General features: G+C 33.5%; 2 protein-coding genes across 2 annotated transcripts; both read left to right on the top strand.

Moving 5' to 3' along the window:
- Nucleotides 1-18,078: 18,078 nt before the first annotated feature.
- Nucleotides 18,079-49,384, top strand: nord (neuron derived neurotrophic factor nord). Its single transcript, XM_076124196.1, has 13 exons — nt 18,079-18,619; nt 35,896-36,069; nt 37,520-37,632; nt 38,075-38,166; nt 38,433-38,551; nt 44,573-44,832; nt 45,224-45,315; nt 45,496-45,654; nt 45,851-45,962; nt 46,285-46,454; nt 46,614-46,762; nt 46,984-47,085; nt 47,744-49,384. Exons 1-13 carry the CDS (start codon nt 18,615-18,617, stop codon nt 47,883-47,885), a joined length of 1,689 nt encoding a protein of 562 aa, XP_075980311.1. The 5' UTR covers nt 18,079-18,614; the 3' UTR covers nt 47,886-49,384.
- Nucleotides 49,385-49,801: 417 nt separating this feature from the next.
- LOC142979519 (zinc finger protein 277) lies at nt 49,802-52,927 on the top strand. Its single transcript, XM_076124466.1, has 2 exons — nt 49,802-50,169; nt 50,771-52,927. The coding sequence occupies exons 1-2, from the start codon at nt 49,920-49,922 to the stop codon at nt 51,817-51,819; spliced, it is 1,299 nt and encodes a 432-aa protein (XP_075980581.1). The 5' UTR covers nt 49,802-49,919; the 3' UTR covers nt 51,820-52,927.
- Nucleotides 52,928-72,089: the final 19,162 nt, after the last annotated feature.

The following is a 72,089-nucleotide window of genomic DNA, read 5'->3' as shown; positions in this document are numbered from 1 at the left end:
GATACCTTGCCTTTAAACAATTAAAACAGTAGCACCCTATTTTATATCGTTAACGAAAACTGTATATTACCAAAACTATTGCAAAAGATTTGACCAAAAACTCTAGATGTATAACTTAAACTAAGACTCTAACCAAGATTAAGAAAACTGTTCAACTTTAATCAAAATAATCTTTTTAATAGCATTTCCGATCATCATAAAAGAAACGTATGGTATGAAAAATCTAACACTATCTCTATTCACTACTTTTGTCTGTCTTTCCGCGTGTCTGCTTGTCTGTTCGTCTGCACTTTGCTTTCGTTTGCGAACTGCCGAATCAATTATTGAGATAGTTAAGCCAAAATTAAGATAGTTCAACGTTATTCTTCAACAATGATTTCTGTTTTTTCAAATTACACTCGAGTCAAGCCACGCGGGACAGATAGTCGTTTATAATACGAAAATAGAGTATTATCATAATATACTCCACGAGGCTATTATATATTTATTATATTGCCATCACCGATACAAAACAAACGAGGCTCTGGATATGACAGTAAAATGAATTCTAGCAGTAACCTGTTTACCATGATTGCAAATAATGAATTTTTCAAAATACTATTTAACGGTTCATCCATTTATATGTATCAGGTTTGTCTGTCTGAGTGTCATACAAAAGCATACTGTACATTTTCATAGAACCCTTGAAAATTAAAAATATAAATTTTGACTCATTGTCGATCGGTCCTTGAGTGACCTGTTGCGTGACAATAATTTAATTAGATAATTACTTACTTTTTTTCCAATTATATTGGATTCAGTTTTCCGTGTCACCGGATGCAGCTGAATACTACGGTTTTTCATAAAGCGACTGGCTACCGGACCTCCACAATCCATATACTTATTTTAAAACTATAGGAGAAGATAATTTGGATACTTACCATAATACGAAGGCTTTTACTAGAAAACAGCGACCCAAGGTTGCCTAGCATTTCATGCAGATTCCCCTTATATACATTTTTTAAATTCATATACTTTTTGCTTACACATAAATACCATTATCGGACAAACGGCAACGAGATTCACCGTTTCATACCAATCCAGATTTAGCATTATTTTAGATTCTAAGATTATAAGCACTGACGTTGATGGGGGGGAAGGTGTAGCCTAACTGAATAAAGAATCGTGTACATTCATAATGGTTTATGTATGTACATCTATGACATCAATGGCATCTATAAATGTAGATACTGTATACATTTACAATTTTTATTTAGACAATGAATTCAGATTGCAAGCTTGGTGACACCATTCATTTTTTATGTCAAATTTTAAGTATTTAGGTCTGACGCACGTTATTGAAGTTGGGTTAAATATTGTGCATACTAGAGTTTAGAGTATAACCCTAAGTTTAAATTAGTCCAAGAAAATTCTCAGTGCTTTATCAAGTTCGGTAAGGTTGGACTACTACAGCCAATAAAAAAAATCCCGATTATTTCAATTAGCGAAAGCATAGTTTGCAATTTTATGTGATATGACATACAATACAATGTAAATGACCAATCGCACAGTACTCAGAAATAATCTTACATTTACATTTGTACACATGATCTTTTAATTGTATTAAGCTACTTAAAATCAACCAAGTACATCAAACATCGAAAGCCGACAGTGAACAAAAATCATACAAGGTTCACAACAAAAAAGGTCCCATTATACGTCCCTGTGGAACACCCGCTTTACCACTAACACATACGACCTATCGTGAAAGTAATGCCGCTACTTTAAAACAACTCCGAAATCTGTAGCTAATATAAAATACAGGATTCACCTGCCAATAACGTTTCTTTGTCCAGTAGACGTTGTATGAGAAAAAGTACATTTTACATCAGTTCATCGAATCGAAGCTATAGGAACACCACCCAAAATTAACTAACTCCAAAATAATGACAATGCTAATTTGAACTCTATTACTAAAGACATAGAAGCTGCAGTAGATCTTACTGATGGTAAAACGTATTTGCAAGAGCATAACATTGATGAATCTCCACCCGTTTTAGGAACAGTCGAAACTGACATAAACATGAAGCAAAATTAACATTTCAAATATCTCGACATTGTTGTCAACCGAACGCAGGAAAAACGTCAGAATAAAATCAACCTGTTCACAAAAGTTGCATTTTGTATTCAGTTCGTAAAAAATATGTTATCCCTGTATCGTATGAAAAACCGTATGAGATTTAAAAACTGATCTGTATCTGATTTTTTTCTGAATTTTGTGTCTAATTTATTATTGGGATTGTTAAACTGTCGTATCATTTTTTAGTTAGTTTGACAAACAGGTAGAGATAACTAAATTTGATATTTATGTAGATGATCAGGTGTTCGAAAGATCAGGTGTTCTGGGGTCATTGGCAGAGTCAAGTAGATCAGCATTAGAATGCATTTGTTTGAATAGATTGATTGATACTACATCAAATTTGAAAAGCAAAACGCCATCAATGGACTCATCCCGTTATGTCCACACGCTATAATGACAATAATGAGTAATAATTATACAAAATTAATTCTGAAATACATCATTTTCAAAAATTCTACGTTAGTCTTTGTAAGATTAATGATTTTAATTCCAGATTTGGTCTTTTTAATGAATATATTTGAATTAATAAAGCGTTCGTTTCCTGTATTAAATAGAATTAGCCTCATTTATGATGTCATGAATATGATTTTACCCATGTTTAACATAATTACGATGTAGGATTACTGAGGTTAATGGTTTTAATGTACACTAAATAGTTTAATAGTTTAATATAGTGTAAAATCACATAGAGTAAACGTTTTATCTTGTCTTGGTTTAATAAAATTGTAATAGAGATATCCATATCAATTATTATAAGTGTAATCTCTTATGCCTATTTCATAATCAATTGATATTATTTTTAATACGATCACTACGTATTATTAAAGTCCCCTTGACGCGTCTGTTGTTGTTCGTAATAAACTCAAAATCTACAGAACGGATTTTTCTGCGGTTTTTACCATTAGACCAAGGTGGTTACCGATAGATGTTTTGGTGTACAATTTGTTTAAGTAAACATAGGTGGATGAGTTTATTGGCTTTTGTATCCGTATCACGTATTTTAGATGACAACTAGTATACGTCAAATTGAAGATCAATATACAGTTGACGTAACGTGTTCATCACTATAATTTAAGGGAGAAAGCAATGTACGGTGCAACTTTCAAATAGTTGTTAACTGAGATACATGATAGCTACTTGCATATCGTTCGAAAGTGTAATCACCCCTCAGTAATGATCGATTAATTAAAGAATATAGCACATTCCTTCAAACTCAATCAATTCGGTATGCAAATCACAATTAACAGAGCAAAGTCCAAAATCAATCATTCAATTTATATTAATATAATGGAGGCAAGTAATTTCTCTCAAGGCTACTCAATTAGTTCTTGACTGGTACACACTTATGATAACGATTGCCCTTAATTTGTACGTAAACGTGTGGTGCTTATATCGTCACTAGTACTTGCCTGTGACTTCGTTCGTGCTGACTATAGTTATTTTATTTATTTTTTACTGTTCCAATAGCTGATTGCTTCTGAGCTGTATCTGCTTGTGGTTTCGGGTTTGATTCTCGTTTGGTGATTTTTGGCTCTTATAATTTATGTAAGATTATTTTGAATAGTACTTAGCACGGTATATAGCAACGTGCTCGCATCCAAAAACATAAAATCAACTTTATTTTTTAATTTAATTTAATTTACTGGCTACTATATTTTTTTAATAAAAGAGACGAAGAATAACACGTAACCCACTGTTCCACTGCTGGGCAAGAGACTCCTCCTGAATGAGGTAGGAGTTAGGCATTGAGTCCACCACGCTCACCAACTGCGGTTGGGGACTAACATGCCCTGGTGTGTTAAATAATTTTAAGACATGCAAGGCTTTATCACGATGTTTTCCTTCACCGTTAGAACGAGTGATAATAATTTCTAAAATTATAATATGTAATATTTTTTTACTGGCAAAACCATAAAGTAAGTAATAAATATCTATGGGAAAAGCCTAGGCTCTGCATAGTCTATGTGCCCTAAGGTTATTCGAATACAACGAGTTAAGTTGCGCGGATTGAAAAATATGTTTTATTAAATTTGTTTTATCGTCGGTCATTATTTTAAAGGGATTTCCTTGAGTAATTGCGTTTTAAATATATGTTGCCGTTCCAAGCTGTTCGTTAATTTATACGACACATTTATTTTTAAATAGTGGCTTCCCGCGACTATGCCCGCGTCCTTTTTACTTTACTGCTTTCACAAGACTCTGATCTTGCTCTTAATAAAATACAACTCTGTTCTTAAAAATGAAAACTCCTTTACTAAGAATTGCTCTTGTGTCGCGGGGACTTTTACACAAATAATTGTTCCGTGTGTGAATCGTACCCAGGACCTCCCGACGCAGTGGTAGTGGCGTGGTACTTGGTAACCATAAGCACTGCGCGATGAAGGCAGCCGAATTTCTTTTGCTGCTCCAATCCTATAAGTCATAGCCTGATATTAAATACCCTATAGCCTTAATTATAAATGGACTACTCTATACAAATATTTTTTCAATTAAGATCAGTAGATCCTGAGATTAGCGCGTTCAAACAAACAAACACTTCAGATTTATATTATTAGTATAGATATCTTTTAATAGACAGCGTGCTTTAAAAATGTAGGATGCATATTTTTTCTTATGTTTGTTACTAAAGTAATAACTCAATTTGGAGAGGTTTTAGAAATGACGTGCAATTTTATTGAATTTTATATTTTTAAATTAGCTCTTTAAAACATCCTTTTTATCCAAGTTTCGCGTCACCGGATCCACCAAAACTGCTGGCAGCCTAAATGATTCTAAATAATAAATTAAGAGTGGAGATTAAGAAATAAAGCATTTCTTACAACTTCTTTCTTCGGGAAGCACGTTACCTAACCCCTTACCGATCGAGTTCATCCATCCCACCGGGCTATGAGAGTGAAGAAATAAAGAGTGTACCTGTGTATTGTGCACACGCTTGGACACTATAAACAAAGTCCCGCACTGTTGCCTTTTTTAATGAAATTGGCTGCCTTGACCAAATTTCGGCTAGGAGGATATCCGCCTAATACTTCTTTAGACAGCTGTCCAAAATAAAATAGGATTCCTTTTACCACCTTACCTGCTCATAATTAACAATTATATCTACATCCCTGCAGATTTTACCCGTGAATCTGCGACTTTTTATTCTTCGAGGGTATATTTTCAAGCAAAATCTACTATGTATTCTATTCTCAGCAGGTGCAGTCCTTAGGAATCTGGTCACGAAGGTGAATCAAACTGCGCGTAAACGAAAGCAGGTTCCAGCCTTCAGCTTGTGGGGCTAATGACAGCTTATGACGTCACTTAATCTAGGTATTATCATAATTGCTACGTAGCTACTGTGTATTTTGTAGCCATTAATTACTGTCAGCTTTTGTTAAGATGACTTTGTGGGCTATCCATTTAGTTTTACTGACTTTTTTGCGATGCTGGTGGCCTTTCACGGAATATTCCTTAGGGATTTCTGTTGTTTTTAAATTATATGTATAATTATGTATGTCGGTTTTAAGAAATTTCTTGAAGACTATCACAATAATATTTCACAATAGTGTAGAACTTTAACTTTTTCTCTTCAAACAGGAAGAAAGTGTAAAGTAGTGACACCAATGACAAGAATCAATAATTAATTGTTTTTCTGTAACTGAAGTACTACTCTACGAAGAAGTAACATGTTGCAGTCCGAAGATAAAAAAAAAACTTGCGGGTTTTTAAACATAACAAACGAAAGATGACGTGCGAACACGTCAACCGAAAAAAAATCTAACCCTACTTATTCTACTTAAATGAATGCGGATACTCGTCAGTGGTCCACACTGGCCTTTAACGAGCACCATACTTTGTAAGTAGAGCATAATATTTGCGTACAAGCTGTGTAGAAGCCCAACAGCAGTTTTGCCGCCTCGCAAATAGGTCGTAAAATTTAATGACATTCCACCGCGCTCTGGTCGCGAGAAACGCAATTTTTGCGATACTACCTATCAACTCTTTATAAACATAAACCTGGGGTACTTCTAAGAGATGTAATATAAATTATATTTATGACAATAATAAAAATATCAAGGGATTAAGCGTGTGGGTAATTACGATTTATGGTATGCTTATTTTTATGGGATGTTTTCTCATGTTTTTGTGTATTGTATGTACTCATTCTTGTATTGTACAATGTGATGACTTAATTTACCATTGCAGAATTTGATTTATAAAATAAATACAATTACATATCAATTTAGCACATTTCTGTCACATTGTTGGCCTAGGATCGCCTCCTGGAATGAAGGTTGGAATAGGTCTTGAAACAACAACGCAACGTATCAGTGCTCACAAATCGTATTTAAATTAAGTAATTGCTGAAAATATGGGTATTGTGTTATAGCTTAGGTGACTGGGTTGTGGAGGTACCATAGGCAGATGCTCCATGTAAAATACCGGTTCTCCAAAAAGAGTAGGCTGAGGATGAATTGACGCGTATCTAAAGTACTGTCCTGATCCGATATGTGCTGAATCATCTATTCCACACCTAAACCCATGTCAAAATCTAAACAAAAAAAATGATTAAAATCCTTATTAATTATGGCATTTGAGAGAAAAGTGTCCACAACTATCTTTAACTGTTTATCAACCTGTATGCAAAATAAAAAAGCATAATATTATAATATCACTGGTATATTTTTAGCGCAAATAAAATATCCCTGACGCAATTTATTTTATTAACATAAATTTTCATGTTTCGTGATAAATTTATCTCGTTTACAACTATCGGTAGAGACATCTATTTTCTCATGATACAGGAGCATAAACATATCAATACATAATTTAATTTAAATAAGCATACCGGATAAAATTAATCAAATTATAAATAATCCTTAATACCCCCTGTTTTGATGTACTGTGTTTGCAAGTCATTTTAACGCGGAACCGCTGCATTGAATAGTGTAAAATTTGGCAAGCCGATAGATTATACTATAAAGAGCAACTATAACTATATTTAAAAAGAAATAATAACGTGGGCAGAGCCGCAGGCATGAATTAGTTTTACATATATTAAGCATCGCTTTAGATATCGCATTCTCGTTGGAATAGAGGGCGAACTAAATTGTGCCGTAATTATTTTAAACGTTTTAACTTAATATTTAAGGTGAAACTCTACGCATATTTTTATCGTCACTTTAACTTGAATTATGAAATAATAGATGGCTGTTCGTGTAAACTGTAACACCTTACGGGAATTGGGTATTTACTGCCTCTGTGGTACGGTCGATAGTGTATGCGACTGTCGCGCGGAGGAGGTCTCGGGTTCGAATCCTGGGTCGGGCCAAGAAGGGTTTTCTGAGTTGTCGTAAACCTCCGTGCCTCGGAGAGCACGTAAAGCCGTCGGTCCTGCGTCTGACCTCTCGTGTCGGTTTACCCGTCCCACTAGACTATGAGAGTAAAGGAAGTCAAATCAGCTGCTCTTTATGAATTGTCAGAAACACAGGCAGTATGGGCTAATTACTTGATAAAAAAAACTCTTAGGACTGTGCGATTCTTTTCAATAAAATTGGTATTGTCGAGTATCGAGAGTTTGACATTTAAAATTTACCTACTGCCAAAATAGTTCTTAGAAAACCCGCTAGAGAGGCTGGTAAAATTAAAAAAAAAATAGAATAGAAATTCTATGTTATCACCTTAATCTATAAAAAAAAACAAGCCAAGTGCGAGTCGGGTTCCGTATCATCATCTATGTTAGAAAATCTCGTTGGTTGTATGGGGACCTCCTTAACAAACTTTTTTAATTTTTAGTATTTGTTGTTGTAGCGGCAACGGAAACACATAATGTCTGAAAATTTCTGCTTCCTAGCTATTTCGATTTATAAGATACAGCCTTGTGATAGACTGACAGATGAGAGACAAACATCGGAAGCTTAGTAATAGGGTTTCGTATATACCATTTATGCACGGAACCTTAATAAAAAAGTTATATTCTACGTAATTCTGATACTTATCGGTTTTAATGAAAGATATCATCATCAAGCATATCATAATCGTATCATCATGAAGACATTTCCATAATTTTATCGATAATGTTATATTATTGCGGTTTAAATATAATTGGGTAGTTTGAAGCTTATTACAGCTTTTTATTTCTTTACCAAATGAGGGTAAAGGTGCTGGTTATAAAAAATACTGATATTATGAATGTCCGTCTGATAGTCTTTTACGGGTAAACTGCTGGACCGATAGTGTTGAAATTTTGCATGAATGTACTCGAAAATCTGAGGTTTATTATAGTTTTTGAATAAGGTATACTATAACTATAAAGTAAGGTAACAATTTTACAACCTAACGTTCTGGAAAAATTTAATACACTACTGTACACATGTTTGTCAGACTAAGAAATATTTCTATCGTTATCTGATGATGTATTTATAATAGTGTGTCCTCAATTCAGTCTAAATCAATTTAACAAAATTAATTTCCTTTTTAACGCAAAGGCATTCTCCTTGGCCAACCGACTAGAAACATACGACCAACTATAATTAGTTAAACGAAAACTATCCAATAGTATTGAAAACATAAAACTGGCCACTTAAGCCAAAAATAGTACCTGGTTTACACGCAAAACTAAGAACCCAATCTTAACACACCTTATTTCACCTTTACAATCCCCTATTACCACCTCCCACTCTATATTGACCTTCCATGCCGCCCTAGAGCCAAAGAAACGTGAAGCAGATTCTCAGAGTGGACAGGTCTTTTCATTCTGGTCGGTGGTAAGTGGCGGCGCGGTACAAAAGAGGGAAATTGAGCGGCGCTTCGGCGCTGGCTCATCTTAAAGGATCGAGTTAAACGTGTCAGCCTGTTGATTACGTCGAATTATTTTTGCCAACTTTGACATTCCGAAGTATTGTTTTTGAGTCCGTGTTGCTTTTGACGGGTAGCGCCTTTTGAGAAGGGTTTTGTTATTGATTTTTTAGGTTCTACGGTTTAATTATATGGAAATACAGCATCATATAGGATATTATTTTTACTTATATCGTCTATATTATTATCTTAGGTTTTGAGCTATATCACCTCAATAATCCTAATTTCTTTAATATTGTATTAAGAGACTGCCTAGCTGTAGAGTTTCCGTTAATTATGTTATTATTAGCCATACGGCTAGTGATGAATCTAGTATCAAAGTCATTCAAGCCTGGGTGGCTTGAATGACTTTGTACCTTAATAATAAGTAATGTAATACCTTACAAACCTAAATTATAGCAACAACTTGACTTTCAAATCGTTTATCAAACAAATATGTATGAGCGTTAATCATTAGAGTATAGCGGTAAAGAAGATAATCTCTTCTCTGAAATAAAACTCTTATAAACTCAACTTAACCTGAGTAGGAAGATAAGCAATTTTAAATTTAATTAAACAAGCAACACTTACAAATGATTTCCAGTTTTAATCCAATTAGGAGCTTTGTATCGTGATAGCGAAGTAAATAGAAATATACGAGTCAGGTGCAAAATAAACTATCTCAACACGCGATACGACACTAACAATTTGTATACCTAGTTTGTGTATCATTACAGTAAGCTCACGCCGCACGCATAATACGCTCAATACACCAGTTACTCGTCTAAATGTAATGTATAAACAAACAAAACTGAAACAACGCCATAAATACTAACTTATAAACATTTACCAACATTTCACCACCCTCGAAAAACACAAAAAATCACTTAAGACAGTCGACTTAAAGACGATTTTTGTATAATTTAGAGGGGAGAGAACGCAAGTGTATCTTTGTCCGATTTGCAGAATGAGTCGATATCGAGATCTGCCTATTAACGCGAAACTTAAGGCGGGGCCACATTGACGTGATGATTACAACTTTCGGTACCGAAAAACTTGGTCGCGATTACATCAAGCTTAGCCCACGGATACTTCAGCTAATGAAATAATTTCACATGTAATTTAAGACTGTTTAAGATGTCAAATTTTAAATTGGATGCGCGAAAAGGGATGCTTTAAAATAATAAATTAATCGTTTTCTCTGAAGGCGTGAGTTTAAAGTGACTGCGGATGAAGTAAATGAATTTTGAGTTTGGGGCGGCTCCTTTGGCCCTTTTTTTCCTTATTGTACGTATGTGGTGTTAAAATTATTGATGAAATGATACCGAGACGATGTTTAAGTGCCTGTTGATGTATGTAGTTAGCTACATTGTTGAATTTTTAGGAAACTGAATTTGAAGATTAGATATGTTTTGTTTTGTTTACAGTTTACTGGACATGGGCCTTAGGCCTTAGGGTTATAGAACTAGGGAGATTATAGATTCTTACCTATCATGTTAGTGTATCCGACTGCTGAGCGTGAGGTCTCTGGTTCGATTCCCCTGTCGGGTAATCTTCTTGAACTTATTTTTTTAATATTTTCAATTGTGAAAACCGTCTGATAAAACACGTTGTATTTAATATGTGTGTATGAAAATCCCACTTTTGTAATAGGTCAGATGTAACCTCAATATCTTGATTTACGAATATTAAATAATATAATTATTATTAATTGCCACAACTTCGGAAACGGATTACTTAAATGGGTGTCTACTTATTAACGTTAAATTAGGATTATTACTGAGTTTCCGTTTTAAACGGACATTGGCACTAATCTATACAAATATAATATAAGCCCCGATGAGTTGGTTTGATTACCAATTAGACTTTATGTTGTGGTAGATTAGATACCCTTAAGGAAGATGGCGATTATGGTGAGAAAACCTTGTATGATTTAGGGTGAAAAGGAGTACATTTTAATTTTTTCAGGAGAGTATTTCTTATCAGTTAACAAAAAATACGAATGTAAATATCGTATACTTAAATATTTTATTACCAATGTTATAAATTCGAAATTTCGATTTTTGGATGAATGTTTGTTGCTCAATCACGTCAAAACCACTGAAAATACGATTATTGCGAAAAAAATAGTTTAACCAAGATTAACATATAGATTATATGTTATGTATGTATGTATGTTATGTATGTTATACAGAAATATAGATTAACACATAGGACATTTGTTTATCTCTGAATATCTTTTCACTCGAACAAAGGCACAGACAGAAGCTAGTTAGAGATACATAACCGGCGTTCTCCTGAGGCAGTAGGTTTTATAAATAGACAACATTAAAAAAGCAATTTCTACTTACCCCCTGTATAATTTCCTTATTTATTACAAAACTAGAGGCCGCCCGCGACTTTGTCCGCGTGGAAACCCTTCCCGTGTAAATCCCGATCCCTTAGAAACTCCGAGATAAAAAGTAGTCTATGTGTTATTCTGGGTCTTCAGCTACTTACATCCCAAATTTTATCGTTATCGTATTATAGTATTTGCGTGGAAGAGTAACAAACATCCATAAATACATACTCACAAACTTTCGCATTTATAATATTAGTAAGATTACAGCAATAAAATAGTTAAAATAAGTTTAAAATATATTCATTGGCACTTATAACAGATACATTAAATAATCTAGTTTTCTTGAGAAATAGTGTTAATTGGTACCAGGATGAGTTGACGTGCCGCCATTCGTCTCATGATTGAAGTTCATGTTAAAATATTGCAATAATTATACAACTTATTACTAGTAGTTAGACTTGTTACTACGTTTCATAAACTAAAATATATGCTGTATAATATTTATATTTATAATATTTCTAGTGAGTATAAGAAAGTTTGCATGTTTCGGTGGATGTTAGTTGTCTCTTGTGTGTTTCTAATTGTTGCTTAATCACTTAAAAAACTAGTAACGGATTTAAATAAAGTATATATTTTAAACAGGATAGGATACTTTATACTCGGGGAAATCATTCGACACACACAAAATCGTTGGTATAATATTGTATTAGTACAGAAACATAGAAAGCTTAGTTAGGGTAGTTTAAAATCCACACTTGGACAAATTCAAAGCCTACGGTATTTAAAGAGAACCTTGCCTTATCTAGACAATGACTAAAAAATCATGCATTAAACAGGTACCTTCACTGTGGGTCACTGATATTCTAACTTCTGAATTTTATATATCACCATCAGCAGAAGAAAGGCTCTCTAGCTGTTAAACTATAATTTCTCCTTCTTTTTGGGAGAAGACATTTGACAGTAAAGAGGTAGTAACGGGTAGTAAAGGGTTAAAAAGCCTTACCTATATAATATTTGTTCATAATATAGGTACACAACGTTTTAAAAATGTATCTTTAAGACAATATGACTCTAGACATAATTTATCATATCAGAAAGAGACAGAGCCTATAAGCAAATTAGCCGCAAGAAGTTAGTGTTAAATAAAAGTAGAAATATATTTTATATAATTGCTCTCTCATCAGCAAACGCCATCCCTTCTCCATACAAATTTAATAGATACGAATCATTTATTTAGTAGTAATCACTATGCTTAGCAGTTGTCGGTGGAAACATTAACTAAGCCCACTTTTATCACATCACGGACGTAGATTTATTCACACCCTTTAAATAAATCTAGGTTTTATGCGGTTTAAATACTTTCGTCTGAGTAGTTCGCTGATTAGTCGTGAAAAGAATGATACTTTAATATTATGAATAATATAACTCCTATGATTGTAAGAAAGCTCCCCGAATAAAATATTTAAAACGCAAATGAGAAGGTTTATTTAATAATAAAAAATATATTATATATATAGAATTGTTTTAAGGTCTGTATATACATTGTTACTCAAAGCATGTCAGCACAATGGACAAATATGTGCTAAGCACCATTTAATTTTTTAAACACCTGTTGTACTTTATCATCGGCCAATAAAAACGTATAATTTATATTTAGAAGCTATCACATTCATGTGTTTTCAATATTAAGTTGTGAACAAGGTTTGTTTCATGACACAACAACAACGCCATATCTAATCTACATAACTAGATAAACACAAAAGTTTCTAAAGTACGGATTATCACTATCTATTTCACGGATTTTCATAAATTGTGTCACATGTAACACACTAATTGATATAAAACACTTCCCGCAAGCAGAAGTTTTACAATGACACTATCATACAGTCAACAAGAAATGAATTGCCTTCACAATCTTCATATATTTCTGACATAACCATGAAAAGCGTAATCTCAACATAATTGAGCCTTCACATATTTCTGACAAAACCAGGCATAATCTATGTATAATTGATTTCTTGAATAAAGAAATATCAGTTTGAATAATTTGAACAATCTGTTTCTTCACCGGCTTGCCTTGCGTGCTACTTGAACATACATCAATATAATCTTTTATCGTATCTTAATGCCGATGCACTGAAATTCCTAAACCGTTTATATCTGGTCTATTAATGTCCACGCATTCGCGTGCATTAATATGAGGCTGGAATGCATTCGTGGTGACAACGTGCTTACTATTATTTAAATAAATAAATAAATATCATTGGACAACTCATAAACAGTCATTTGACTACAAACTAAGTAGAGCTTGTACTATGGTAACCTTAGGTTAGCTAGCCTTTTCGTTGAACCAACACAGAACTAAAACATCAATGAGTTAAATGGCTAAAGCAAAGTCTAAATACAACTAGACGGAGTAATGCCAGTTGCGTAGTTAATGTTAATTTATTTGCAATTTTTTACTTACATTTCGAGAAGTCATTATTTTTTAATTGTGTTCGGAACATTTTGTTTGTGTAGTTTAGTAGGTAGTCTCGAGTTATTGAGACTTGTGCAACTATTAAAGACAAAAATGCAGCAGGCTATAGTAACAAACGAAATTTGATGTAGAGTAGCTCGAATCTCTACCATTATTGAAGACGGTCAATTAAAGATTAATCAGCGCCTCTAACGGGCTTCGTAGAAACTATTTTTGCAGTGAATTTTAAATTTCAAACCCTCGAGATTGGGCAGTACAGACTGTCCAGAATTGCGGTACAGTTTACCTTATATACCTTTGGGAGTAAAATAATCCTCTTAAATGTAAGGTAAAGTTATAAACATAAAGCACGTCACACACAGCGACCTGTCAGTCTTGAGACAGTCAGCTTCCAGCCAGTGCAACTTGTGCTAAAACATCAAGCAAAATCTATGTAACTGTACATGAACACTTTAAGCCCCGTGCAATATAAGTTCATCACTCGATTTCTTGGATCAAAGGGAGGGATAATTGATTTATTTTATAGAAATAAGTACTGATTTCTGATTTCTGTTACGTTTATTGGTTCAAATGATCACTATAAGGTAAATTACAATTCAATTTATTTTAGTACCATTTTCTGTCTCGTAAAGTGTAACCGTTTAGATCTGCTTAAAGTTATTTATTACTTTAAAATACGATGTATGTGTTTGTTATAGGTATTATAAAGTTGTCGATACGGTCACTTAAGCCGATAGTTGACCGACTCACGGACTTTGATAGACTACTACGATCAAAAAAATGTAGTCAAGACTAATTGAATTTTGAGAACTAGAGATGCTACAAATGCAAAAATAATACAAATGATCACCTAGATTTGAATGCGAAACAATATAAAGTGTGATCAATATATATAAAATTATATAACCTGACTGAACCTCAACCTGAATCAGTCTTTAATAACTCAGTCAGACTTCAGTCTACGGAACCATGATATTAGACAACGGGTCTCTTCTTCTTGTTTTACTTATCTTCAAAGGAGACAAGGATTGCCTTTTATTATTAGGCCCACTAATGAATTATGATTTATTACATCTCGCTGTTCCTGATGATTTTTGTGTATTCTAAATACGCCAGTTTTTCTTCCTTTAAGACACTCCCAAGACACGAAATAATCTCTCGACACGTTCATGATTGTGATAGGCCACATTTCACTCTAAAATAATGTGCAACGGTAACACTATCTAACACAAGTCAAAGGACTTAAAGAACACTTAAAGCGTTTTGCCCCTGACGCACAATTCACCACTGACTTAACTTAATAAGAAATACAAAGCATAATACTACTTAGTCCGACTCATACAATTAGGTCACTCAAATGACTAATGAGCATAGAATGATGTATCATAAAGTAAATTTAGTGTTACAGTAATTAATTGGACTACTATTAGAAACAACGAGAAATTATTGAAGTCCTGTTTTTCTCAAACGAAGAAGGTGTAAGGCCTCGAGTCCACCACACTAGTCAAATGCGGACTTTTGCGTTCCTTAAATAACTTTTTTATGAACTCTCATGCATGCAAGGTTGCATCACGGAGGGTTAAGTCTTGAACCCATCAGGCTGGCCATATACGAGTTAGGTACTTTGCAAGAAGTAAAGAACTGCCATGCCTAAGGGTGGAGAATGACTTTGCAAGCACAACTAAGGTATGTAAGTTTGCACCACGATGTTCACCGCTAGAACAAGTGATATTATTTCTAAGACACACATAACTTTGAAAAGTCATTGCTGTGTTGCCTATTGTTTGAACCATCCACTTGCGGGAGAGGAGCATACTTACTTAGACAATTGACTATTACTGCTCATATAATACTATTAATATTATAAATGCGAAGGATTGTGAGGATGAATGTGTGTTTGTTACTCTTTAAACTTTAACTACTGGATGGATTTTAATGAAATTTGGTACACAGGTAGTTTATACCTAGATTAACACATAGGATACTTGTTAACCACGGAAAAACTTATCACGCAGACGAAGTCGCAGGCGGAAGCGAGTATAGTATAATTAGAAGCATTAAACATTACCGCACGTGAGGGAAGACACCGCCCATATAAATATAAGCTATTAAACTAATGCTTTATCAGGCACATTGTATTTATCTTTTACTTCTGCTCATAATCTCGTTAAGAAAGTCGATTACGATCATTTTAATAACTAGCATCTAATATAAAGCCCTATAATCTTAGGTTTACAGTTTGTTATTATGACTGATCTAAAAATAAATATGGTTCTGGCAAGTAGCGTTCTATGGAATCTGTCTTCTACGATAGGGATATGGCATGATTATGTTAACATAATCTGAAATAGAAATTCTAAAAACCATGCTATGTACTTTCCAAATTCTTGGCTCAGCAGTTTTGGGGTTTAAAGCAAGCATTACAAACTGACTGATACGAAAGTAACTCAACTTCTACGATTATAGTATCATACGATACTCAACCGAGCCGTAGTACAGAGGTACTCTTTTTATAGATTTCTATAATTATAAGTATAGATATTATAAGTTCTAAGCCATTATCAAGATGTATGGATGTGAGAGAGGCATAGGAAGTTTGTAAGGATCGTACCAAGTGGCGCTGTTTGGTCTCTACCTACCCCTGAGGAAAGAAAGCGTGATATTATGTATGTATGTAATGTATTGAACCAAAACAAACAAACTTTCATGATATTTTATTTTATTTTAACTCAAATGTCTCTATTGTAAAGTAACTTTTAAAATAAACAATTAAAATTTGTCATCTTCCTTAATTACTGTCATCTGTGTTAAATCAAAATTTTACGCTTTCCCCGTCAAATAAAAGCTTCAAAGAAAACTGTATCCTTTTGCCAATTTTTGTATCAAACAATACATACTACGTAAATGCTGAACTCGAAATGTGCAAACTCATGCATCTATTTTTACCTTTCATACCTACTGTGGTTGTTACGACGTTTTAACTCGGAGACTATCATCGTTTTAACGATTTGAACTCTGATGCCCAGTTTCTGAGTACATTTAGCGGTAGTTTATCTATTCAATAGCGTTTTTTTATATGAGTTTAAACGCTTTTGGATAGATAAACTTCCGCTAAATGCACTCAGAAACCGGGGGTTAAAGCCATTTCCACAGTTTATGAATCTGATGTTTCAAGTTTAAGTGTCTGATTGATTATCTGAATGCTGATAGCTAATGTATGAAAACTATAAGCTATTTGACTTGTGTGAAAGAGGTAAAGGGGTTCTATCACATATCTTCGTTGACAATACTATTTGTAAGCCATTAAGCTGTACATTGTTTTCTCTCTTACGTTATAGTGATGAACACGTTACGTCAAAGCAGCAATGTACTGAATTTTAGTGACTACACTAGTTGTCAACTAAGATAAGTACACGCATACGGATCTGACTGAGACTAAGTATGAATCAATCAATTCGATATTTGAGTCCTCAACAGTTATTCTAGTTTTATGTAATTTGTTAACCGATTAAAATAATTTTCTTCCTACTTGTATTCCTAATTGTCACCACGGGGGACATTGTAAGAGGGGACAAAAGGGCATATACCAATTCGATTGAGTCATTCAATCGATATTTTTATAAACTTCACAAACGATAATCAGTTCAGATGTATGATACATTACTATCAAGCCACGTGTTCGTATCCTTGATATAGACCGAGTGACAGACTGTCCATTGTCACCGCGATGGGTTATATTTAAAACCGAACTCGCACCGCATTCTGCGCGCGCGCAATACACTCTTTTATATTTATTTTTCTTCTATACTTCGATTAATTAAATAGCACATAAAAAGGACGATTCGAAAACTGATAACGCTAAGTACTTAGGGCTGTACCTTGTGAAATGTAATTTATGATGATAGTTAAATCTGTTTACTGCTTTTTTCAGATATACCCTTTTTAGACTGATTTGTGCTATTAATATAGTGAGGAGTTGAGATTAGATATGCGTATTTTTATTTCTCATTTATTATATTTGTTTTAGAAATGTATGAGTCTATTCTTTCAAACTCACAATTCTTTATTAATATAGACTTGAGGGGGCATTTTAAATACTATTTAACTGATATTTTTCTTATCAAAGTGAACAGTATGAGACAGAATAATAAAATATTTAAAATAATAAAGTCATCAAACAAAACAAATAAAATCATTATCATAATCAGAGTTATACACATATCGCTTTCATGAAATCGCCAATAAAATGAGCATTTCGAAGCTCGCGCCAAGCTTGTGCTCGAGTGCAGTTTTTGTTTATTTGATAGCGTTGCATCGCTAGCTTGCACACGCATGATCGGAGCAGTCGCCCTCCGGCGCGTGCGACACGCACTTCAACCGAAAGCTCGCTAGATACAGATCGCAACTCGATATAGTTCGGATTCGCTATCCATTATCCGAATTCGGCATCGATTAGTGTGACCTCATCTTAACAACGAAATCAAATAAACCGCTTTTGTTTTTTAAGTGAAGTGTTCCTATTTCAATTTGATTGGCACGTTCAAGTTCTAAATATGAATTTAAAGTGACAGTTAAAATATAATAGATGTAAAGCTTAGTACAGGATATAAGGAATAAATTTTTCTTTTTTCGTAATAAAAATGCAGCCTTCCACTTGTTAGGCGGAGTGCATAATTCATATACATGTTTTTGATTTTGGTTTTAAATTCAATCCTATTTTTCACGACCGCATTGAATTTCAAATATGTCTTTATAAGCGTTGAATGTTTTTATTTTTGTGGACTATTTCTCGCCGTATGTGGCGGGATGTTGTTGTGTTAGAAATCCTCTGATCTTTGTTGCATTGTGAAATATACGGAATGGGGTAAGTTTTTATTTCTTTTTGGTTACAATTTTATTTTTACTGTGATATTTTTTTATTTAGTTTTATAAAACTGAATTATTGTTGTTAAAAATTAATTTAACTGACGGATGAAATTACTTCGCTGAAAATGTATTTTAAAATATTGACGGATTAATTTCTTTTTGTTATTACTTTTATTGTCTTAATGTAAAAGTATATACCGTTAAATACTGTTTAAAAAACAACACTTGAAATTATTTACCAGCAACTTTTACTTGATTAAACCCGGAAATGAAAAGCAAAAGAAAAACAATCTTTTAAATAAGTATTATAGTTACAGTACAGTAGAAACTTGATGTAGCTGCAGGGAACTTGCTGTTACTTTAAACTAGCCATTACCTAATAAATTTATTATTCAGTTTAATTCTATTTAACAACGACATCATCACTTTTCGCGTATCTTTGAATTTATCCCCGGATATATCCCTAAAATTGGATTAAATAGTGCATTTATATCGCTATTTACTGTATAGGGTTATAAAGTGTTAAATAATAAGGGCGTAAGTTCAAAATCGCGCCAGTAGGTAACAAGTATTGACAAGTTAATACAGGTAACTCACTGTTACCAGCCAACTTGTCGCTAGCCCCATAATACATATTACCCGTTTCGACCTTACAAGAGAAAAGAAACACCACCATTTTATAAATCGAAGGATTTATCCGCGGACTTGTCTTCACAATTTTTTTTATAGAGTAATAGCACATACATGATATCAAGCTTGTTATATCCGAAGGTGTAGGCAGAGGTGTATGAAATACAGCCCCGCGTTTTGCCAATAATAAATAAAATATAAAGGCAAAATAAAAAGTTAGTCTCATGTAAATAGGTGGCGAGCCTATAGCCATAGTGCTGGGCACGTACCCTCACTCCAGGCTACTATTAAAAATAATCTTATATAATAATAAATATATCTTGTAAATGATGAACTACTGCATAAAAATAATAAAAGTAAATGAGTAGTAGTTTTCTCGCCCCGGGAATCAAACGTTAGACCCAGAGTTAAGTAGTCTTATTAGTTGTACACTAAAGACCACAGAGACAGCTTAATAAAAAGTAATAAATATAGTTATAACTGTTTTACAACCGTTATCATCTCAATATAAGTAAGTTCTTTATTTTATAGCCTTTTAAACTATTATAAAATTATTTAATTTTATTATGATTATAATTTATGGATATCCCTACGGCAATAATTACTTATGCATCTTTTGCATCTGTATCGTGAAATAATGTTTTTTATATTAATAATATCATCATTTTATCGGACATATAATAATATAAAATTACTTGCTTCCGCCAGCTACTTCGCGTGAATATATTTCCCGGGATAAAAAGTGACCAATATTGTTAATCTAGATTTTAAACTAAAATTTCATGAAAATCCGTTCAGTCGCTTTTCCGACAAAGAATAACAAACATACAAACACCCATCCTCACAAACTTTCGTATTTCAGTCTCGCGCTGTTCATTCAAACATTCTCATACATTTAAACTCTTATCTTCTTTTGAGCCATATAAGAGTTGATTTTGGAAAAGAGTAGCATTTTTTGGATCTTAAACAACCAACAGAACAGGCAAAAGACAAAAAGACAAGCGGACAGACGCACAGACGATCTATTGTTGTATAATATTCGTATAGATATTCACAATAAGATGTGCAAAATTTCATACAAAATTGATTCAGTGGTTTACGCACGAAGAAGGGGCATTCAGATAAGCAGAGTTACTTTCATATTTATAATATTATATTAGTAGGGAATGTAGTAATAAACACGTTAAGCTTCTTTACTAGCTGGTTTAATAAAAATATAGGATTAATAGTTTACATATAAATAAAATTATATGATACACAGCCATAATACCAAGACCTGTATATGTTTCACGTATCTCAATTGACAACTCAACTTCAAATTGATGGTCACTATTCAGTACATTGCTGCTTTGACGTAACGTGTTCATCATTATAATCTAAGGAAGAAACCAATGTACAGCATAGCATATAGTGCTTTCAAATTGTTATTAACTGAGATAAGTGATAGCCCTCCTGCAGGATTACTAAGTTTTGTTGATCCGAAATTTCGTTACAAATTTTATGTTCGGTAATATCATGTGTTTTTTTTTCTAAATATTTTAAGTGTCGTACGTTCGCGAATTACAGTAGTTTTAGAAAAAACTATCGTTGTGGATGATTCATAGTAGCGCAATTCTCTACAGTCGGCACTATGGACTATCGAGAGTTTGACATTAAACATGTATGGCCAAAATAGTTTTTACGGAGCCTGTAGAGTCGCTAAACAGATTTTCGTGTCAAACTTCTCGATAGCTAGCCGGTTGTCGGTAGTCGTTAACTGTAGAGAATCGAGCTACTAGCATCATGTATTGTCCTGTTTCAATACGTAAACCATGGTAATCTTAGCTGAAGTATTTTATTTTTATGTAAAGGAATGTAAAACGGTGATAACGATGCGGTTGCCGCTACGTCTCGGGATCGATTCCCGTTTTGTATCGGTTTCATTGATACCTGAAAAAAAAGTAATAGACACAAGGCAAGAACTTGAAGCTACGATGTAAATTGTTACTTTGATTGTTGTATGACTGTTACACATTCGGCTTTGAGCTGACATTTTTAGCATCTGACAAACAATTTGACGGATAATATTTGAAGAATCTGTAAAATTTAATAACGTTATCTGTCTAAACAAAAGCTGGCTGGCTTAGCAAAAGCTCGGTGTTCAGATGCAAAAATGTGGGTTTTAGTTTTTTCAAGAAATCGGAATATACAAGCTGAATGAATAAATGATGATTGATGCACTTTGAAGAACTGATTAAGGAAACAACTGGATGTTGCTTACTTCTAGATTAAATATAGGTTGAATTTTATCGTGGAGATTTGAGAAATAATTATAATACATGAATAAGGTTTAAGATTAGAACTACGCTACTATTTAAACGTCAGTTTTAATCATGTCACACATTTTCTAGGTTTAACTAAAATAAACCGGGAACAAATATGAAAACTGTGTTTAATTTTAAATGTGTAGTAACGTTGGTTTGTACTATTATTCACGATGTCTTCCTCCTTTAAACAACACACCTGATTTTATTTTATTTTAAACTAATAAAAAAAATAGGTAACATCCCACTGCTGGGCAAGGGTCTCCTCCCGTAATGAGGGAAGGGACAGGCCTTGAGTATATCACGCTGGCCAATGCGGGTTTAAGACTTTTTTATTTCTAGTATAATAATGAAATAAATAATAACTAATTGCCGTACTACTTTTGGGCAAGGGTCTTAGTGCCAAGTGTGGGTTAGTGCCTTAACCGTAAGGTGTATAACTGATAAAGTGTGCCCCGTGTCCTATGTAAGCCCTCGTAGAGTCTTCTTCAAAAATCTGGATCTGTTTTTCCTTATAGTTCAATAGGTACAATGGCCAACGACCACTGCCATAATATGTTGCAAAATAAGTAAAAAATTGATTTCAAAGAAACAGCTATCGGTAGTCATAATCTATAAGGATAGTAGAATCTAAAACAATTCTTTATTCTTTGGTATCTTAGTTGACTTTTTATTCATATTCTTATGGTTAATACGTATATCTCATGTAATTTTATAAACTATCCCTATAGAATTAAAAAAAATGAGTTGTTTCATATTACAGTCAGTAAGTTTTGTACTTAAAAACGTAGTTTACTTTTTATTAAACAAAAATTTTATAAATATATCTTTTCACATTAAAGCTAGTAAATGCATCTGAATCCGTGATTTGATTTTACAAACATACAAATCACCATCGCTATACATCGATTAGCACTTTGGTATTATAATTTAAATTAGTACCATTAATATTACAGTAGGACGCATGCCGTTCCGGTTAAAAATATCCCCAGTGAGTGACTAGAGCGCAATCGGAGACGCCCATTCACTAACTGTAATTACATGACTAATTTATTGATTAGATTTCAGCTTACATATTTATTATCCTTTCTTTAGGATCCTGCTGAAAATCCCATGGTGACCCCATATTCCTACTAACCTTGGAGGGGTTTCCTTAATATGTAAACGTTTGAGCGTACTTCTGAAAATCCCATGGCGATCCCATGCCCTTCTGCTAGCCTTGGTGGGGACGACTATCTCACCATATTTGACTCAAATCAAAATGACCAATAAATAAATATATTGTTTATCATTCTTATTCACTTTAGCGACGCACCTTTACTCATATTATATGCTCTAGGGTCAGTTTTTGCAGATAATTGATTGGAATAATTGTTTTTTATAAATTCCGACTGTTAATGTATGAAGAATCATCAGTTATTTTGACGATAATGAGCATTTAAACAGCCTAAAGTTGCCAAACATTATTTCTTAAGAAACGTGCCACATTTATAAAATACCATAGAGTTTGTCACAGGTTCCCGATAAACGCAAATTGTCCATAATCGATCTCGTTAAAAGGCTAAGCTATTGAAAAATTATTAACGAATAAACGGATTTACACTTTGTTGCACTCGAAAATTGAAGCTTGCTAGGCTATGCTTAGATTGAGATAATGTGCAGTTTGAACTGGGTCTTGGGCTATCAATACTGTAACATAGGGTACTGTATGTAGGATGTTAAACTACTAGCCAAATTAGTAACAAGACTTTTTATAAGACATTTTTAATACCTACTGCCTATAATCTTCTGTATTATTTTATTGTTGAATATATAACCCTTTTGAAATTTAAGTGATGATATCAGAGCGCTAATCTTACTTATATTTATCACTGAGTTACAGTTAGTCAAAATCAAATTGATGCGCGCGCGCATGTATCTTATGTTTCTTTTTTGTTTGTAACGAAATAAACATTGGACTAAGAAAAATATTTTGAGCCTTTTTGATGGCAATTATGTATCTTCTCTATCTCTCTCCTAGCTCTTATATACTTAAAAAGCTTCATATACTAACTTAGATCGATATGATGGAACTAAAGGGCAGGTATGGCTTGCTATATAGCAAATTGAAATGTAATATTCCATAACAACAGCCAGAGGCCACCAGTGGCATTTGAAAACCTAAAAGCATTGCATTGACTTTTGCGACACCCCTATTATGCGACAAATTGTAATTCTTTCAGCCTTGTATGTTACCAAGTGGATACTGACTTACAATTACATTTTCAAATGATTTTCTATACTACCCAGAGAATATATAATATATACGCATTCGTCACAGTTACCATGGCGCCCGTGGCAAGTTGCGCTCATCGGTTGGTAAACGATCAGTGGGTTAAGCAATCTTGGCGCGGACATTACACAGATGGGTTGGCTGGAAAGTGGTATTTGAACTGAGTGCCTCCGTGCTTCGGAGTGCACGTAAAAAGTCTGTAAACTGTTACCGACTTTTTAGACGGTTATCGCCAATTTTTCTGTGATTGCAATTTCAAGAGATTCTGGCAGGGCTTGTTTTCCGAATGGAATAGACATGTAAAAAACGATAATTGCGATTATTTCAAGCGATCCACATGAGTCTCCTGTAAACAACATCATTATACATGAATGTAAATTATATATTTTATTCTTATTTTACATACACAGTGCGATAACATGACGTAACGAATCAATAAAGTAACCCTATGTAACACGACTATCGGAAGCCTTACGGTCCCTCATCGACAATTTGTGTCCTGTCATATTTACACCGTGTTGTGTTAATACCGCGGTTAGCTGATACACAATACATTTAATTACTATGAGACTACTCGGCCTAATCCTTTCAAGTGATTAAAAGTCGACAGTTTCTTTCAGCTATCGAATTGAAAATTATTTTGTAGGTTGGTCTGTTATGGTTTGGTGAAATTCCTTAATCTTTTTATGATGATTATAAAGGAAGTTTTCGATTTAAAGAAATAAAAAAATGCATGGCGATCTTAATCTGCTCCTAAAATGATACCAGAGACTAAAATAGTTGTCAGAGATTTGTTTAATCTTAAAACAGCATTATTTTGATACTCTAATTGTCCAGAACCTTTTCAACCTTACTAAAGACTTCTTGAAGCTTTTTTTTTATAATGAAATTCGTATCCAATTCAGCTACCGAATTTACAAGAAACGAAGGGCTCAAACAGACAGTTAACAAAACCAATTTTAATCCTACCATTTAGTCATCAACCGTTACCTAACCTATTACAAATCATGTTTAAAAACCAACTCTCTACTTCCCTCAACACGGAGCAATGTAACTAAAACAAACAAATGAAATATCAACAGTAGGAAAATACAATACGTACATTATTACTGGGAGTAGTAAAACAGTATTTTGCATTATTTATTTGCAAAGTATTTCATCGTGTAGCACGTACAGGCTCGTTTAGCTCAAATAACACGAGAATGAACTTATAACAATGCCCCTTATATTTTGTAAAGCGCAACTAAACTGTGTTTGAGAAATCGATCGATTGATTGGTCAACAAATATGTATACAGAGCATAATAGTTGTGCGATAATTTAAAACTATAGTTCTTGGGGCCAATTTTTCTATTTTAGTTTTATTTACAAGGGATTTCTTTTACTATATACACGTTATTTACTGCTGGTACCAACTCTTTTCTGTATCGAACCAAGTCTCCATGAGTATTTTTTTTCTATAGTAAGATAACTTACAAGAGATTTCTTTTGGTATTTACGTGTTCTAGTGCTAAGCACAAATCCTTTTTCTATCCTAATAAATCATCCTGTTCAATTTTCTGGATTTTTTCTACAGATATAATCAGAGGAGAATCAGTCAATAATGTCAATTTCTCTCACAGTAAGTTTCATGACGATATTTTTTTTTTCATCTAGTATTGGCTAGACTAGTGTTTAACAAAACTGATAATTATTGGACCTGATATTGAAGACGATATCTTATATCATGCAATTACTTTCCTTCTTTTCACCAGTGTGAAAGCGAATATTAATTTAGGCATCTTTGACCTGAAACAAAAAAAAATTGACAAAATAGCCTCGCGATTTGAAAGGAATATCAACGACTAAGTAAGCGAAATCGCAGACACTAACTAGTCAATAAACTCAGTTCGAAATGTCAATCTTATAATTTTGTTAAGTCATAATAAATTGAAATAATCTAACTAATGTTCGGTTTGCAAAGGTTTAGTTTAATTTGATACCTTTTATGGTATGATGGTACGTTTGAGTGTACCCGGTGGTATTCAATTTTGAGATGCGGCAGATTTCAACATAAGAATTGATGGTCACGATTTATATTTATAAAATTATATTATTAGCTAAATATTATTATTAAGACCCAACCCACAATCGGCCTGCATGGTGGATTCAAGGCCTAACTTCTCCCTCATTACTCATTAGTGAAAAGACGCGTGCCCAACAGTGGGATATTCATTAGTTAAATTATTTTTAGTAATTTATTATTATTTTTGATATGAGTATAGATTATGTATTGATACTACTATTTTTGAGCTCCAATAAATCGTTCTACAATTTCATTATCTTGCAAAGTCGGGTTGCTGCTATCATCACTTTAAGCATTCTACGTAACTGGTAGCAACAGATCCTAAAATGTCTTCTTACAAATTATTATTTTTATCTAGTCTTTTTTTTATTGCCAACTATCATATTATAGAGAGCTCGTAGAGCTCTTTACTAGCCAATTTATAAAAAAAATATCAGTCAATTCCAGACACTACTTACAATTTTCTATGACCGAATCCAATCATTTCTTTCAACGTAACTCTATATAAACAAACATCAAGATTCCTATGATAAGGCTACAAGCACACATCTTACTAATCAGTAGAGACAAGGTGATCCCAGCGTAATTACCACAGCGGCCTTATAAGGCAGGACTTTACTGGTTCTATATAACTATACAGAAATACTGGAACTAGAGAATGTTAGGAATGTGAAACATGTGCTTCGCAGGCATGCGCAATGGTAATACATCGATGATTACGACTAATAAAATCATAATGCAAAACGTTCTTAGAAAGTCTATTTATAGAATTTTTGTAATCAATACCACGATTTTAACGAAGTGATAGTTGTTTCTTAATTACTTAAAGTTTTGTAATTCATCTGCACATCATTTCAAATAGTAAGACTTAAAAAAGGACAACTCAGAATTGCTCTTGTGCCACAGGGACTTTAACAAACGTGCGAACAACGAACACAAAGCACAACCAGACCCGTAACAACTATTTGTGGATCGCACAAATATGTTCCGTGTGGGAATATAACCCACAACCACTAGACGCACTAGTAGTGGTGTGGTGAACATCTTAACCACTGCACAATATACGTATATGACATACGATAAAAATCCAACAAAATTCTTACAGAAGATGTATTGTTTGATTTTCTTACTATAAATTTTCCCGTTATAGCAGCCCGGGGTTAGGTAACGTATCCGATATTTTATTATAGTTTCATATACTGAAGACACAGGCCTTACAAATAGACATAGAGTACTTTATATACAAATAGAAGCTAGGCTATAAAAATATAAGAAATATAATATCCAGCTTGTTATGGAAGAACATCGTAAGCGACATACAGGAAATTTTACAGGAGAGACGTTTTATTGATATACCTATGTTGTGTATGTTACATATAGATGCTTGAATTTTGATTATATTACTAACCACACCCGTCCCACGTAATTATAATCAAATAAATTATTTGAAAAGCACGATAACTTGATAACGATCTTTAATTTAAACTTTTACTTTTGACGCTTGCGATATTTTTTTTCACCAATATTACAAATATTGCCAATTCTTTAAATATGGACCTAGTTATCTTAAGAGAAATAAAAGTAAAATACCTATAATCTGTCGCTTACGATGTTCTTCCATAACAGGCTCGAAATATTGATTCATATTTTAAAATTATATTTTCTTTTTAAACACATAATGGCCAACAAAGTATAGTTGTAAACCTGTACAGTTTTTTATACAGCCAGGTATGTCTTACTATTACGGCACATATTAATTCATTCTATGGTTTCTCTGAATTAAAATAGATAAGAGAACTTGTTCGTAGGAATGTATCCCAGATAGGCTTTACCCGCGGTGTCGCCCACGTGACGGCGATTGCGAGATAATGTTTATTATTGTTCGTTACTTATTGAAAATAATGTTTTGTTGATTAAGAAAACAATTCGACGCCATCTGCAAATAATTGAAACATTGATTAGTACGAGTATTTTCATTTGCTATGAGTTATTTAATTTGCTAATAGTAAAAGAGCTTCAGTACGATCGTAGTATAATGTTGAAGAATATGAATAGTAAACACTAATAACAAAAAGACTACTGATTTAAATACTTCCGTCAAATATAAGCTTCTTTTTTGTTAAAACGACAACTCCCGCACTAAGAATTGCTCTTATGTCGCGGTAGTTTTACAAACATACAAACAACGGACACAATGTACAACAAGACCTGAAACAATTATTTGTGGGTCGATGACTGCCTCCGTGGCGCAGTGGTTTAGGTCGCCACGCCGATACCACTGCAACGGGAGGTCGTGGGTTCGATTCCCACACGGGACAATTATTTGTGCGATCCACAAATAATTGTTTCGGGTCTGGTTGTGCTTTGTGTCCGTTGTTTGTATGTTTGTAAAAGTCCCCGCGACACAAGAGCAATTCTTAGTGCGGGAGTTGTCTTTTCTAAAAGAAAAAAAAAAAAAAAAAAAAAAAGATGTTGTGTATCAAACCCACGACGCAATGGTAGCGGCGTGGGGACCTAAACCACTGTGGCATGGAGGCAGTCTAACTAACAACATTACATAACTAAAAACATTATAGTAAGTATTATGTTTCATAAAAAAATCGTTTTTAATTTTAAATTCGCATAAACATAATATTTATATCCTCTGTCTCGTTTCCAAGTATTGTGCGTTTGCGTTCTATGTTGTGATTAAAGGAATACAGTTAACTCTCAGATTTGAAACATCCTGTTGTTTTAACACGATTAAACACGGGATACTGGGTTTTGTTCATTTTTCGTTTACAAACCTGTTAACACATTATACAGGGTGTGTTCAAAATAAGATTGTTTTTGTATTAAGTTACATGGGCTTCCTTCGTTTAATATTCGTATTACCTAATAAAACATGTTCACGTGATAGAAAACATTTTTTTTGATAACAAACACAAGTAAATTTTAATAATAATAATAACTTTTATTTCAACCAGAGGTCATCATGAAACCGTCCTGTAGTCAATAATGGCCCTGAAGTCTGAAGGGACGTTCAGTCCGTACTTCTAAAAAGATTTTACAATTAACTCTGTTTTATATTTTAAAATTTTATTTCTCAAAATTAACTGCACATTTTCAAACAAACTTTTAACTTTTTTTATTCGCGGCGCTGCACTTGACAACATTTATTTCAGCGACACTACAAAAGCGTTTGAAGTCATAAATCAACGACCGATCACAAATGACGCTTAAACTCCATAATTCAAGTCAAACGAACTCTTTACAAAAATGTTTTAAATCACGACATGTCTGAATGTCAATTTGCAAATGTTGTTCGTTTAAATTCTGTTACTGAGTGGTTTTTGGATCGAAATAGAATTGCAGTCAATGCAGCTAATGATTTAGAAATGAAATAACAGGTGCCCCGACCGTGGCATATTAAATGTATGCCATTGTCGCACTGAATAGTTTTATTAATTTAAGATGTAAATATCGTGTCCCATCTAGACACTCCCTTGGTAATATTAGGTTGATAAGCAAAAAAGTAAAAAGTTGTATACCTAGGTAGAAAGATTTTAAATTATCGCGATTTGTACACATAATATTATAATGCAACGGATCTTCAACGCGACTGAAAATTAAAGGTTAGAATACCTTATTTGAAATGAAATGAAATGAAAAACTGCTTGCTCTTTTTGATACCCGATGTGTTGTTTTAATAATCATTTCTTTCTCCTAACATGGATTTCCTTTACGTCCAAACATCAATGGTTAAATTATAACTACATTAGTTCCCAACAATTTGCCATTAGAAGACACAGCTTCCTCGTTCCCATACCTGCCGTCTTTGTTGTAGACTATATATCTATCATCACCTGATCTCATTGCCAAATTTCCAGCTTCCAAAAAGAGTTTTATTACATTGTAATCAGCACCCTACAGTGACATTAATAAGACTTGAAATTGTATGAGATGTTTTACTATACATATTTTTGTAAAGAAAATTACTATTAAACCCCGGTATTACCAGTTCTGAATTAGTACTGAATAGCTTATAGGGAGCAATTTTGACGGGTGTTTTTGTACAATTATTGTCTCCGCTGTGAGTTTCTGACCATTTCTTCTTGGAAACGAATTTCTTTTACGAAACAGAGGTAGATTAAAATCATTACGACGATTTCAAATAGTTGAGAAAATTTTTTTTTGGCCTTTTATGCCCATAAATAGCCACCTGTATCTAAAAGTTATAATCATCATGTTTTGAGTTCATGAAAGCAGTGATTTTGTTGTAATAGATTTACGTGTTTTGATATAATTACATTTGATATTCTCAGTAGTACATGACACTGCAACGAATGATTCATCACTTCATGGGCGACGGCAACAAAAGCTTAACTCAAATCTATAACTATCAAATCACTGTCTTCTCAAACACTAACAGTCTCACACCTAAAATATTATCCTTTGAGTAAATCCACAGTAAAAGCTATCGTATCTATAAATACAAACAGTCTGCCGTCTGTCTGTGTATTCATATATCTTAGACTCTACAAATACTATAATGTTTGAAATAAACTTTTGGAGGCAATTTACAATTTTCAGATAAACATAATTTCAACATACAATTTGGGAGAGTTTTCAGCCAATAATATTTGTACGTGTTTTGATATACTTAAAACTCAGATGAACCTACATGAAGCTGCAACGCATGATTTTTAACTTGCTAGGCGACTGTATTAAAAGCTTAATTCAAATCTATAACAACCAAATCACTGCTTTCCAAAACTCAAAACATGATGTGCTAAATAACTCTTAGATACAGACGTATCGGGATTGTGTTTTGATAAAGGTATTTCTTTTTCAAATATGTATAGCTATACTTACGGATAAATCATTTCATGAGCCATTTGATAGAAAGCTTAACTCAAATCTATAACTATCAAATCACTGTCTTCTAAAACACTAACAGTCTCACACCTAAAATATTATCCTTTGAGTAAATCTGAAGTAAAAGCTATCGAATCTATAAATACTAACAGTCTGCCGTCTGCCTGTGTATTCATATATATTATCTTAGGCTCTAGAAAATACTATAATGTTTGAAATAAACTTCTGAAGACAATTCACAATTTTCGGATAAACGCATGCGCTTTGAGTGAATTTCCGACTAAATTAATCTATTGTGGCTGTTTTGAACTACTTAAAATTGCAACGCATGATTCATCACTTCATGGGCGACGGTATCAAAAGCTTAACTCAAATCTATAACTATCAAGCACTGTCTTCTAAAACACTAACAGTCTTACACCTAAAATATTATTCTTTGAGTAAATCCACAGTAAAAGCTATCGTATCTATAAATACAAACAGTCTGCACGTCTGTCTGTTCACTGTTTTGTATTTCTGTCTGTCTGTGTTTTGATATATTTTACTTTATGCAGTCCGTTTCAGAAACGTCTCGTTCGTATAAATAAACTCAAGGTTTGTTACGGCTTAGTTCCTCCTCAATGGATCTCTTTGTATTTGCATCGTCTATTTTTGTATTGTATTCTTAATTAAATGTATGTTTTGGCGGGATTTTTGTATGCTTTTGTTGAACACAATTTTATATGTAAAATTTAAGTCTGCGAGATTTTGTACGAAACTTGTTTTATTGTATTGAGTATTTACAATAAGATAAGTGTCTACAGATTTATAGATTCATAATGTAATATTTAAATTAAATTATGAAGAGTACAAATCTGTAATTTTTGTACAAAAAAATATTAACTCTCTTATTCAATTGGGAATCTGTATGTATATCCTAAATCACTACCCTATAATATATATATACTAATCATTGCCCTATTAAAATACTTGAGTATTGTTTATTAAATTTCAATAAAGACGAATAGAGAGTAACTTATCTATGCTGCGTTGAAAGGTAGAGTCGGTAATCAATTAAAAATAAATCTATAAGAAAAGAAACAAATATGAGTCGTTCATTATTTGTATCTAAAACCTTTGTATGCTAATCAATAAGCTAAGACTAAGAACAATTACCTTTACGCTCGTAAGTGACATGTTAATTTCAATTTGCTATAATTTATTTTATTTTATTACACACGATTTATATTCTGAAATAGTTTCTCAGAATCTATGAATCATGGTGGATAAAGGTGGCGGGAAATTAATAGTATGTTTGTTAACTATAAGATTAAATAATGATATCTGCTTTTAGCCTCCTCTTGTCTTTTTAATAGAGTTTTTTGTAAAGTTTATGACGGGTTTACGTTTGTAGTCACAACATAGTATTAAGCAAGGTCGCTTCCGTGTTCATCACTATAATCTAAGGGAGAAAACAATGTACAGCATAGTGGCTTCCAAATAGTTGTCAACTGAGATACGTGATAACCCCTGAGGACCAATTTGAACCATGCTTTTAAATACGGAGACGCTAAGCACAAATACCACTATACCGTATGTCGACGATCATGATTGCTTTTGATCACCTGCCGGTGTGAACAACGAGCCTTAAAACAAAATGACTTTCGCTCGAAACAAACCCGCGGCATTTACCAAACGCAAGAGAATCATCATTTCCTCAATATAATTGTTCTGTGTGAATTGCGAACATTGAGAGTGAGCGCAAAAACCACTTAGGTGGCCAATGTTTATGTTCATTTTATAGTTCCCATATATTTTCCTTTTAAGATAATTACTTGTGCAAGAACACTATGCTTTTGACGTAAATAATTTACAATTTACCGTAAATCATAAAGTTATTGTAAGTAAAAGAGAAAGGTATGAGGAAAGCGTTTTATGTTCGCGATATTTCTTGTAAAGTTTATGTAATAGCTGTGTTGTTTTGACAAATAATGGTGAAGCTTTAATATGCTAATAAATTTTCTGTTAGTAAGTATAGAAACGTATCAAATTAAACACACAATCAATATCAATTTTCTTATTTATCAAACAGGAAGAAAGAGTGTAGAAGTGAACGTATTATTACGATCATCTTTCTTTAAACCTACCTCCGGGACAAAAATGAATAGTGTAACCACAAAAGAATACTAATATACAATTCTTAAACATGAAAAAACTACAATATCAAAAAAAAAATTAAATGGGGAATAGAACCAGCGATCGTACAGTGAGTGATAGTGTATAACATAGCGGAACATCAAAGACTTCAATAAATAAAGCCTCCATACATTTTTGACTTGTGGCTCCTTAATACCAAAAGGACATAACTACAGTATAATCTCTTCGGTATCAAAAAGAACGTTAATAAATAAATCCTACTGCCAAATGAAAGTACCACATGTCCATCGTTAAAACACTCGTAAAACTAATAACCTAAAATACTTAACCGTTCGTTAATTACTTGTAAAACGAGATATGTTTACGGCTAATTGTTCTGCCATTTTTACTGAAGAAAGCCGCTTTAGGGTCTGCGCAAACTGTGCACTAAAGGGTCACCTAGGTATACTGAAGACCAACTTAAATCAGTAGCAAGAAGTTAAAGAAATAAAAATAGTGAAATATCGTACTATACTAAAAGTGGAGCTTCCTAGAAAAGCGCAGTTTTCGTTGTACAAATTGCAAAGACATTTTCATTTTTGGTGCAAAGCCCCACCTAAACTTCTATCAAGCAGAAATCCAAGAAAAAGATTTTCATTATGTTATGCCTTCAAAATTGTAAGTGGAGGTGAGAAAATGCTTTGTTTTTCAAAAAGAGAAGAAAAATCTTGAGCACCGAATTCTTTATACGTACTCATAGATTTTCAGTACTGTAAAAACAGTGTCTTATAAACTGTTAGTCATGAGAAAAGACAAGTACCTAACAAACGGTAAAATTATGTTTTAGTCATATGAAGGAATTATAATCATTACTATCCATTTTTGCTTTGACTCTACTTCGACTGTCTGCGTTTATATATTATTTAGTAGAAAACTAATTACCGAGGTGTGTACTAAAGTAGTAAATATAATGTCTTATTGTTTGTTTGTCCGTGTTTCAACTTTCTAAATGCAGTTTTGACCGCTAACGGAACATGCTTGTTTACGTCAACACTCTTAGAAATGTCTTAATCTCTACTATTATTTTTAATGCAAGTGCTTGTGACGTTGTTTCAGCTAAATTGCTGAACCGTCTTATGCGAAAAACTATAAGTTGAAAGGCCCGATTTAGAATGTTTAGTTTAATAGTAATCGTAGTTTATCGTTCAATTAACATACCTAGTTAGGTGTTTGTTCCATGTTTCATAACGCGATGCATGTACTTTTTATGAGACCAAAATTCCCCAATACGCGTATAACTTAGGAACATCAAGTAAAAACGTGTATTACTATACGTGAGCGAACAAATCAGTGTAGCACTAAGCTATAATTCATACTGTTATTAGGTATACAGTAATTCTCTGATGAACAAAGATCTTTTGTAGCGGTGCATGTCAATAACTTCTAGATTATAGTACTGGACAATGTTTGTGTTGATTTGTATGGACTTTGATGAAGTAAACAGTAAACAGATTTAGATTTTTTTTTAAATACATATAATTATGTTCTTAAACTTGAAGTTGTAGTTACAATGGTTCACTTCAAAACAACTTGTAATGAGACTTAAATTAAATAAGACTAAACTATTACTGGCATACTGACATAGATCTGCTACTCGAACAAAAAAATATTAACGCCTAAATATTATTCTAATAAATTAATCCAATTAAAAGTAATTACAAATTGTACGTATCAGAAATTCCGACTTCATTCCATGCCAATCAGTGATCACTCGGTAACACCTACTTAGTACCTAAGTAAACGCAAAACCAATATAAAGGATTCTAAAGCAAAAATGATGGGGAAGAAGGAAGATAAGTCTTGCAGCGAGATTTTATGAAGTTTTTGTTCAGACACGTAAATGGGAGTACGAGTTAATACATTGTATCATAGTTCAATAACCTTTTGTTAGCTCGTTATGAAATAGCTTCAGTTGTTTATGAATTCTTGGTACAAGTTAGGGACAGAGATCTCTTTGAATAATTAATTATTTACCAAAAAAACTAAAATAATAACAATAAATTCTTATCCGTAAGATTATTTTAACAATATTTACCAATTATTTTTTGTCCAAATAATTTTACTATATTAATCTATTTTTATAAAGTTCTAGGATTTTGTAAATACTGGTATTTTTTGCTATACCTATATCTAGAATTCCTAATGCATTTGTCAAAAAATACTTTATAGGAGCATATCATTGCAGGTATGTAATATATGTAATTTTGAAAGCAGATCCCGGACAATCAGCTAGTCTTTAACATTCCACTTAATTCAATGATCAGTTTAACAGGTCAAGTTAAATGTAACGAAATGTATTAATAACCACAGACTGTCACCACGGTACATTGAAAGAACATTTAAAAGTTCAAAAATAAATCGCACTTTACACGTGTCAAAAATAATTGCTAAGACCACTGACCCGATTGCAACTTACAACATCTCGATTATCGATCCCTACTGTATAATCGGTACATTCGATGAATAATCGATTTATAACAAGTGACATGCGAGTTGGTTTAGAAAACGTTATTTTCTTTGTTTTTTGCTTTGATTTATAGCTTCTGATGTAAATATTCAGTGTAGCGGTTTCTGGAATAAGGAGACTATTTTTGTGAATGATCTAAGACCTAAGCTAGTGTTTGTTGGATTTTTGGAGGTCACAGGAAACAACTACCGCTAGTTTTAACCAGATTCTTTGCTAAGAGAACATCAATCTTTCTTATTTTAGCATTTGATTTGTAATGCACTACCTAAACAAGTAGGTAGATACATACTTACAAAAAAGTACACACTAGTTATTGTCATGCACAAATTATCTGGTCGTAAAGTAACTTATTTTTTCTTTGAAATAAAAATTACAAACGTAAGCTTTTCACACAAAAATCCTCAACCACGACTTCATAAGTAAAAAACGCCTCTCAGCTTTCAAACCCCGTTACCAACAAACCCTGCAAAAAACTTTCAAACTAACGCTATTTTTACTTGTTCCAGTAAACTGAACATCTTCACAATGAGGCTCGCCAGCCTGATAGTGCTCCACGCCGCGGGGGCTGGTCTAGCGTCTCCAACAGTCCTGGTCACCAGGCCCGTCTCAAGAGTGGCTGTGGAGTGGCTGCCGATTGACAACCAGACAGTCTACAGGCTAGGGGAGGGAGAGAGTCGAAGGTAAGTAGAAGACGTCACGTTTTATTATGAAAAATATCGTGTTACTTCTTTTGTAGACGTTGTTCTTGATGCTGCTAAGCCAGTTGCGCTAACCATTTAATAAACGATGTGTGGATTAAGCAACACTTAGATATTCCTCGGATGGGTGGCCGCTTATGTTATAAATCTAAAGTTCCTTACCTACCTATAGTGTGAATTGCTATGAGTTGATATTGAGTCACATTCACCTCTGATTGCGCAATGAAAGTGTTCAAGGAATCAGTAATCGTCCAGAGGATTTGCCTTCTATAGCCTCCAATCTTGTATCATACTCGATATTTGGCAGTAAGATCTATTAATAGGCCATGTCATTGTACAGGAGCAAAAAATACCAATCATAGTTCAAGATGCTATGACTAAAACGCTTGTTATGTATGTGAATTGAGGTCGGCACCATGACATTATCAACACAACTAGTTTTACGCCAAATAGACTCATTTTCCAGTAATACCTTGTAATTGCCACCATCTTAAAAGGTTCTTTGTATCTAAATGTCTTAACTAATTGTGATTCCTTTAATTTATACCGCACCTTCAATATAAAAAGGACATAAGTATACGTTTAACACAATATATGAATTTCACTTACGACATTTTTTTATTGAAGACACATTTTACTCCATTAAAAATGTATCGCCGTTTCAATGCCGAAAGGGCTTATGCAACCGTATTAATTTGTCTATACGTCCTTTTAAAACCGAAGTGTTATGGAAATTACGACAAAAACAACAAGGAATTCTTGACTAAAAGATAATTGTGAGTGAGTGTTTAGTATTTTAATAGTAGTAAAAGATAGGGGCCACGTAATAAACTGTTTGATAAGTATCTAGGGGTCCATTTAGAAACAAGTTTTGTCTGTCCCATAAAAATGAAAATCAAATAATTAAAAACACCTACGCGTGTTGGCGTACTAATCTTATAATTGTATGCAACTTTGTAAGGTTAATTTGCTTTGAGTTTATCAGTGTTAATCTAAATCAGAAGAAATAACGCTTTCGTATAATCTGATTGTAGAGATTAACACTTCTTTGGAATTGAATTTTGTACATACATGACTATTAATTAAAAAAGTAACAGACAAAACTACAGCGATGGAGTCAGGCCTATTTACTTTAATACAACTCCTGGGTTGAATTTCTTTTTTTCGTATACAAAATATTAGAAAATCATTGAACGATTTTAAACTCTCGCGCCTTGTACACATTATAGGCATATTATAATATCCGACGTTGATGCAATTCGATCCAAATTGTAATGACTATTTTGCGAAGCCTATTTTTTTTATATTCCTTAGCAGTTTAATAGATTGTAAAGCATCGTTGATAGCCACAATTTTCTTATTCTTTGTGCTAAAGTTTAGTTCCAAAAAAGAGAAAGATTAAATGACTAAATAAAGTTAATTATTGTTCCAGCCTAGAACTGAATACCACGTTGATATCACAATCCGTGGTGTTCATCACCATCAGTCCGTGTTCCCGAGACTTCCATTGGGCGTTGTACCATGGGAAATCTTCAAACATTAATGGTAAGAAAATTCTTAGTCAAAAAGAAACTGTTTTGAAACAAATTAATTAAATCACGATGTTGGCTCCTTGTTCTTTGAGAAAATTCTTATTTCTATCAATAGGTCAAAACTGATTTTTGAATGGATGGATAAGTAAGACGGTAATCTATACTATAATATTATAAAGCTGAAGAGTTTGTTTGATTGTTTGTTTGTTTGTTTGAACGCGCTAATCTCAGGAAGTACTGGCCTGATTTGAAAAATTCACCGTTAGATAGCCCACTTATCGAGGAAGGCTATAGGCTATATATCATCACGCTACAACCATTAGGAGCGGAGTAGTAACGAAAAATGTTACAAAAACGGGGAAAATTATGAGCCATTCTCTCTTACGTGACGCAAGCAAAGTTGCGCAGGTCAGCTAGTACGTTATATATTTCTTTAATTTATATTTTATTTACAGGACAGCAACTAACATTACAGAAAGAAAGTGGTAACGGAGAAATGAGTACAATCTCATTAGATATATCGCAACAAGATAGATACGTTTTAGTGGTGAGTATTATTTAAGATTACTCCAAACACACATAAATTACTTCTGTTTCATCAGGCATACCCTATACAAAAGTACCTTTACCTAAATAAAAACCCTCCATCTGTTTTCACATCTCCCAAACACAACATTTGTGGCAGTTTTGCCTTTTTGACGTCATTGACTAGAAAATCGAAAGACAAAATTAAAATCTGTCTTTCCTGAAAAGTTGCTAAAAATGACTCACGTGGTGATAGAACTTAAACGACGATATGTTGTCTTTGTGCAGTTATCATCTAACCGCGGCGGTGCTGCCGTGGTGAGCGTCAGAGGAGAGGCCACGAGGCAGGTGCGCATGCGTCTACGAGTACGCTCACGAAGAAGGCTTGCGGCTAACTGGGAACCTAGGTATGTTGGTCTTTGTTATAAGTTTTTTGAGATAATAACCTTAACACCTTACTAAATCCTAATTTAGTAAGACACCTTACTAAATCCTAATTTAGTAAGGTGACAGCTATCTTGAACTTATTGTACTTTCCTCACTACTATAGAAAGTTACATGGATGTGTATACTAACTTTGTATATGGGTATTGCATTTACGACTGAACTAATATACTTAACCAATTTTTTCATTGTCAGATATTCCATAAAAAATATTTTTGATAACTGAGTGTTACAAACGTGGCTCCAAAAAATGTCTATTAAAAAAAGCTTATACAGAAAGGAGGCGATTTTTGTAGCTTTTTATGTGCCTTGTAACAAGCCAGAGGCATAGTCTCTTTCAATCAGAAAAGTAATATGGCCAAGATATAATTTTGAATGGCTTGACAGGCGAATATGCGGGCAAAAGCTCGTATCTCATAACGGAAAGTCTTGGAATGTCAGTACAGCTCCATAGGACAATTAAAAACGTATAGAACTCAATATGATGTACCGCCTACGTGCTTCGTAAAACAACTAGCTAGTTACAAAAAAGCCTAACAGGAACTATTTCTAACTGTGATTGCCATCTATTGATATATGCCTTTTACGGCCTTTTTATAATTGACTGGATGTTTTCTTTCTAAACTGAAAACTTTCGCGCCTTTTGTGGATTGAAACTATAGGAAAAGTTGCGTTTATTATGGTATTTAGAATATTTGTATTACCGTAAAAGCATAACTTAGTAAAAGGGATCAGACACACGTGCGTGATTTCTTATTGCTAATAGTCTTTATGACCTTTCTCGAAATATAATCTACCATCCTGCCAAGATCTATCCAAATCTACTTAGCCGTTTTGACGTGAAGGTGATAAACAAAATGAACAAACATACTTTCTCATTTTAAGTATGGATAAAGCAATAGTCTCTAGCTTGTATTGTATATTTGTTAGAGTGTAAATCTATTTTGATTTTATACGCTTTCTATATTGTCTGAATTCGATTTCAGTACCAAATGACCTGTGGGACAACACAGCGCTAGACTTTAGGTCAAATAAAAGGGTTATAACAATAAGTAACCTCCTACAAAGTCATGTTATGTTTAAGACAAAGTTTCACATTTAGATACAACAACTTTAGCCTAGTTAAAGTTTTGTGTCACATGTTCGATAAACACCTACTGACGCAGTATCACGCCTGTTATACCCGAATGTGCATGCAGAGGTGTATGAAATACACCGCATCATCAGCAGTCGAACACAGTACTGATCGATTACTTATATTTTGAAATAAACTTATTTGACCTGAAAAAAGATTTCATGTTTTGTCGCGCATTATACAAAATTCATACTTAAGACAAATCATTTTCATAATGTATATGTATACCTAAACTTTTGAAGTAAGGTGGTACAGTCTGCCGCAAACGAATGGCAAACTACAAGCAAAACCATAGAAGCGTCTACCGTTAAGATAAAATACAGACTTTCTTCATACAATTTTCATTAGGCCGTTACATTCGTAGCTTTATCTCTTAACTGTATTAAATTCATTGATTTCTCGACGATTCATGTTATGTTATTGAATTGATACAATCCGTCAATGCTTTGATAAATTGTAGCTTCATAAAACTAGCCGTTATTATCTTTTAAATATTGTTTTTGTTGTAAATCTCTTGAAACCATTTATAGCCAGTCTTTATCGTTGCTTTGGTATTATTTACACGGGGATTAATAGTAATAAGATCAAATATTTTCGTCGCATTTTGCTTGATATCTCTGCCTTTGGCACTGTTATAGATAAATGTCTTTGGGCAATTCACACACGGTTATCTGATTCTGCGTTAAGCAGAGCTTGTACTATCGTAACCAGAAAACTGATAAACACACTTATATACTTCTTAATACATAGGTAAAATAACAGCCAATGCAGTATAAACATAAAGCTAAATTAACTGATTGCTTGCCAGCAAAATTAGCATTTGTTAATTTTACCTAATTTAGCGCTACTTCAATCAATGATTGTCAAACACATTGAGGTGAACGCGTCGAATTATGTTGGTATTTCATTCCAATCAATGATTGATGAATTAGATTGACATTCTTGTTAATACCCGTACGTATACATGTTGGTATTTGTAACGGTAACGAGGTAAGCCATGTTTTTATTGAGATATTTCTAAGTGTCGGCCAGTGTTGTGAGTTATGAGCTTGTTTATTGATTATTATCTGCGTGACTACGAATTAAGAGAGATAGGATTCAGATGTTGCTGTAAAGTTTATTTTGCTAGAATTTATTTTTGTTGCAATTACTAGCTGATTCGCTCAGCCCTGTTTGAGCAAAACTATCGTCCTTTTTGACAAAATTTAAGCGAGACACTACCTTTTAAAAAAAAGTTTGAGTTCCTCTGATTAAATAACTCCTTGTCTTTATCTTCATGTCTTTAACTTTTAAATGAATATAGCCGTTTAACTGTGAAAACGAACGGGCTAAACAAAAGATAAACGGGCTTCCATTTTTATAAGTTAGTTTAGTAGTTTTTTTTATTTTTTTACAAATGTATATTTAGTAGACATAATTAAGAAATTATTAGAAGAACCTATCTACATAATATAACGGTAGGTAATATGGTAACTAAAGGCGAAAATTTTCAAGTCCACGTTAAAAAGTACGTCTCTATGATTCACCTATAGATATTATTGATCACCTAAGAGAGAGGAAAACCAAAGGCTTCTAGAAAGATGTAACACAGAATAAAAAGCTTACATATTTAAAAATATAGCCGTATATACCGAACTCCAATTTACTATGTAACCTCTGATTCAAGTCTAGTCTATATGACATAGTGCTAGATTAACCAACCTTTAATTCAGTTAGAAGGCACATACTTGGTTTATTACTTGTTAGCTAGTTATTAGAAAACTGGACAACATATGACTTGTGTAACGTAGTCAAGTTAATATAGAATTTATTATCTTTCGTGATAGGTGAGGCGCGGTTCTGTCCGTCTGTAAACGACACATAAAAACTGCTGTTTTGATTTCATATCGACGCTGCTTAGAATGGAATTAAGGACATGGAGATGAATCATACCAAAAAAATCACCTGTCTTTCAAAAAACAACTGCAAAACTTAATGAAATTGCCCTAAAAGCTATTTTATATTATTCCAAAGTCACAAATGAACTGATTCATAACCGCTAAAATTTCTGAGGATGTTAGTTGTTATTCTTTTACGCACAAAAACTGTTGAATCGTAGCAATTCTCTACCACTGTCGAGTATCTACAACCGGCTAGCTATCGAAATACTTATGTTGTATGAAACTCTGATCAGCGCCTCTAGCTAGTACCGTAGGAACTATTTTTGCAGTACATCTTAATTGTCAAAGTCTTAATAGCCGAAAGTATCAACTGTAAGGAATCGCACTACGGATTTTGATGTTTTTAAACTTACGTGTTGCTAATAAGCCGTCTCTCTTTTCGAATGAAGTCGCGGGCTGTAGACAGTACCTAGTATTCCAATAGAATTACCCATTCATTTCAATAATGGTGTGTTTAGCACCCATAACGATGAAGCCACACTTTACATAATTATTTGGACAAAAACACGAAACTTGTCTGACTAATTAGGAATTGTATAAAAACTAGCACCGCGTCTTAATTAAAATGTCTGCTGTCATGTTAATTATCACGATCTATTTATACTAGGTGACACTAGGTGTAGTTAAATAATTGATTTTATGATGGTTTGAGTAAAGGAATTCGTGAGAAACTAAGTTATTGCTGAAATATAATATCTTGTTTTCAAATGCTAAAGGCTATGATAATTCAGTTTAAAAACTATCTGTGAGTCAAATTTTATTCGAATGCACTTTGTCCTATCCTATTATTTTAATTATTAATGTTTCTAAAAACTCGATGTAATAATAAAAAAAGATGTAATAAATAATAATACAATTTTTATTAGTGTTAGCCCTTGGTTAATATAATGGTGAATCTACGCTTGATTAACCATACGTATTAGTTTTCAAATACATTTCTTTCTATGTCATATTGGAGTACGTAGGTAACAAATTCGCAAACACAAATAACCAAACGGAGCAAAATCTCGATCTCTATTTGCAAACTGCTACTTTTATGGTTTAAAACAAAATTACATAACGAAATCCCATACTGTAGAGCGTAGCTTGATTCTTTACCACTATCAACTACCGACAACCGGCGAGCTATAGAGGAATTTTGCAAAAAATCTGATCAGCGCCTCTAGCGAGCTACGTGGGAACTATTTTGGCGGTACATTTTAAATCTCAAAGTCTCGCTACTCAAAAGTATCGTCTGTACAGAATCGCGCTACAGATCGGTAAAAGCAGCGAATTTCATTATAGCCGCATTCCATATACTCCTATGTGCTATGTACTATGGAATTGCGTTTGTCAACATTGTTTAACAAAACAGCAAGTTTTATAAACTCAAGTTCTAATACATCGACATAAAACCAGTGTGGATCTAACGACTTTTTTGTTTCTAAACATCTATTGATGCTAAACCACCTTCCATTAAAGTAATTCAATAGAATTTTTCCACGTTCCTCCTTAAGATGGTGACGGACTCGCGCCGTCATAATTTAGTATGAGTGCCTTAGAAGACGAGATGTGCTTTACTTTAAGAATACCGCTAATGAGACGAATGGTTTTTTAATTAAATTCTAATACTAACTAAAATGGGCTTCACTATCTTAACTTGAGCTTTTAATAAATCAAATTCTCAGTTACCCGATTCTTTGCTAGTATCGAGTTTCGACAACCGGCTAGCTATCGAGAAATTTTGTATGAAAATGTGATCAGCGCCTCTAGCGGGCGTCGTAATAACTATTTTTGCAGTACATTTTTAATGTCAATCTCTCGATACTCGATGGTTCTGATCGTAGAGAATCACGCTACAGGTCTGCGAATTAGTACTTATTATTATGGATTTTCAATCGATTGCTTCTTTGAACAGCAGTTTCCTGCGTTCGTATTACGTATCTCAGTTGTATAACGTAGCAATCACCATCAGTTTAGAAAATCTTACGTCTCCTTAAGTGTTTTGACTAACTTCCAATTAGTTTTGGATAAGATAGTGATATTTATTTAATTATTGTTACTTTTGTTCCTATGAGTTTTTTGATTTCAACAATTTTTGTTTTCACTTCAAATGAAAGACAGAAGACAAAAATATTTGAACTAGTTTAACTTCATTATAAAACGAATTCATTATGAATCCGAAATTCGTTATTTATCTCATCTTCTGCAATCAAAATGTACCTAATATTACGGAAGATGCTTCACTAAAAAGGATAAAACCTTCAATTCAGTAATTCCCACAGTTTATTTAAACTCTTTACTAACAATGTTAGTTGATTAAGCCGTGATATATTGGCACTTACACCTCAGTTCATTGGGGTTAAGTGAAGGGACAATTTTCTCACAGACTTTTGCCAAGATTAATGTTCGGGGCCATACGATTTATTTCTGTTTAGACTATCGTAAAAATATAGCCCGTTTGTAAGCTTCAAACCAGTTCCTTATGTTTAGCGAATAGGTTCTGTTTCTTTTAAATATATTATTGACTAAAAACTAAGGTAAGGTAAGGTTTGTATTTTTTTAATCCTCGGCAAACTTAGGTTTTCAAATAATACGCTCTAGTTTGACCGTACTTTAAATCAACTAACAAAGAAGGCCATGTCTGTCTAATGGCATGAATATTTTTTTAGTTATGAATACCATAATTCATACACCTCTGCCTACGCCTTCAGGTAAAACAGGCGTGATATTATGTATGTATAAATACCTTTTATTCAGCGAATTAAGATGAATTTGCGACACGCGCCCGATTTCACAACGATATTTGACTGAATACTGGCAACACTTAGCATTTGCAAGTAGGTCAAAACCCCGAAATTCTAAGTTGCCATTTTAAAATATTATATGATTAAATAATTGTTTATTCAATGTTACTATTTTTTTTCCAGTCCAATCGACCCTCAAGCAACCACATACTGCGTAGTAGCGTCTCACAGGAAGAACTACACCTCGCTCTGCGCGGCCCAGTACGACATCAAAACCAGCCGAATCGAGAACAAGTCCAATAGACTGAGCCATGAAACTAAAGATAGGGAGAATGATACACAAACTGATGTGTCTACTGAAGTCGACAATAAGATCAATGTGGACGATACCTTTAATATCTATGAGGGGAATTTCAATACTGTGTTCAGAAGAAAGAAGTTTGGTGAGTATTTTTTTTCATTAAAGTATCTCATCATCATTATCTACTCACTCTTTCGAAAAATTATGCTATTATGTGGCTCCACGTTTGACGCAATTATTAGTGATCGCTGCTAGCGGGTCTCACTCAAGACGCGTATTGACAAAGTTTAAAAGAACTTAGAGGTATAGAAGAACATGAATGCACAAAACCACGCCCACAGAAGAAGCATTGCAAAACAGAACCCCGTTTTAGGTTTTTATTTATTTTATTTTATTTATCAGATTATGATGATGGCCTAACAATAGTTAACAAAATGATGTCAGTCGTCAGTGTACCATGGATTCTCTCACTCTCTCAACAGTCTCAACTCAATCAAGAGGAGAAAAAACTAATTCAAATGTAATAATTTCAGGTCGTAGTACCAGAGTGACGGACGAAGATCCCGTAATAGCATGCGTTGGAAGCAGAACGCATCATCTTATTGAAAACCTGGATCCTAGTACCGTAAGTGTTCTAGAATTCTATTCGTACCTCACAAAAACTATACGTTATTTACGTATAATTTTAGATCTCCTGCAACTTTCTGTTTCATTTCTGCGACACTAGATTGAATACATTATACCTGGAATACTTTCTGGCTCTATAAAGTCCGTAAAATCTATAAACTAACATTTCCTTTTCCAGACCTATTACGTAAGTGTATTCGGAGTGGCAAAAGACCGACGTTCTGGGTCTTTACTCGCTACGGGTAGCGTGCGTCCTCGGACCTCCACGGCTAAAAGACTTCGAGAGAATCAACCTAGCAAGGTTGATATTAGAGGAAGAAATGTGTTTTATTTTAAGGTAAGCACTATTACTTTGATGGTACTATAAATAAATTAACAACTAAATATCTCCCTGATGGCATGATCACTAGGCTCGTCTTAGAATAAGGGGTTCGTTTTATTAATAAATTAAAACTAAAATATAAGAAAGTAAAAGCCTTTTGTCTGTTTCCATGCATTTTCTGTGTTCTACATTAAAAAACTGTTCATTGCAGGCGACTGTCGTGCCTGGAGGTGGTCTCTGGCTGTCAGTGTCTACCTGTGGTGGTGCCGTCGATGTCGAGGTCTTAGTTAGAGGAAAGAGACTGCATCTGACCAGAAATATAGGTAAAATTTCTTCCATCCAAAACTAATAAATCGTTTAATATTACTAAGTTGATAATTTTAGGTGATTGTCCGTCAACCAAAGAGAGGTTTTACAAAGAATTCATATACTCTCAAATGTCAAACGTTTCCCTTCTGTAAAATGTATTTTCTACCAGATCTTTTATGTAAACTCATAAATATAGCAATCATTTTTATACAGATAGACCGAGGAAACCTGCATGCTCCCTAAAAAATAGTTAACTTGTAAGATTCATCAGATTTTTTTCCAAAAGAACAATTACTAAGTGAATTATTGATTTTCAAATCTCGTTTGCATCCACAGATCCTCACTCCAAATTCTTCGTGCCGGCTCCAATAGCAATGTCTTCGATTCAAGAAACGAGTGACGAAGGCTCGGTACAGTTCGACTCCAGTTCCGAAGAAGCCCGAATGAGATACGTCATCAAAGTCATGCCGAGTAGAAGAGACAGGGATAATGCTGTTGCTATGGAGGTAACCTACATCCTTTACATTCTTTTTATTTGTTAGTATACCAACGGTCTGACTATAAATACCAATTAATTTAGACGGCAATTAGTTACTTTATGTAAGGAAAGAATATTTTATAGGATAGGGAAACCTGTTCTCATAAAAAATATTTTAAATATCCAGATAACAGCATCAACCACTCGTTGGGGGGTGTCAGCACCTGAATTACTGGAAGACGGTGCTAATGTACGAGAGCTGCGACCGAGGAGGTCGTGCAAGTCAGTGGACGTAGCCTTCTTGCCGGCCACACATAACGCTACTGATGTTATCAGGTATCGTTTCTTCTGAACCTAGAAGAAGACTGTTTCCATCTGTCTCTTGTTCATATACTCTTTACTTACGTCTCTTTGATAATTTTGCCTACAGCACAAAGACTACTTGCTATTCTCAGACGCAGTAGTAGTACATTTATAAAATAGTCCTCACAAAAATGTTAATTTTATCGTACCTACCTAGGTACGTATATTTACTTAACCTAAATATTTTTTTCCAGATATTGTATTGTGGCTCGAGAAATCAATGGAGAAAGTTATTCATGTTGGTCAGCAAGAAAATCATTGGTTAAAGGACAATGTATCAATCATTCACAAAAATCGTAAGTTTATTATAATTCTTATTATCTATTTAGCTGGCTCACGTGTCTCCCCTTCCATCCATTACAAATTTCATAATGTACTCCATCCCAAATTTAAAGCACGTAAAAGCTTTTTTTAAGTAGGTACCTGCCTTATTATGATTGATTTAACTATTTCCGTGCTAACTTCCACCAATATCGCGTCAGCAGACTCAGCAGTTTTGTCGTAAAAGAACGACAGACAAACAGACAGACCTTCGCATTTATAAAAAATATAACTGCACGTTTGGCGCAGTGGTTTAAGCGGTCACCTCGCCGCAACAACCATAGCGCCGCGTGTGGTGGGTTCGAATCCCACCTGGGACAAATCTTTGTGTGATGAGCACGAGTATTTGTTCTGAGCCTGGATGTTAATGTATCTATATAAGTATGTATTTAGAAGTATATAAGTATGTTTATCAGTTATTTGGTTACCATAGTACAAGCTCTGCTTAGTTTGGAATCAAATGACCGTGTGTGAGTTGTCCCATAATATTTATTTATTTATTTATTTATTTATTTATGGATGGTAGGTATAGATAAGCAGACATAACAAACAATTATCACGTCATCATACGTTTAGCAAACTATTACATAATTTTATGTGAATTGCACTTGAATTGAATAATCCATTTTTCAGGGCCAGAGTAATTGTGCAGAAAATCGTTGGACTGAAGGCCGGAAGGAAGTATGCAGTTCAAGTCATGGCTTTGAACAAAGGCAATTCTGTTCCGTACAATATGTTGTATGTGGATACCAACGCGTCGTGTAAAGATGAATAGTTTTATGTATTGTGTGATGCAAGAAAGAACGTACAATATAAGCTATTTAAAACTATCTCCAAAATTGGAGCCTGAAATGCGATTTCCAGTCTCTCGGTTCTTTACTGTAAAACAATGATAATTTTGTATTTTTTTTTTTTTTTTTGTAATTGAAACCTACCAAGACGGTATTGAAATGCAGCTATCGAGTTGCTCCGGAATCGCAATAAACGCCCCTAGTGCATTTCCAACTAAATAAAGTGTTGAACATTAGCAACTATAAAATTATGTTAAAACATTATAAATGACATTTACAGTTTGCTTCGGTTTTTAAAAGTCTTTCTTTAATATGCGAGTATCTAATATTATACTTAAGTTCCCACATTATATCATAAACCTGAAAATTGTCTAGTTACATAAAGAGTATATATTATTTTGTAGTAAGAAATATTGTTACGTTTTTTCTTGCAACATAATGTATTTGATACCAGTATTAATAGTGTAAAATGTATGCGAGAGCGCACCGCAATTGTTTGGAAAATTATATCTCGCATTTTTATAATAAAATAATAATTTGTATTGTAAAATTATACACAGATGAGGTTAATAATTTTGTAAATATTATGATTATAAAAATATGTCCCTAATTTTACGTACGTGCCATTTAACGGTTGTCTGAATAGTAGGACCTGTAGCTCTACCATGAGTTGGCAATTATAGTCTCCCGCAGACACTGTAGTTGAAAAAATGTATGAAAACTTGAACAGCACCTCTAGCGGATTGTTAAGGTACCAACATTGCTACCATGAGTTGCCATAGTTAGTAACGTGTAGTTAAATTAAACATGTTTTTGCCAAGTATGTAGATACGTAGACCGTCACCCGCACATCTCAATCACATTTTTACATTTCGCATTCTTCACAATATCTTGTTACTATAATCAGAAACACATAGTGAAATGGCGCGTACTAAAGGTCATATAAAATTTAAAAAAGAGAATAGGTAATTCAAATAGAGCAAGAGCCGATATCTTACGACCTAAACTACTTATGTAATTAAAAAAGTAATAAGTTAGGTATCGTACCTACGTTATTAATTTTACTTTTAAAAAGCATTAATTAATTTATATTATTATTATATTAATATAAGTAATGACGTACTTAATTCGTGGCATTTATATTTTACTATTTTTACGATTTGAGCAGAGATACCTACGGTTTTTTTAAATGAAACATTTTTAACCCGTTTAATGGTTTAGAAATACTTACTTTTTCTTTTGAGAAACTTGGACTAGTCGAGTACTAAGTTATGTAAATTTTTGTCATGTCAAGTTTTACAAGGATATTAAAAATTCAAAAACACCGATCCCAGCAATTATTGTTTCAGCTAGGTATAACAGAAGCTATAAGTGTAACAATTTGTTAAATAATGTAATTTGTTAAGTAATATAAAATGTATAAGTTCCTATTGATGTATATGTAAATAGAGTGGTTACAATAATCTTGTTTATGTAAATTAAATAAAACATAAATTATGAAAAACTTTGTCTTTTTTTACTACACCTTTATGTACGAATTTTTGACACATTTTTAGCGATACACCAACACACAATGTTGAATTGGAGCGACGTGGGGTAATAACGTAAACGGAATTTCTCTGTCTGATCTAGAATAACGAAACGATATTTGCGCAAACCATAAAGATATAAAAAATATTTATCATCACCATTACCACACCATTTATCATTCAAAACAAATTATGTGCTTATATTTCAACAGCATTTTTTTAATCCACACCCTGGGTCTCGTATCTTGATTAAATAAATAAATTCCACGATGAGAAAAATAAATGCGACTGGGGTTAATTAAATGGTTTGATTCCGAATTGTGCGTTGGACGAGTTTCCGAACGTAAAACTTGTCAGACAAACGTCAAATGTCAGTTACGTCAAATGGTATTTCTCTTTCACACAGCTGTAGTTTTACAAAAATATAAAGCAGAAGGCTCACATTTTGCATTTACTTGCTAACTTAATTAGTACTTTTAATAGGTTAATATGTCGGTCAAAGAAAAAGAGTTTTTCGGCCCGCTAACACTGCACCAGAGGAAAGAGAATCCTTCGATTTTCAAGAGCCAAGAGGCATCGGAATGTGGCTGTGTTTTGTGCGATGAGACATTCTCTTTACCTGTATCTGAACAAAGTTTACTCACACATTTGTATATGGAACATCGGCTGGTAATAGCTGATGTCAATCAGATAGCTGATTTGAAGGAGTATTTGCGGTATTGGGGATTTAGGTTTAAAGGTTAGTATGTTTTATAGTTATTGTTAGCCTGTGCTGTTTTTCTGCAAAGCTAATGCCGTCATAATTTGACTGGTGTACATTTTGGCTGTGTATTTGATTGCCAATTGCATATTATCTCAATTCTTCAAGCATTTGCATTGTGCCTTTTAATATTACAGTGTTCAGCTTATGATAACTTAACTTCTATAGGTAATTTATGATAAGTGTTGATTACAAACACTGATGCTTTTGGTGTAGACGGTGGGAGATTCAATATTTATTTATTTATTTATTTGGCATATCAACAGCATAAACACAAAAGTATACAAAAATATTATAGTAAAGGCCAAGTCTTGTGCTCACGCCAATTATAGACATGCACAACATTTATATGTAAGTAACATAGAAACAACATACAAAAATATAATAATATAATATCATTTGAATGACAGGCACTATCAAATGTATCTAACAGTAGTGAAGTCCAAGTTGAAAAAGTACAACCAATTAGTAAGATTAAGTATGGTGTGTGAGTCTAAATATATTATAGGTATCTACATAACATATTCAAATCAAAAATATAGGTAACTATTTATTAATTGATAATGTTAACATATTACAGATCACAATCTACCCTATTTCTGCACTACACTGCTGCTTGATAACAAACCAGATGGTACTAAATCCAAAAATGAAGAATACTTCCTACTAAGTGACGTTTTACCTGAAGACAAGGAGTTACGTACAAACTTACAACAGTCCCGATTAGAAAAACTATTACAACGACACCAGTTTGAAAGAGAAGACACGAATTTCGTCAAAGAATGCCTCTTTTGTCGACAAAAAACGACTACAACTAGAGCACATTACCTTAACCATTTGTATGAAAAACATAATTTTCATATCGCAAAACCGGACAACTTGATATTCATTGATGAACTTGTTGATCTTATTCAGTCAAAATTAGAAAGCTTACAATGTATTTTCTGTGAAGGGAATTTCAAAGATCGGAGTATATTGAAAGAGCATATGCGTAAAAAAGGACACAAAAGAATTAACCCAGAAAATAAAGAATATGACAAGTACTTTCTTGTCCATTATATAGGAGATAAGGAACCTAAGAAAAATTACAAACCACATAAAAAGTATACTCCTGTTAGAAACAATGATGTTGAAAATGATTCTAATGTTGACAGTGATCCGGAATGGTCTGAATGGACAGAAGAGAATGGTCCGTTAATCACTTGTCTCTTGTGCGAACATACTGAGACGGAATACGACATAATTTTGGACCACATGAGATTACAACATGAATTTTCATTTTTCAAAGCAACAGAAAGTATGGATTTCTATCAGAAAGTCAAAATTGTGAACTACATTCGACGTCAAGTACATTTAAAACAGTGTTTAAGTTGCGAAACAAAGTTTGACGATTCAAAGAACTTAGAAAAGCATATCAAAGATATGAAGCATTTTGTTTTACGGAAAGAGATGTGGGATCAACCGGAATATTACTTTCCTACATACGAAGATGACTTGTTCCTTTGTTTTATAGAGGATGAGGATGAAAGTTGGTGGTCTGTGGATGAACAAACACAGGATGTTGATAGAGAGAATAATATGTCTGATGATATATCTACGCAGATGGCTATGGCAGTACTTGATGATTAAAAGATGTTTCTAATTGTCTGTCAACTTATTAGAGAGCCTTGACACGTTTTTTTGAGATTACAATTAATAATTCTGTGTATCTTGAAAATGAATGCTGATAGCTATCTGTATCTGTAGCAAACAGAAAAACAAATCGGCTTAATAAGCTTATGTCACAGCTGATTTAAATATTGTAAATATCTGCTAACTGTGAATCTTGTGTGCTTCATATAAGTGAAGGTTGAAATAAATGTGGTGTTTGTTCTCTGCCTACACTTATAGCTAAAGGCATGATTGTATATAAAATTAATTATTAATAAACTTAAAACCACTTTCAGTAATAATAATCTATCAGCAGCAAGAGATAGATCTATTTACTACAGTTTAGTAGTTCAGATCCATGTTATGTCAATGTCTTCTAAGCTTTAGTATAATTTTGTTACTGAGATAAGTTATTGAAAATGGATTGCAACAGTTAATATGGAATTTAAGTTGCAAAGGTCTGTTATAGTATAATTTATTAGAATAATAAATACTATAAAATCTAGTTATTTATGTAAATACGTTCAGTAGAAGATAATAGCATTTAAAACTGAAATTGTATTTATGTATGTAAAGCCTTATTTGAATTATAACTCTTAAAAAGTTATACATGTACTTATAGTAAAACTGCCTGATCATTTAAGGCCAGTGTATATTTAAGTGCTAGATACCCTGTATTGACAGCATCAAATACCTATACAGCAGTCAGTCAGCAACTGACGGAAACTGTCGAAATTCCGTTGGATAAGCTATCTGATAAATATTTTTAAAATGGTAAAACTAGGTTTTTATTTGTGTCGTCAGTTGCAGCCAAGTTTGTAATTATGTGAGTTTCAAATACTAAACACGGCAACTTATTCGCGTCGCTTATGTTTTTTACTAAGCCGTTTTACTGTATTATATTCTCATAACACTATAAATACATGTAATAGTACCTTTACTTTTGTCTCAGACTTAGAACTATTAAATCGTGTAGACATTTTACTTTGTTATTGTTATAACAAGTTGATAAATATTATGTTGATTTGCCCATAGGTAATATACAAATTATTATAATGTATAGTGTAAATATTAAAAGACTTTTTTATAAAAACTTTGCTTTTTGTCTTCTCTATGGTTAAAATTAACTCGTCAATAATTATGAAAATGTCCTTTACTTAGTAAAATATTAGGAATAAGCTAATTATTTTGATTTGATCAACTGTGATAATAATAATTATCGTCTGGATCTTCTAAGATTCTCTTCTCTCTTCTCTTCTCTCTAACTAAAGAAGTTTGGAGACGCGAAATATATTCTTCGTAATGTTAAGCGGTTGCGATAGATGGCGTTACATTATTCATTTTTTGTTTTGAGTGCTATTTAACTATTGCTAGCAAGGAGGATTTCTGGAACCATTTTTATAATTAAACAAAGTAATATTAACCGTATTAGTGTGTAGCTTGCTGATATTTTTTCCATGTTGATAGTAGAAACATTAGCCAATTGTTGTAAATGTTAATTTTATATTTTTACTTAATGACTACCTCAGAATACAAAAGATGTTCTAAAACATACTTATGACCTTACAGAACTACTAATAAATACCTGACTACCAGGTACCCTAGATTACTTGCTAACAAAGTTACTACCATGTATGTTTAGCCTGAACAAACAAAGCATAAGGAATCAGTACACCGTCAAAGGTTGTTCCAACTAGTTTTGAGGTAAAGCTATAAATAAATTAACCATCTTTTGAAGTTCCAGCCTACAGACATAATATAACATCAAAGTATCAAACTTTCGGGTTCGCAGTATAGTTTGGACTTCAATGGACTTACCCGACTGTCAGTTTAAGAGGTTAAAGTTTGAGTCGTTCATAGGCCGATGCACTAACTAGGATACAATTTTACGCCCGAATATTGAGTCCGTGATTTTGTAAAAAGCAATCTCAAAAGTCTGTACTAAGTACTTTTATCTATACTAATATTATAAAGCTGAAGAGTTTGTTTGTTTGTTTGATTGTTTGTTTGTTTGAACGCGCTAATCTCAGGAACTACTGGTCCGATTTGAAAAATTATTTTCGTGTTAAATAGTCCATTTATCGAGGAAGGTTATAGGCTATATATTATTATCATCACGCTACTACCAATAGGAGCAGAGTACGGGTGAAAAATGTTACAAAAACGGGGACAATTTTGACCCATTCTCTCTTATGTGACGCAAGCGAAGTTGCGCGGGTCAGCTAGTATTGTTATAAATGCGAAAATTTGGATGTTTGTTACTCTATCACGCCAAAACTGCCGAAATTTCTGTGTTCTAGCTTATGTACCAGAATAATACACAATGAATACCTACTACTTTACAAAAACGTCAGGTGCATAGAACTCATAACCGGCGGTCCTTTAGCCTGTAGCACAAGATGTATGGATGTGACTGAAGTAAAGGATGTTTGTAAAGGTTGTACCAAGGGGCGTTCTCTGGTCTCTGTCTACCCTTATGGAAAATCAGGCGTGATCTAATAATGTATATAAGTACATACTTACTTTTGCCCGTGGTTTATATTGTTATGGTGTATGTTGTTTTATAACAAGCCATCTACAGAAGGTAAGGTACCCGCGGGTATTAAGGCCTAGCTAAGGGAGATTTGTAATAAAATGAAGAATATCCAATATAATCAACCAGTTTTTATAATAATCAGTCATGTACTTATATTACTACCGAGTTTAAACAAAAAAAAGCTTCTAAAGCTTAAAACTAAAACATTATATCACTTTTAAAAAAATGCTGTCTTTAGGCCTTATTATAATAGGGTAGGGTAAAAAGGCCTATACTATAAACTATTCAAAAATCAACTTAAACTAAGTAAATTAGTATTCTTGACATCAATAATCATTAACATAAGGCAATAGAAAGCATAGTAGTCTTAATAAATTAAATAAATTGTCCTTATTCGCATCCATCAGGACATTGAAAATCATCAGTATATTCTGCAGTCAAACCGACACATTCTTCGTGGTACCACTTGAAGCATCGCGAACATTGCCTCATTGCATCATCCATTCTATCTTCTTTGCAGGCATGACCGTACCGATAAATTTTTTTTTGTGATTTCTTTTTGTCAGATCGCCTTCTGACCACAATGCTCGTTTGGGAGGCATCGTGACTGTAAGCACTGAAAACAATAATAAATAAATTGAAAATATAAACTACGTATATACTACCCACTAACAAACATTTTAAAAACACGCTCCTACTTATATAGCAGTTAAAAAAATAGGAGTATAATAAGGCCCATTGTAAAATTTTATAGGCCTTAATATCCGCCAACCACCTATTTACAGAAAAGAATAATAATATAATTTTTATAACTACAAGTCTCTTAAAACGGTAATCTAACGACAAGCATACGTTAATTAATAAGCGGACAGTCAATACAGGTTTGTAAATATGATATTTTCTAAACAACTTACGTTTTACTGGAGTCAATTTTTATAATTCGTGCTGCTGAACCGCACTTCTGAATGATTTCGACGATATTTGCGGGGGGAGAAGTGCAAGAGTGCGTCCGCCACTTTGCAGCGACTCGTATACGCTCTGAGCTTGTGTGACTGTAATCTTGATCGTCTACTACTGTATTTCGTACGTTTTTTGTTATTTAGGCCTTATTACCCGACAGGCCTTAATACCCGCAGGTACCTTAGTCTACGCGAATGGTGTCAATAAGAGCTAGTATTAGACATGGCCATTGCACATTTCGCTAAAATCAATAATTACAGGTTTTTTTTAACCTCGGGAAGATTTTTTATACAAACATAATCTCGGGCAGAAGCTTAGCTACTAATCACATTGCGCTTAGTATATACAAATCGTATAGAATCGATTAAGAACAAACACTGAATAATTCATGATTTCATGCGACAATGCACGTTCTCGTGATATAATTACACGTGGTTCAAAACAATATATTATTAACGATGATGATGTTTTTCAGCGTGTAATAAATCAAGTTGGAGTGTAAACGGTAAACAAAACCCTCCCTTGCGAAACTACCTACTTCATTGTAGGGTTGCTAACTGCACGTATGGGTGTCAGTGGATAACGGTGTAAAAGCCAACAATATCAGGATTTGTGTGATGGGTTCGTGTCCCATCTAGGATAAAAATATTTGTATGATAAGCACATTTATCTGTTCTTTGCTGAAAATTTATGTAGTTTCTATAAATCTATAATTATGTTTATCCTGCCTGAGAGCGTACTATCATTTATTACCAGTCCAGCATTACAAAATTATACTTATAACGCCTGTATCGGGGAGATATAGTTCGCGAAAACAACAACATTTCGTCAACTTCGTCATATTATTATATTACAGGTGTTTACTTGCGATCTTTTCCTTTCGCTATTTTGACACGGAGTAGGCGGTATCAAATAAGCATGCCTTAAATTCTTGTACTATAGTTCGACCGACATTTTATAACGGATATAATTGTGGTCGGAAGGTAATAGTAATTGTAATAATACCAAAGTAAAAACAATACTGTATAGATTATTAGATACTATTGTTAAGAATATCACTGTGTGTGAGTTGTCCAAAAATGTTCTAGAATCTGCTAATAGTGTCGAAAAGTAGTAACGTAACTACAATCCTGAGAGCTTCTGGCAGTGCTGCAGGTGGCCTTATTTCCAGTCCATAATTTATTGCTCCACTGGTCGGGGGTTCCGTGGTTACTCTTTTTTAGAAAAAAGTGCAGGCTGCATTCGTTTTTTGTAGTCCAAGCGCCCAGGGTATGCTGTTATTTGTTACTCTGTAGTTACGGTACCTGATTATGAGCTTATGGATTTCAAATTCTAAAGCCTTCAATTCAGACGTATTTACTTTTGTCATTTTTGTCTTTTTCTAACTACCTAACTAGTTGTTTATAGTTGGAAATTAGAAAATAAGAGTTGATTGCGCTTGCCACGACATCCTCGTTAAATGTCGAACAGTTAATCAACCGGAAAAAAATCTGAACCTGCGGAATAACAAACACAGTTTTAACGGTAAAAAATCACAATAGTTTAACAGTAAAACTACTCAGTTGAACTATGTATATCTATGAGCCGGACTCAACTAAGATATCAATCCAAGTTGTCCCTGTTAGAAGGCAACCCTAAACCCTATATCCACGCGTGAAGTATCAAATCTATCCAATTAGAGTAGTTTCAGTGGTTTGCGATGTGGTGTGCGTGAATGTTGATCAAAAGGCAACAAGTTTCGTTTTCCTGGAAGGATCTTAATGTAAGTTTGTTTGTGAGAGAATTTTCACTGCTTTGCTGCTTTCAAGGGGTCTCAAGGCCTATTTGATTCCCAGGACTGGTAAATACTTTGTTTATTATTGGATTTATTTGTTAAAATAAAGGTCAGTTTCAAATGTAAGTTCTCTTTAGAACAGAAATGTCAATTTGTGTCAATTTTAGTAATAATATTATATATGAATGTCTAGTCACCCCTGCCCATCTCTTACTTGGTACTCATAAATAACTATTTGTTTAAGTAATAAAAGGAAATACAATTTTATTCCACCATTCCAAGAATAACATGCTTACTTACTCCTCTCTTATTAATTAAATTAGCTGTAATTTTCCTCGCTATTTCTTAGACATTACTATTTATAATCATGATGTAGTCCGAAAACTTAGTAGAAAGCCTTGCACAAGAGGTTGGCGGCTGGTGGAGGTATATAAAATGGAGGAATTTCGACATCAGTGACCCGCAGACTTATGCAGCTGACGCTGGCCTGTATGATATTATAGCATATTTTTTCAATAAATACACGAAATCTAGGTAAATTATACAGACAAAGGCTCTCTACTAAGTTGTATTACTATAGAACTCTTACTCTATTCTTATTAGCTTAAAACTTATGATTATATTAATAACATACAAAAGCCTCTCTCACAAAAACATCAAAGCTACTATGTGGTTTTAGGAATATTACGTGGAAATACCGAACTTGTTCCTTCAAAAATACCTTCTATCTTTTACATCAAAAAGTATCAAGTATTATATTTTCTAATACGATCTTAGTAACAATTTCGTTGGTAAGTTTTTGGCTAATTTGAAACGAAATACTATACTTTACCAACGGAATCTTGTTTAAAGGAATAATTGTGCCTAAATGAATTACGTAGTTGTTTACTACAATTTCATGAAGCCAAAGGGTGTTAGTTTTGTGGGACTACTGTAGCGCGATTTTCTACAGTTGGTAGGTACTAACGAGTATCGCAAATATCCTACTTACGGCGCCCGCTAGTGGCGCTGATAAGATTTTCATACCAAATTTCTTCGTAGGTAGCAGGTTGTCGATAGTCGCCATTGGTAGAAAATAACGCTACTGGTCCAACAATGTGAAATTGTGGCAGATATTTTGAGAAATGTGTCTTATTATTCAAAGTTTACTTACCCCCGGTTTCTGAGGTATATTTAGCGGTAGTTTATCTATTCAATACCGTTTAAACTCATATAAACATGACAGTTTGAAAAGATAAACTACCGCTCAATGTGCCTCATTGTGCCTAAATGTTTTCATACATTTGCTATAATTTTGTTTAGCAACTAAGTTATCTGATACTTAAATATACTCAGAAATTAAGAAATTCTTAGGGCTATAAGGACATATTGGAAACTGCGAAACTGACCAAATTTTTTGTATAATCTTAATAAAGTTATAAGTATTGACATTAATTTTTAGAACCGTATAACTGTAACTTTCGACCGATTACTGGAAAAGCATTGTCGAAAATATTCCCAGAACCATATTATTAATACCTTTCGTAATCATTACAAAAGTTTCGAATAAGATGTTCTGAGAAAATGATCTCGATACTTTCCTTAATTAATCCCATTTGGATGTTAAACTTCGTAAGTCAAGAAGCACTCGAGTTCTGAGGATTAAAAATAATATGATATTTTTGTTACCGGTTTGAAGTCCTAAGTAAATTTAATTTGTTAAGCTCCTTTTATTAGAATTGTGGAAGTATACTTCACCTACTTTTGGGAAGTTACTTTTAGGTCGATTGTGTGTGCATATAATTTTATTATGTCGTATTTGGTTTTGTCGAAATATCAAATTGGGGATATATTTGTTAAACATGGTATATTTTATAGGTATGCGTTTCACAGATAGTTTCTTAATACCTATGTTTCATGTGCAAGTATTGAATATATTCTGAAGTTCGTGAATAACCAGATATTGTTAGATTTAAAATGCATCCAATTTCAAGAGTCTTGTATAATATTTTATTTAGTCGCCACAGAAACTACTGGCAAGTTGCGAAAACATTCAGTGTACCTGCATAAACATGTCTTTTCCTCTTAGAAAAAAGGCAGAAACACTTCAACAGTCTTCACAAATGAACTAGTCATGTACCACATGCTTTACTCGTAATAACACGTAAGGTATATGGTCAAAAGAAAGGTATTTTCTTAATAGAAAACAAAAGTGAGGAACCACGTACGTTACTGCTCATTTCCTGCTCGTAAATCGAGGGACGGCTGACGAAAATTGATTACCTTCGTGTACAGACCATGTAAGGGTGTTGAAAACACTACCTTTTGTTGTTTTTAATAGACTTGGGAACTATTTATTTTAGATGGAAATAAGTGGCTTGTTTGTTTGAGGTTTTTCTGAATTCGAAATATAGCGGTTTTAAGAAAGACCAGGTAGTTCTGTTTGTTATTTGAAATAATTCTAAATTCATGATGTACTAAGCGGTTGTGTAAAATAATATTTAGTAGTTAATTTGGACTGATTTGACATCCAATATTTTATAGAGTACTGTTTTTCAAATTTAATTCTTTATCTCGTCCAATGACGACACACCAGTCAATAATTTAGCCATTTATTTCAAAATTAGCCATTTATTACAATACTTATTACAAAACTTGTATTATAACATTTTAATCGCATTAACATTCTAACAAAGTCACTCTAGGCAGCATTAGACACATAGGCACCGTGACCTAAATAATCTATGAACAATTTTTCACATATTTTTCCATAGGAGATCTTCCATTAACTTGTAGTAAAATATTTAGCAATAATGTGATCTGTTCCCAAACTATTACGCTAATTCTGAACTATTTTCACCTTACTTCTTCACTATAAAATAATCAAGACAAATCATCAGAGACCGTAAATCCTATCCCTCAATCATCAGTCAAATAGATTTGATGAAACAAACGTTTCAAATCAATTCCGAGAAGTGATTCAACCTTCGGGACTTGGGACGTTTGTAAATGTTGACTTTACAACGATCAGTGTTTCCGTAGGACGTAAATGTACAAAGGTATTTTAAACTAACTCTTACTTGCGACTCTGTCCGCGTAGACTGTACTTATAATGCTTATTAGTAATATAGTTCCCGTTCCCGTCATATTTGCGGGATAAATGCTATCCTGAGACCTTTCTCGGATGTCAAACTATCTTTGCTCATAATTCCGTCCAAATCGGCTGCGTGGAATATAGTTATAACGCTTATTAGTAACATAGTTTTCGTTCCCTTGCTATTTGTAGGGTAAATGCTATCCTGAGACCTTTCTCGGATTTGAAACTATCTTTGTACGAAGTTCCATCCAAATTGGTTCAGTAATCTAGGCATAAATAGAGGACAGACATACAGAGCACAACTACTTTCGCATGTAAGATACGGTTCAGATTCAACCCTGAAACTAATATGTATTAAGCAGATAGTACCAGTGAAGCGACAGTAATTCTGTACTTTTTAAGAAAATCTTAACTTTGAAGATTTTTTCTAGATCATAGACTGAATGTCTCTTTCATCTGAGCGGTGGTGTATGTATTGCTGTGACTGCTGATCACGAGGTCTTGGATTCTATTCTCGGGTTATATACAATGCTAGCTATTTTGTTAGAAAAGTCAGTAATATTGCCTCACCGCCATTTTTAAAAACGATATTCTATCCAAATACAGAACAGAAAATGAATAAATAAAATGAAAAATGAAATAAAATACATTCTCTTTTCCTATGTAATTAAACAATTAACCTTTGTAAAATGAAGTCGTCTCATCAAAGGCTGGATCGTTTTAATTAAGTTCAACTTGAAACGTTAAAGAGTAAAACAAAACAAAATAAAGTTTCACGGGTTCATTACCCGTTAAGAACTTAATTAGAGTTTTTATTTTTAATTAGTCTTTAGAAAATCTGTTATTATTAATATTTATATTATTTATTTAATTTAAATCGATGTCTGTATTGTTTGACCTGTAATTTATAACGCCGTCAAATATTATCATCGTATTTATAATAGGTTCAGCCATATTGAAGTACCTTAAAGTGTGACAAGAGTAAGCCAGACTTTAGTGACCTAAGTTTTTTCCGGAATACGAATAATTTACTCACTTTCTCACTAAAATGTTATCAAAGAATTTTGCTATCACGGCGATACTCTTTCACAATTTTTCATATTTAGGTATTTCAAAATAATCATTTATTACTCACAAAATAAACATCTGCTATAAAAACACAAGAGGAAGTAAAAAGTGTATATTTTTTCAAGCACATTCCATCGTAAGGCAGTGATAAATGATCCCATGTCGCGGGAACTTGTGGATTATTGCCGATAGAAGGAAGGGTGACGACGAGGCGACTTTGTTGTGCAACATCGTGGTTTATTTCATGAGTTTTTTATTGTTTTACCAACCAAAGGATTCTAAAGATTGAATGAGCAATAACAAAAGACATTTATAAGCCATAAGATTTTTCGATATGTTTCATAGCTCAGACATAATGCTACTATTGAGTCACTATAGATATTTTATAGAAAATCAAATATACAATTTTAAGTAAGTATGTCTTGATGTTAGTTCGTATTAATATGTTTTAAGAATATTTAGAACGTCATGCTCTCGATGAAAACCCGAATTGAGAGGTAGTCCATCTAGAGCACCCGTTTGAATAGCACCTCCTCTGAATTGATAATTTTGTACAGCTATGGAATGACATAAATTAAGACATTTAAAGCAGTTATATGATCAACTTTAAATTGGTTGTAGCAAGGATCAATCTCTTCAATCGTTTACAAACATTGGGCGACTTTATAAGTAAAGTAGGTATTAATGAATGCCATCAAAAACATTCTGTAAAAACCTCAAGTCTCGCCGTAAAAAGTTGTGAGATCTATATAATACCAAGTCGATTAATCTATTTAGTCTCTACTTAAAGGACCTTCTGTTTTAAGTTATTACGCATGTTATTATCATGCCAATTTTAAAAAAATACCTTTAAAACAAATAGACCGACCTGGCCATCGCATGATTTGATTATTAGTATGTATCACACTACACAGCACAACAAGAAGTTAATGCTCCTGAAATGTTAATAATGGCGAATTTGTGTTTTCTTGCGATGACCAAGTCGATCTATTTGTTTTAAAGGTATTTTTTTAAAATTGGCATGATAATAACATACGTAATAACTTAAGACAGAAGGTCCTTTAAGTAGAGACTAAATAGATTAATCGACTTGGTATTATATAGATCTCACAACTTTTTACGGCGAGACTTGAGGTTTTTACAGAATGTTTTTGATGGCATCTCACTTCTTTTTGTAGAGCGAACATAAGTCCAATTTGTATGGAAAGACTTTTTTTTTCATAATTCAACATATTTTCTTATGGGAATGTTGTTCAGTTTCATGGGCTAAACACCCTTACCCACCCTTTACCCCCTCCCGTTATGCCTCATATAGTAGGTACCTATTTACACCTGTTTATTTTATTTTCTACAGTAATAATAATTCATTAACTGCAAATGTAACCTTGTAATCTTATACATTTATATGGGATTACAAAGTTATTATTGCAGTTGATGTATTTAGAAAACTGGACCGAAATGAGAAAATATTAAATTTTTCCCATAATTAAGACACTAAACCCTATTTGTATTCTAAATTTTAAGCTTCTAAGGTACGATTCAGACCAACCGGCTAGCGTCGGCCCGCATCGGAACGGAGCCGTACGCGTGCCGCGGCAGCCGAACGTGTGCCGCGGCAGCCGAACGCGTCCGTCGGAGCTGTACCGCTACTGCGGTATGCGTACGGCTGCCGCGGTAGCCGCACGCGTGCCGCGGCAGCCGACAGCGTCCGCTGGAATCCAATCATATGTCTGGACTAAAGAAATTAGTTTTTCTTCCGTATCCATTTTTGATTTTAATATGTTAACTGTCGCTTGAAGAACACAACTTCAATGATTCGCTAGTTGCTGCACCGTAATCTCCGTTCGTATTTCACGACGCACAGCTGACCGGCTCCGAACGGACCCGACGGCAGCCGATCGGATGCCGACGGCGCCGTTCGGAGCCGGTCGGGGCCGGTCGGGGCCGGTCGGCCGTCGCGACAGCCGAATGCATTCTGCGACAGGTCGCGACGCGTCGCGGGATGCCGACGGAGATAGCTATGCGTAAGTTGCTTGCAAATATGAACTTTATTTACTGTTGATACGTTTCAATGTTCTTTACCGCATTGTAAAATGCCGCCCGGCCCGGCCCGACGCGAGCCGGTTGGTCTGAATCGTACCTAAGTCTGCTAGAAGTACCTTAGACTTTTGATGATCGGTGAGTCAGTGAGTCAGTGAGTCAGTGAATCAGTGAGTGACAAAATTCAAAATTTTAACAAGTTGTCATTCTTAAACTACTGGTTCAAATTGACTGAAATTTTAAATATGCCGTGTTTATACAATGACTAATTAGTTGCTGAAAATCCAGGCTTCTTGTTTTATCCACAACGAAATTATAGGGGTGTCAAAAATAGCCCGAATTGCTTCGAGAAAAGGATGTTACGGCCGTGCCGCTTTTTTTTGCTCGACTTGCGGGGGCACTTCCGTGCCCCCAGATATTCTTATGTAAAAATGTCCTAAGTATAGTCATTTCTGCAATATATTTCTTCATCGATAGAGGAATAGTGTACCTAATATTCCATTCCGAACACATTTCCGTCATCAATATCCTGCTCATGTCCTATGCCCTTGGCCTCTAAGAGACAAAATATACTGTATTAAAGGGATTTCTATTCCAACGAGTAGAATAAACATATTTTACGTATTTTACGTCTAGAAGTTCCGCAATTTGACTGTATTTGTTGAAATGTTTATGAGAATTTTGTTGGTCATATGTTACGACAAAATATTTTAGGTACAGTAACATATTTAGCATTTTTTTTAACCAAACGATGGACGAGCCACGCAAAATAAAGTCGTAAGATATCAGAACGATTCCCAAATAAACGTAAAACATTGTACCTAAACTAAACATGTAATTTTATGCACTACTTTTGTAGTGCAAAAAATTACATGTTTAGCTTAGGTTTAAGTTAAAATACAAAAAGCCAATAAAGTAACAACTTTTACAAACACATTTCGTAAAATTTTAAGCAAGAAGGTTGGACTTACTGTAAGGGATGTTCAAAACGTTGCTCAGTTCTTTACATCTAAGTAATACACAGAAAGCCTACGTATTTACCGACTCCTATTACTAGATAGACAGCTGTTAATGACAATATACCTAACAGAAAACCTCGCCAAAATAGAACTCTAGATTAAACGATTTCCAATCACAAAACCGGACTGTATTTAACAATATAATAGAGTAATTAATTCCTAGTTTAGAACGCGTTTGACAGTCACTAATAGACCGGTCAACATGGACCCTTTTGAACGGTACCTAGAAATGAACCTAGTTGATTATGTTGACCCCTGAACTTTGTTACTTAGTTTTGTGAATAGCTCTTGTTAGATTTTAGTTATAAATATGACATAACCTCTATTTAATACAAAAATATAAAAAATTGGTGTTGCATTTTTTATCTCAATATTCAAAGTCAAGTTTCTGTTTCACTGATGCATAGAGAAGACATTGCCATAGAATCCTATTTAATATTATAAACGCGTAAGCATTTGACAATAGAGGTTGTTATCGTTTGTTTTTTACTATTTCACAAGCACGAAAACTATTGGACGGATTCTGATGAAATTTGGCTCACTATAGTCTATGACCTGGGTTAACGCAAAATATACTGTTTTCTCAGGTGAATCTTTTAAAACGAACGTCGCGGTGAGAGGCTAGTAGATTAGGTATAAAAAATTTAAAAAATATCTTTTGCTTTGCTACGCGTTAGTTTAATAATATACTGAGAAAAACGGGTAATAAAGACAAACTTTTGGATATATGTAGGTCCATTAAAACAAAAACCGTAACACATATTTACGTTCCATCTCACGAATGTTTACAAAAAACAATACGATTTCATATTTAGGTTATCACTAGGCCTCCATCCATTTATACGAGTATTTGTGAAGTCTGTTTATTTAGTCCCGATCCCAAACAGTAGGGACACTAATCCCTCGCTTCTTTAAATAGAGGTCAGGTCTGGACAATAAACATAAAGTAAAATGTATTTGTAATTTTAAGTCACATTTGAAAGATAAAATTACATGTTGTTTTGGTCTGTAACTGATTTTGTATTATAATAATACTAAGACCCATTTTACTTTACATTATGAGTTTTCACTTAACGTGGCTCAGGATCGGAACCCGAGACTACTGCAGTATTATCCACACTAAGGATCGTTTTCATTTGTAGCAATTTAAGATAGGGCACCCTAAAGGTAACAATATTAAGCCTGAAAGAATAATTAATATAATATTAAGAATAATATTGTTATGTGCGGAATGTGCTCTGAAGCCTTATTTCTCACGTTTGCTAGAACAAAAGCAGCTTCACTATTCTCAATCAGTATAAATCCGCAACTCTCTCCTATAAAACAAAAGCGCAACAAAACAAAACAAAAAAATGCACTGAAACCCTTTTTCACCCCTTTTCACTTACAATGTGAAATTCTTGGTGTGCCATGGAAATCTTTTTCCTTCCCTATGGAATTCCCGCGAACATCGGACTCGAATATATTAAGATTAAGGTCCGTGTGACACATTCGTCGTGACCCCAGCTAACCCTTGACCCGGCAAAAAATTAATCCTTGTCCGGGTCAATACGCAATCGCGGTTAATCCTTAGATAATATTATATGACCAGATTATGTGTTCGGTTTATCTCTTCATTTCACTTGGATTTTTTACCAGGTTGTTTATTCATTTTTGATAAAATATCGTTTAGAATTTCAGGTTTTGGTTATCTTATTTTAAATTAAGTGTTTATTTGATGATCACTAGTGTACGTCAAATTGATGTTCATTATTCAGTATATTGCTACTTTGACGTAACGTGCTAATCACTATAAACTAAAGGAGATTTCAAATAGTAGTCCACGGAGATAAATGATAGTTCCCTAGTCGATTTCAGGAAATACAATATTCTTTTTGTAATGTATGTCATTTTTTGTAAAAATTTTAAACATAGTAGGTAAATATTAAAGAAAAATGAAAGTCCTGATTGGTAAAAATTATGTATAACTAAACCGAAAGGCTGTTTACTAGTGTTTACTACTCTGTTTCTGATTGTAGTCATGCTGCTAGTTCAGCGTAAATGATCCATCAACATGGAACAAACTTGTTAATATTCATATTTTTCCTTATACAATAGAAATTTCCATATGAATCAAAGATAGTAATCCTACGAGTGTACTACAATTCAAGGAAAGACCAGTGCACACTATACGGTAACTATTTATTTTACTACGCGACGACTTCACTACGATTTCAAAACAATGGCTGGACCAAATATCAATCTTCAGATGTGTAAGCTGATTTTTTTCTTACTTACTTACTTTTACTGACTGTTATAGTTTAACTAGAAGCAGTGACAGCCGAGTGGTTTAAGTTGACACCTCCCACACAAGTGGTCGCAGGTCCGAATCCGAGGCAACACACCAATGCCTTTTCGAATTTATGTGTGTATTGAAAATAATGATCACTTGCTTTAACGGTGAAGGAAATCATTGCGATGAAACCTTGCATGCCTAAAAATTGCATATTATATATCTTGAAAGCATGCAGACTACTCAACCCGCACTAGGCCAGCATGATGGACTTAAGGGTTACCACTTCCTCGTTCGGGAGGGTACCCTTGCCCAGCAGCGGGACAGTAACGGGATAAAAAAAAAATCTGCCACAACGCGAAATAGTTCTTTGTTCGTAAATCGCTCATAACAATATTTGTGTGTACTCGAACCCTAAGAACTCCTGAGTCGGCACTACGTACTGGCTGATGTCCAAATGACAGTAGAGCCTAGTGTCAGAATAACGAGCGATGACGTAACTGTAGACGTCGCTTTAATTGAACAGTTTTAACGTAGTTTTAATGAACTATCCCAACTAGTATCAAAAGACATTTTTGTAATAAATAAATTAATCTAAATTTGCTTAAATATGAACCATTTTTCTATCCTGAATTATATTTTCTTGCCATATTATGACGCTACTAATTGAAACATTTGGAGGAAAAAAAATCTTTAACTTTAAATCAATGATCCGAGGCGCTGATAAGATGTAAATGAACAATATTAGTAGAAAATTGACCCTCAAGTGACAGGTAGTCGTGGTCGCCAGAAGAATAATGAAGTTTTAAACACCGTTAGTATGGTTTAAAAAAGTATTTTTTTTATTGCTATTGTAACTTCAACACAGAAAAAAAAAACATTATCTTTGAAAAAATACTGGTCACTTACCTATATAGCAAAGTACATACAAACAAACACTTCTACTTCTCTCACAGTTGGGTGAATGATAGTAAGTAAATATTATTAAGATAATCCATCATCCACGTTAAGATGTTTCTTTTCTTCCTTATTTGTACAATTTGTAAGAGATTTTCCTTACAATATAATTTCGGCGAAACTTTCCAATTTTTGTAACAGGACTTTTTCACTTATTATGGAAACAAGAAACTCAAATTAAGAACTTGTCTACTGACGAAATCTTCAAGGGTTCGATTTCAGAATTGGGAAATCCAGACAGTTTATAAATTGATATCTCTGGATGTTCTCAATAGTAATGCAAAGCTTGGTGAGTTGCCCAGTATTTATAACGTTAACATAAAATAACAAGGTGTTATCGCATTTTATACACTTCTATTCACATATTGACATAAACTCGCGCCTTCTTATCAAAGGGTTGAGAACAGATACTATTTTGTACGTTAAAAGCATTTTTCATCTATAGTCTGGCGACTGATTGTAAATAGAATTATAATGATAAAAAAAGGATTTTTATTTTTCATTATTTTTTCCCAAACTACCATTATTGTATATCCTAAACCGATATGATTCTAAAAATACATCTATCTCGTTACGAACTAAAGAACAAAAGTGACGGACGCAATTTACAGAAAAAATACTCTTGCAAAATCTCGGGTAACGATGAGGAAATGTATCGGACAACCGGTTTAGGTCAAAAAAAGACCTCTTTGGTCCCTTCAACGACAGTACGCACTTAGACCCTTGACCCGTGTCATTTTCATAAAGAAACCTTTGTCATATAATATTCTCAATTATTTACATGCAAATAAAATAATTGAAGCGAACGCGGAACATAGTACTTATTATGTTTCTTTAAGGTATGGGAAAGGTAAAAGGTCCCTAATTGTAAAGGACTTTACTGTGTTATTGTGTGTGTACCTTCATACACCTCAACTTACTTGTTTAAGATTATGAATACAGAAATTAAGTAGCTGAACCACACAACTTCTCTTTAATTAAATCCTACTAATATTATAAATGCGAAAGGGTGTGAAGATGTTGTAACAAATTTTCTGGAATAACTCAGAAGCTATAGACATTATATCTTTTGCCCGTGGTTTGGTCCGTGTTACAACATAAGCTATTAAACTACAGACCACGCAGACGGAGTCGCGGGTAAGAGCTAGTCATTAACAAAGTTCGTTAAGTACCTAGCTTAAAGAACGCCCTATTAAACTTTTTGGTAGTATTTTTACAAACGAAATTAACAGAATAATAAGGAGGTAGTTTTAGTTATTTAATGTTATTAATAATGTATGTATTTCATATTCTTCTTATAAACTTACTAAATTGTGTTCCAAGATTGAGCATACACAGTCTGTTGAAATAAGAAAACTATCTCATATAGAATTCTATAAGCAGTTCCTTTGTCGGTCTCACTCAAGAAAAATCTACATAATATTCTTTAGGAAACTGCCTACCTGAAAGTAGAGTCAAAATCTGACAAAAAAATCATCTATTTTTTCTTTAAATGTGGGATAAAAGTGTAAGGTTTGTCGGACTCACTCAAGAAAAATCAACGTAATTTCTTTTGGGGAACTATCTCCTGAAACCTGAAAGTAGAACGAAAAACTGTCAAAATAACACAGGAAAATTTTCCTTTAAGTATGAGATACGAACGAAATTTTTATACGGATTGGAAACATTAAATCCCTTTTTAAATTTGAGACAGTTTAAAGAACTCTTAAGCAACAAGGTCTCTTCATATCTTCTCTATCGGGGTTAAAGCAGGTCCTAATAATTATTTTTAATTAAGCTACATACATACATTCGAGAAATCATACATTAAAACTTTCACTCGCTTAATATTGAAACGCGAAGCAAGAAGCGTGGAAAGCAAATAAACCAGATCTGAAAAAACTTTTTCACTTTCTTTGGAATCGAACCCACGTCTTTTTTACAGTTGGTGGTAGCGAGGCAATTACCTTAACCACAGATTATACTCATTTAAATCGATTGCGTTTTCTATCTATCGAATACTAAAATAAAACTTTCAAAGCTTTTAAAATAACAGGCTTATAGAAATTAAGCACAAATAGCTTTTTCGTGTAACGTTTAACAGTAAATAAATGTAAAACAATCCCTTTAGAATATAACGTCCCGAGGGGCTGTTTTAGAAATAAATGAAACAAGACTTTGATTTTGAAAATCAATTGTTTTCAATGCAACATTTTGGTTAGTTTTTATGTTTGTGATAGACTATTTTCTTTGATAAACTATTACAGATCCAATCATATCTATGTATGTTGTTTAAATTCAAATACACTATCATATTTAAAGAAAATGTACTTATTGATGTATTCATGGATTCACAGTGCAATCATTTGTTTTGAAAATGATATCTAAATTCTATTTGCAACAAAAGTATATAATATATTTCTAAAATCAACGATGTCTTGGAATCAAATCATAGTTTATTCTACAACACTCTTAAAGTTATAAAACTCAGATATTACTGTGAAAAAATATGAGTACTACTAACAAAATATTCGATTATTTACCTAGAAATTCGTATCCGGTATTCAATTGAATTTCAAAGCAGATAACAAATATAATGCGGAAAGCGACGTGTACCCTACAACATGAATCACAAATAATGAAATATTATTCAATTCGTAGCGATATCATTTACAAACTCATTTCAGTTTGAATATTGTATATTTTGAAGGATTTGTGCAATCTCATCGTATCGTGAATTGAATTTTGAACAATCGTGAACATTTCTGATACAGATTATGAAATGTTTTGGAAAGTTTTCAAAAGTTACTTGTTTCATATGTTAGCAAGTTTATTATTGTATTTTGTTTTACGTAAGTACGTTGATGACTGCCATGTGAAATTGTGGCTATATAAGGTTTATTTATTACCAATTCTTGCCTTACTCTTGATAGTTATATGGCTTATTTACTCGCATAGTTACCGTCCCCCTGGGATTTCCGGGATAAAAGCTATTTTACGTATGTATGTGTCATAAAATCGAAATCAAATGATTTATTCATTTAGGTCAAATGCTGACACTTATGATAGTCAATGATACAGATAGTGAATTTACCATCAGTTTGTAAGGTAGGGCCAATGAAAAGAGCTGGCAAGAAACTCCTGGCCACTCTTTTTAATCGCCAAATGGTTTTAACAATGTTTATATTAGGCACAGCTGCTACCATCACTACCGAACACACATAGGTCATAACAAATTAAATCAATATATTAAAGTGGTAGTCCCTCAACAATTATTTCATAAATAATTGATTTATATTATTATTATCTTCTTATTATCATTAGTTTCAACATAAAATAATAAATCCCTATGTCCGGGAAGAAAAACTTTCAGCAAAATTAAAACAACTCTAACGTACCTATTATTCTTTGTTTAATGATATCCGTTCATTAAAAACTTTTATACGAAAGATATAAGAACAAAACGTACCTAATGACTTCTACATGAACAAACCCTGCATTTGCATACTAATGTACAGTCACAAACAACAATATGTTTACACAGACACATTTTCAATCTTAATTTTTTGTATGAAAATATTAACTTACCTAATACTATTAGTCAACAATGAATGCAATGTAATTGTAAAATAATGTTGATGTTGATAAACAGCAGTAGCCACGCTTACCGAGATTGTTCTGTAGATAGGTGATCATTTTATACATATAGAGTAGAGTTCCTTCGTGCAAGGCACGTTAAATTGTGGGAACAGGCTGTGGGAAAAAGCTTGAAAGTCTGACAACCCGACTTACCGAATGGTATCGTGTTATAACCCAGATACCGGGGTTGTGGAGGTCAGATAGGCAATCGCTCTATGTAAAACACTGGTATTCAGCTGCATACGGTGAGACTGGAAGTCGACTTTAACATAGTTTGCAAGAAAGGCTAAGCTGATACATTTATTTTTGCATTTGACTGTACCTACATTATGCCATCGTATTCTATGAAAAATGTAATTTTTCTGTTCCAAGTATTGTGATATTTCGACTACATTCTGAAGCAAAGAGAGTCAACGAGATTCCGCGCACGAGTTCCTTTGGAAGCATCGAAATTTTTACATAAGGCTTCTTTAAATTGCGTTGCAGCGACGAAATGGAGAGATGGCACGGTTCTAGGAACTAACAAATTTTCCTTGTGAAATCTGTGAATGTCATATTACTGGGAAAGCAGCACTTTGGACTTATGGAAATATTATTTGATTTATTTTGTTTATCTAATTGTTAATGATCAATTTAGTGCTTAAAGACGTATCTCAATTTATAGAAACAAAGACGGCCTGTTACGAGCCTTCCTAAGCACGGATGCACTCGGCTTATAGGTATATCACTAGCGACTACCCATCTATGATACGGGTTTATTAAATCACTGAAATTTTAACGAGCAGTAAGCGCAATTAGCTTTAATCTAAGACCGTTAATTACTATTACTTTTGAGTACTAGACTACATCCCCGGAAATGCTCAGAGATTTAATTAATACATTAATTTGACCAGTAACACTGAAAGAGAAACAAAAAGACCTCATTATAC

This window comes from Anticarsia gemmatalis, chromosome 16, assembly GCF_050436995.1.
Source record: "Anticarsia gemmatalis isolate Benzon Research Colony breed Stoneville strain chromosome 16, ilAntGemm2 primary, whole genome shotgun sequence".
NCBI lineage: Eukaryota > Metazoa > Arthropoda > Insecta > Lepidoptera > Erebidae > Anticarsia > Anticarsia gemmatalis.
The sequence above is the reverse complement of the archived record's forward strand: the minus strand, read 5'-3'. Positions and strand labels throughout refer to the sequence as shown.

Excerpts from the sequence above, each read along its gene's own strand:
- nord (XM_076124196.1), top strand. Across the intron at positions 38,552-44,572 it reads GCGGCTAACTGGGAACCTAG|TCCAATCGACCCTCAAGCAA; the intron begins GTATGTTGGTCT and ends TTTTTTTTCCAG. Across the intron at positions 44,833-45,223 it reads GTTCAGAAGAAAGAAGTTTG|GTCGTAGTACCAGAGTGACG; the intron begins GTGAGTATTTTT and ends TAATAATTTCAG.
- LOC142979519 (XM_076124466.1), top strand. The coding sequence starts at position 49,920 with ATGTCGGTCAAAGAAAAAGAGTTTTTCGGCCCGCTAACACTGCACCAG. Across the intron at positions 50,170-50,770 it reads TTGGGGATTTAGGTTTAAAG|ATCACAATCTACCCTATTTC; the intron begins GTTAGTATGTTT and ends AACATATTACAG.